Genomic DNA, 72,089 nt, shown 5'->3' on the forward strand with positions numbered 1-72,089 from the left:
TGCAATAATAATAAATAAAACCTAACTACCACTAAAAGTAGTCAATAATCAATTTTAGATACTGAAGCAGGGACTCTAGGTGTGTAATGGGTTACTTGATTCACCATGTTCTCGAAGAGTTTGCTTAATCCGATATACCCGAATTAATTATCTGACTAAATTCACTAACTAGTAGACAGTGGCAAGTAGGGTCGTCTCCTCAGGGACTGGGGAGAAATTTGTTTCCTTCCGAGTCAAGACAAATGGGGATTTTCACGATTAAATGCTAACTAAATAAATTAACTGTAGAAAATAATTAATTAAAAGAAATGATTGGGAGAACTCTAGCCAAGGGTACACTTCAGAAATGGTTCATGCACTGATCATCGATTCACAGATAATTCCAACATTTATTAATAGATTAGTTATAGTTGTCATACACGCGATAAACAACCATCCTTTCCTTAATTTCTTGATAGTTAAAGTACGACTGTTAACTATTTCTCTAATTCGGAAACAATCCTAGGTACGACCGTAGGATTTAATTTCTAGATTGCATTAATAATTAGAAAGACCCAATCGTAACTAACAAACACGCTACGAGAGTTTGTTTAAGTTAGATTGTATGTTTTCTGACGTAAACCCAATTACGCCAGGTGCTACTGAGATAGAGATAAACGAACAATTACAGATTTAATTACCCTTATTTGGCAAAATAGCCTATGTGAATAATTGATTATTGCGCACTAATCAATCATACACAAGGGTTATAACAATTAAAAGCAGGAAACATATAAATATCAATAAATGAAGAAAATAATTAAAAAACGGTTTAGATCTCACAGTAATTGCTGAATCAATTCGTCAGTTGTCCCCTTGATTACAATTAAGAAGCTAGTTCTCCATTGATGGAGAACAAGCTATTTGAAACTTACAATTGTCTCCAATCCGTGACATACGAGAGAGCCTGGTTGCACTCTCCAATTTCGGTCAAAGCCAAGTGAAAAGCAAAGCCAAAGGGTCAACAATGGCGGCTAGCCTCACAAAACATTCGAGAAAGGTTTTTCTCCTTTGTTCCCTCGATTCTCATCTATACAAGAATGAAAAAGTAGTCTCCTTTTTGGTCAACAATCGTGGCCCCCTGTAAGGCCTGGTGCAACCCAATGAGTACAAACAATTTCACAATGATGCACAAAGATATATCAAATTTAAGCACAATAAAGAAAACTTAATTAAAGAGAAAAGATAAGAAATGCAAACCAAATATCAATCCAATAGCCTCTTCAATAGATGGCGATGCTAACCAAGATGTACAAGTGAAGGCTCACTCCTTCCTCACCCCAAACACACTTTGGTTGAGCCAAGGAGTTTTACAACTATTCTAGTTAACCCTCAACAACCTACACTTGAAAGATCACTCACCCAATTAAGAACTATTTTAAACAAATGAGGCAACCTTCACCAAGGTTTTACCACTTCAAGTGATAGGTTCACCTTCACCAAGGTTTTACTCCTCCTAGAGAATAACCTTCACTTGAGCAACCTCACAACCCAACTTCCCCAACCCCTTATACAACCAACAAAGAATCTTTCTACTCAAAAATCTCACTTGTAAGCTTGTAGTTTGTGTTGGCAAAAGTCTTGTGTCTTCTTGTGCTTTGGGGTGTTTATAGAAGGTGAGAAATGGCTCCAAAAGGCTCTCCAACGGTCAAATATTAAATGCTGTCAAAACTAGCCGTTGGCCTGTCGGACGTCCGAACCACCTATCGAACGTCCGAACCCTGCGTCCAAACCACCTGTCGGACGTCCGAACCATGCGTCCGAACGTCGTCAGAGAGTCATCAAATCTTTGCGAAATTTCTCGGACGTCCGATGCGTGCGTCCGATCCTTCCGGACGTGCGATGCTTCCTCACGAGCGTCCGACAGAGTTTCCTTCTTGATGTTCTTCATCCTTTCGGACGTCCGATAGCTTCCTTCCGGACGTCCCACATGAGTGCCCTGTTTTTGCTTCTTCTTTTGTGCCACAAGAATCTGTTCTAACAAATTGCTCACATAAAAACATTAGCCCAAATCTACATTTTAGTTTGTTAATCATCAAAACCAAGGATTGATCGACCAAGGTCAACAATCTCCCCCTTTTTGATGATGACAAACAAAATGAAGATTTTTTTGATCAAATAAGTTCAAATAAAACTCCCCCTTAGAAAATGCCAACATACAAAGAAATTTCAATAAATCCTACTCCCCCTTTTGACATCAATCAAAAAGCAAACTCCCCCTTTATTTTTCAAATCAAGACCATATAGAATGACAAAACTTTCATGATACCAATTGTAATTTTTTATAGGGTTCTTGGGAGTTAGAACAACATGATCTAGCAATCCACATGGATTTCATACCTTTTCTCATATTTTTCTTTACATAGCAATCATTTTTTATATGTCCAAATTGGCAACAAAAGTGACACATGATAGAAGTATTTTGCACATAGGTGGATTTAATGCAACTAATTTTCTTACTTCTTATCATAGCAAACTTATTTGTACCTTGAAAAGATTTGCTTTCTTTTGTTTGAGAAAACGTTTGTTTTTCATTTTGGAGAAACTCGTTCAAGTCATTAATTCTTTTCTTTAACACATTTTGTTCCTCCAACATTTTTTCATAAAACTTTGTTTTCTCTTCCAACTTCCTTTTCAAATTATTTTTGCAATCAAAAACACTTTTTTGATTTTTTAAATCATCATTTTCCATTCTCAAACATTTGTTTTCTTGAAAAAGTTTAGAGTTTTCTTCCAACAAATCATTTATTTTTGTTTTCAAATCTTTATTTTTAGCATAAGATTTTCTCAAACTTTTATGCATTTTAATCATAAGAATTTTCACATCATCATCTTCATTATCTTCATCACAAGAAGAGTGATAAGAACTTACCTCATCTTCTCCAACGGCCATTAGTGCCATTTGGGCCAACTCTTCTTTTTCTCTTTTTGAATTGCATTCATCCCATGTAATTTTGCAATCTCCTCTTGAACTTCTCTTGTTGAAGATCTTCTTGAAACTTTTGATGTGAGGAGTTATATCATTGTCCACTTCCATGTTTTCATTACCCATGAAGGATGGGTTATCCCCCACTTGAGATGCTTTAAAAGCTATGCCTCTCTTATACATTCTTGCATTTTCTTCCTCTTGCACTTTGAATTTCAGCTTTAATTCATAAGAGGTTAGGGTATCCACAAGAGATTCAATGGACATAGAATTTAAATCCTTTGCCTCTTCTATAGCATTTATTTTGTTTTCCCATTCTTTTGGCAAGGCATTCAAAATCTTTCTATTTTTCTCACCCAAAGAATATTCTTTTCCAAGCAATTTAAGATCTTCAATAATGTCACAAAATCTACTACACATCTCATCAACATTTTCAAGAGGATGCATTTTGAAAAATTCATATTGAGAAACAAGCAAAGATTTCTTTTGTTCTTTAATATCTTGGTTACCTTCATGAAATACACACAATTTATCCCAAATATCTTTAGCTGATTTACAACCTTTAATCCTACTAGATTCATTTACATCTAATGCATTGTACAATATACACATGGCCTTGGCATTCAAAGAAAGGTATCTCTTGTCTTTTTCATTCAATTCTTGTCTAGTCTTTAATCTACTCAAATTAGTGGTAGAGTCAATTATTCTGGCTTCATAAGGACCATCTTCTACCACATACCATAATTCAATATAAACGGATTGTAAGAAAATCATCATTCTTTGTTTCCACATGCTAAAATGAGAACCATTAAACATAGGTGGTCTATCAATAGATTGCCCTTCTAAAAAAGAAACTTTTATGGTTGCCATGATCTTTACTCTAAGCGGTTAAGCTTGATCAAAAGAGACCAAGCTCTGATACCAATTGTAAGGTCTGGTGCAACCCAATGAGTACAAACAATTTCACAATGATGCACAAAGATATATCAAATTTAAGCACAATAAAGAAAACTTAATTAAAGAGAAAAGATAAGAAATGCAAACCAAATATCAATCCAATAGCCTCTTCAATAGATGGCGATGCTAACCAAGATGTACAAGTGAAGGCTCACTCCTTCCTCACCCCAAACACACTTTGGTTGAGCCAAGGAGTTTTACAACTATTCTAGTTAACCCTCAACAACCTACACTTGAAAGATCACTCACCCAATTAAGAACTATTTTAAACAAATGAGGCAACCTTCACCAAGGTTTTACCACTTCAAGTGATAGGTTCACCTTCACCAAGGTTTTACTCCTCCTAGAGAATAACCTTCACTTGAGCAACCTCACAACCCAACTTCCCCAACCCCTTATACAACCAACAAAGAATCTTTCTACTCAAAAATCTCACTTGTAAGCTTGTATTTTGTGTTGGCAAAAGTCTTGTGTCTTCTTGTGCTTTGGGGTGTTTATAGAAGGTGAGAAATGGCTCCAAAAGGCTCTCCAACGGTCAAATATTAAATGCTGTCAAAACTAGCCGTTGGCCTGTCGGACGTCCGAACCACCTGTCGAACGTCCGAACCCTGCGTCCAAACCACCTGTCGGACGTCCGAACCATGCGTCCGAACGTCGTCAGAGAGTCATCAAATCTTTGCGAAATTTCTCGGACGTCCGATGCGTGCGTCCGATCCTTCCGGACGTGCGATGCTTCCTCACGAGCGTCCGACAGAGTTTCCTTCTTGATGTTCTTCATCCTTTCGGACGTCCGATAGCTTCCTTCCGGACGTCCCACATGAGTGCCCTGTTTTTGCTTCTTCTTTTGTGCCACAAGAATCTGTTCTAACAAATTGCTCACATAAAAACATTAGCCCAAATCTACATTTTAGTTTGTTAATCATCAAAACCAAGGATTGATCGACCAAGGTCAACAATCTCCCCCTTTTTGATGATGACAAACAAAATGAAGATTTCTTTGATCAAATAAGTTCAAATAAAACTCCCCCTTAGAAAATGCCAACATACAAAGAAATTTCAATAAATCCTACTCCCCCTTTTGACATCAATCAAAAAGCAAACTCCCCCTTTATTTTTCAAATCAAGACCATATAGAATGACAAAACTTTCATGATACCAATTGTAATTTTTTATAGGGTTCTTGGGAGTTAGAACAACATGATCTAGCAATCCACATGGATTTCATACCTTTTCTCATATTTTTCTTTACATAGCAATCATTTTGTATATGTCCAAATTGGCAACAAAAGTGACACATGATAGAAGTATTTTGCACATAGGTGGATTTAATGCAACTAATTTTCTTACTTCTTATCATAGCAAACTTATTTGTACCTTGAAAAGATTTGCTTTCTTTTGTTTGAGAAAACGTTTGTTTTTCATTTTGGAGAAACTCGTTTAAGTCATTAATTCTTTTCTTTAACACATTTTGTTCCTCCAACATTTTTTCATAAAACTTTGTTTTCTCTTCCAACTTCCTTTTCAAATTATTTTTGCAATCAAAAACACTTTTTTGATTTTTTAAATCATCATTTTCCATTCTCAAACATTTGTTTTCTTGAAAAAGTTTAGAGTTTTCTTCCAACAAATCATTTATTTTTGTTTTCAAATCTTTATTTTTAGCATAAGATTTTCTCAAACTTTTATGCATTTTAATCATAAGAATTTTCACATCATCATCTTCATTATCTTCATCACAAGAAGAGTGATAAGAACTTACCTCATCTTCTCCAACGGCCATTAGTGCCATTTGGGCCAACTCTTCTTTTTCTCTTTTTGAATTGCATTCATCCCATGTAATTTTGCAATCTCCTCTTGAACTTCTCTTGTTGAAGATCTTCTTGAAACTTTTGATGTGAGGAGTTATATCATTGTCCACTTCCATGTTTTCATTACCCATGAAGGATGGGTTATCCCCCACTTGAGATGCTTTAAAAGCTATGCCTCTCTTATACATTCTTGCATTTTCTTCCTCTTGCACTTTGAATTTCAGCTTTAATTCATAAGAGGTTAGGGTATCCACAAGAGATTCAATGGACATAGAATTTAAATCCTTTGCCTCTTCTATAGCATTTATTTTGTTTTCCCATTCTTTTGGCAAGGCATTCAAAATCTTTCTATTTTTCTCACCCAAAGAATATTCTTTTCCAAGCAATTTAAGATCTTCAATAATGTCACAAAATCTACTACACATCTCATCAACATTTTCAAGAGGATGCATTTTGAAAAATTCATATTGAGAAACAAGCAAAGATTTCTTTTGTTCTTTAATATCTTGGTTACCTTCATGAAATACACACAATTTATCCCAAATATCTTTAGCTGATTTACAACCTTTAATCCTACTAGATTCATTTACATCTAATGCATTGTACAATATACACATGGCCTTGGCATTCAAAGAAAGGTATCTCTTGTCTTTTTCATTCAATTCTTGTCTAGTCTTTAATCTACTCAAATTAGTGGTAGAGTCAATTATTCTGGCTTCATAAGGACCATCTTCTACCACATACCATAATTCAATATAAACGGATTGTAAGAAAATCATCATTCTTTGTTTCCACATGCTAAAATGAGAACCATTAAACATAGGTGGTCTATCAATAGATTGCCCTTCTAAAAAAGAAACTTTTATGGTTGCCATGATCTTTACTCTAAGCGGTTAAGCTTGATCAAAAGAGACCAAGCTCTGATACCAATTGTAAGGTCTGGTGCAACCCAATGAGTACAAACAATTTCACAATGATGCACAAAGATATATCAAATTTAAGCACAATAAAGAAAACTTAATTAAAGAGAAAAGATAAGAAATGCAAACCAAATATCAATCCAATAGCCTCTTCAATAGATGGCGATGCTAACCAAGATGTACAAGTGAAGGCTCACTCCTTCCTCACCCCAAACACACTTTGGTTGAGCCAAGGAGTTTTACAACTATTCTAGTTAACCCTCAACAACCTACACTTGAAAGATCACTCACCCAATTAAGAACTATTTTAAACAAATGAGGCAACCTTCACCAAGGTTTTACCACTTCAAGTGATAGGTTCACCTTCACCAAGGTTTTACTCCTCCTAGAGAATAACCTTCACTTGAGCAACCTCACAACCCAACTTCCCCAACCCCTTATACAACCAACAAAGAATCTTTCTACTCAAAAATCTCACTTGTAAGCTTGTATTTTGTGTTGGCAAAAGTCTTGTGTCTTCTTGTGCTTTGGGGTGTTTATAGAAGGTGAGAAATGGCTCCAAAAGGCTCTCCAACGGTCAAATATTAAATGCTGTCAAAACTAGCCGTTGGCCTGTCGGACGTCCGAACCACCTGTCGAACATCCGAACCCTGCGTCCAAACCACCTGTCGGACGTCCGAACCATGCGTCCGAACGTCGTCAGAGAGTCATCAAATCTTTGCGAAATTTCTCGGGCGTCCGATGCGTGCGTCCGATCCTTCCGGACGTCCGATGCTTCCTCACGAGCGTCCGACAGAGTTTCCTTCTTGATGTTCTTCATCCTTTCGGACGTCCGATAGCTTCCTTTCGGACGTCCCACATGAGTGCCCTGTTTTTGCTTCTTCTTTTGTGCCACAAGAATCTGTTCTAACAAATTGCTCACATAAAAACATTAGCCCAAATCTACATTTTAGTTTGTTAATCATCAAAACCAAGGATTGATCGACCAAGGTCAACACCCCCTTTTGTCTCTCTCTTCACGTTGATTCCACCCAAAATTGAAGGAATTGCCTCCTCTCTTTTTGGCTAGAAAAAGCATAAAGAAAAGCTGATGTCTCCTGTCCCTTGTGCGGCCAGGCCCACCCAAGAGAAACTCACGCTGCTCATTTCCTAATAATCTAGAGTTCTAATCTATACCAACTTTCCTTATCTAACAGACTCCTAAAAAGAGTAATTTCCTAATAGTACTCAACTACTAGATAGAAAAAGGCAATAGTTATTCCAGCATTGCCTCTGACTTGGAGTTCACAATTCTTTGGAAATTGCTTCCGTACGCGTGAGATCTCGGCTTTCCGGCTTTGAAGGGTGGAGTTAGGCGTGGTCCAGAAATCCTCTGGAATTTGATTTTCAGCACTTTTTCAGCATTACTTCCTGCAATTAATACCAAACACCAAACTTGAGTAGAATCCATCCAATAGAGTGACATTTAGTCCAAACAACTACTAAATAGCAGTGAAATAACCCACTAAAATGCATAATATTAGTTACTCATGAAGAGGGAGATTTGTTAGGTTCATGAGTAAAGGATTATGTCTTACATTGGTTCGAAAGATAGAGAAAAAGCGGTTATGTAAGTAAGGGCCGAGACCTAATGGCTTAAGTTTTTGAATCAGAGTTGGGTTCCTGACTTATATATTGGGTTCTTTGGTGGACTCTCGTGAGGTATTTCTCCCCATCAAAATTGAGATCACCCTGACACTATAAAGCTTCTCATGTGGAATATCAAAGGTGCTAGTAGTGCTGCCTTTCGAACCTACTTTGTAGAACCAATTAATGCTTATAGACCTGGTATCGTTATGGTTGTAGAAACTAGACTAAGTGATAGCAGGGCTGTTGAAGTTTGTGAAAGCATCCCGCTCATAAACTTCTAAATCCAAGATGCCAATACTTTCAAAGGGGGTATTTGGCTGCTGTGGAATAAAACGAAGATCAATGTGGAGAGCATGTAACTAGCAACTTCTAGGTTATCCATTCTGCAGTTTATGTACATCCTAAATCTCCTCGGTGGTTACTTAGCTACTGTGTCTATGCCAACCTTAGGTTAGAAGAAAGTTCTTTACTCTAGGACCACTTAAAGTCTATAGCTTCCTCTAATACTTTGCCTTGGATGTGTCTGGGTTACTTCAATGATCTTCTTGGGTTACTTCAAGATAAACTTGGTGAAAACCCTATTAATAGATCTAGGGCTTATTCTTTTGGTGATGTGATTGATGCTTGTAATCTCTTTGACTCTTGGAACCCTTTATGGTAGGAACAGGTTGAGCAATACGAGAGATTGACACGTGTGATGGACAGAAATGGAGGCCACACGATCCTTAACTTCGAGAGCGATGGCTGACGCGCACGCAAGTGGAACAAAAATGAACGTCTCACGGTATATGACAAAATAAAATAAAAAGAATTGTGTTGAGTGAGGGATCGGTGGGGCAAGTACAAAAGAAGGTGGTATGATAGTGAAGTATTCGTATTTGCACAATCCTCCAATGAAGTATGGATAATGTGACTAAGCCCCCTTTTAAAGTAGTTGTGTGATTAGCTTGGAAAAACTATTTTAGTGCTTACAAATAACGTTTGATTTTCACATATTCTCAGAACTAGTAATAGAAAATGGGGGTGGTTGAGGATAAATATTTTGTTTGGTTATATCATACTCTGAGAATTCCATAACAATTTGAAGTACATATGATTGCATATAAAAGAAATTGAAATTGTAATCCCAAATTTGTTTTGGATAACATTATTTTTGCAATAAATATATTTTTAGATAAAAATAAAGTAAGTATGCAAAAAAAAAGAATAACAAACGAATGGAATGGTAAGCAAAATAGCTGAATAACTGTTTTGTTAGGTTAGAGTGTGATTGGTTAGTGAATCCCATACAATTTGTATGGTGGTTCTACTGGATGTGAAAAGGCATAAGAAGTGTTGGGCGTGTGTGCAGCGTTACAATGGAAACGAATCGCTGAATCGGGGCCATTTTTTGTTTTGGTTATGAAACATAATAAATAAAAGTTTCTTCTTATTTTAGTAATGGTAATAAATAATAAATGTAACCATATATAAAGTATGGAATTAATAAATTGAAATTTACTATAAATAAGGAAGTAATGGTAATAAATTATCAATCCAATAATAGGAATAGAGAGTGTGAATATAGAGAATTAAACTTGAAAAACTATTGACAAAAAAAATTAAGGCATAAATTATAAAAACGTATATACAATAGGTAATTTATAGAATTTTGAAATTTACTATAAATACAGGAGTAAAAAGGGACTGTGATTTACTATTATGTAAAATAAATAAATAAATAATAAAATCTGCCAAGAAACATAAGTGAACACAACTTTTTTTTTTTCCATATGGCAAAAAGATAACATTGTCATTTGACAAAATACAACTAATTTACCAACTTGCTAAAATGAAAGTGAATAGCGAATTAATATATATATTTATATATTAATAAAAAAATATATATATACACACATGCGCACATATGTGTGTGTATGTATTTATGTATGTAAGTCATGAATCTTCTAAAGGTGAAGGTGTACGTAAAAACTATCTACGTGAATGAGTGTTAACGTGGCATACTTTATCCAAATTTTAGTAATAAAAATAAATACTCAAACCTGTGAGGACCTGAAATTTTCTTATTTTATATTATTCTACTGGCTTAATTAAGTATTTATTCATCCATTTTCTCTGAATAATTTATTTCAAATCTTTTTAGACCCAATTATATGGAACTATGACTTACTTATATTTTTAAAATGACTCGTTTCAAAATTTAATTTTTGAAAGCTCATTAATTGAGATTAGTGAATATGCGTTTGGAAACAATAATCGATTCGAGGATACGATAAGTTTGGAAAATTGGAGACTTGGACATTAGTCTTGAAATAGGTATTTTTATGTTTAAGTGTTCGATTATTAGTTAGTGAAGCTATCGTTATAAGAATTTCTTGAAAGTTTCGCTTTATCGCGCACAAATCGGAGGTACGCGTTTTCACGCGCGCGATTAATTGAGGGACTTAAGACCATTATTTTTAGACCATTGAGAGTGAATAATAATAGTATGAAAATAAGTGCATTAGATGTATAGTGCTCAAGTGAAACAAACTCGAGAGGAATCGAGCACGAAATGCGCGCGTGCGCGCGCGGGGAGAGGGTTGACTTTTGAACGAATTTTGGCCACACATTCTTAAGCTTCTCATGGAAGCATCACACCAGATCAAAACCCTTCTTTTCTCACCTCAAGTGCATGGCTGAAACTCTCATTTTCTCACCTCAAGAGCCGGCCAAAACAAGAAAGAAAAGAAAGGAAAGAAAACTCTTCATTTCTACCTCAAATCTTACTCCAAATCACCTCAAACTTTAACCACACTTTGCAATCTACTTGGAGAGCAACTCAAGCTACAAAAGAGCTTCAAATCCACGGTTTTTCTTGAGCTAAGGAGGACCGAAATTTCTGCCTTGAACATCTAGGAAAGTAAGTGACGATCAACCTTGCAAATCTCGACTTATGGAAGTTGTTTTGCATTTATGAGTTCATAATTTCTTATGGGTAGCTTTATTTATGTTGGAAATTTGGTGTGTGGGCTCTATGAACTTCCACTATGGTTGGATGGACTGATTTGTTATGTTTTGATGATATTAATGTTGGTTTAGTGCTTAATTTAGTGGAATAATGTTGTGTTGTTAGTGGAAACTCAAAGGGGAGTGAAGGTGAAAATTTTTCATTTCTGCCCCTGTGTTGTCCGTGACCTTTAGAGTGATTTTTCATGGTTCTAATGACTTGGTTATGATGTATATATGTTGTGTGGGTTGTGTAGAAAGTTTTATCAAAAAATAACGTGATTTGATTGGCCAAATGATGTGTTTTCGGAAATCAGCAAAACTGGAAATTTTTCCCGTAACTACCCTGGCAGTGTTCTTGTTTTAGCTATAACTTTTTACTTCGATGTCAAAATCAAGTGCCGTTTATGGCACTGGAAACTAGACATTCCCAGATTTCCAACGGTATAAAATGTACATTCTAGTTCCACCTGAGTCATCCATACCAATAGTTTAAACATGACTGTCCTGTTTCACATCTACACTGGGAGCTCTGTTTTGAGCAGCGAATTGATGCTCAAATGTGAGCTAGTTGTGGACAAATTTTTAAAATAATTTCTTCTAAAAAATTGTAACCTTATGAATCTAGTTTTCAATACCACTAACCACACTCAATTTCAAGTTGAATTGAGTGATTTATGACCAGAATTCGAAACTGACTTTGTGGGAGAAAACCCTCATGTTGGACAGATTTGTAACCAATTTTGATTTGAGACTTGCTCTTCGAAATTCTTGGTTTAAATTACCTACCAAATATATCTTGGATCCTTATTAGACCTGGTTAGTATGAATGAGACATGTTTTAAGCATTTTATTGGCCAAAGGTTTGAGAAAAAAAAAACTAGTGGTGCAAGGCAGCTTTGCCTTGAAGATTTAGAAACTTTGATGGTTTTGTTAACCAACTTTCGGAATGAATTTTCCTATGAAATTTGGTAGAGGAATAACTCTTATATGGTAGTGTAATACTGCTAATTTTGGTGCCAATCCGAGTCCATTTAGATACTCGAACAAAATCCCAAAGTTGGTACTTTAAACCTGGAAATTGCATCATTGTCTCAAATTTCCAGCAACTTTGAACTACTATATCTTGGTGCTCAAAATTCCGATTCTTGTTCTGCTTATTGTATTTTAAACTTTGATTGTAACTCTAATTGATTTCCAAATTTCAGAGTCTAGCTTGAATTGTATGAATTTTTTCGAATTTTCAAACTTTGTCGAAAATCAACCCAAATCTGTCTTGACTTTCTAAAACAGAAACTTTGGGCTAAATTTCGAATATCTTCCAATTGGAATCATGGAAAAGTGTCTTCTAGGAACTTTTAGTACTTTGGAACTAGTTTCCAACGGCACCAAGTTTTCTAATTTTGGACTTGTAGAGAATGAGATATGATTTTTCAAATTATGGGTGACAAATCTGAAATTTCCGAACTTAAAGGAAATTGAGGGTTGCGAACCCTCTATTTTCCTTCGATATTGCTAGACCGTTTTACACTTGATTTCAAAGATGAAAATCAGATTTCGCTTGTGTTTTAAAACCCCATTTTTGAGCCTCGATTTACGAGTAATTAAGGCTCATTTTCGTGAAATTTTCTTAGATTGTACAAGTGTGCAATCTTCCTCTATAATTAGAGGTTTTAAGCGATAGTGTGTAATAGAAAATTACTATTTGCTTAGGTGCTCAAGGAGACCTTCAAGAGGATCTCGAGGGGAACACTTAAAGGCTCGTTTACGTACTTACTCCGTTGTTTCGATTGGTGAGTGTCAAGTGCATGAATTTGTTGCTAAGTGGTTAACTGTTTCTTATCCGTTATACGAATTTGAACTTTGTGAGACGAATGTGTACTTTACCGCACTCGTTCTCCTTCAAATGAAATTATATTCGTATTTGGCTATGTGAATTCATATTCGACTTGTACTTAGTAATGTGGATGTGATTCGTATTTGTGATTCGTATATGTGATTCGTATTTGTGATTCCTATTTGGAATCATCGATTTGAGCGTTGCTCATCGACTTATATTCGTATTCGTATTCGTATTCGGGGGACGCTCAAACTCGTTGGCTAACTTTGCGAATCGAGCCAGCATGGGCGTGGTCGATAAGTTTAGCAAACCATGAGATATTCGTAGAGCATTTTTTATTGGAGAGATCTTGCTCGGCATTACTCGCGCAGTATTGCCATGATATACTCAAGTATTATCAAAAATTTTGATGAGCGGGCCCGGTAAGGGGGTGTAATGGTGACGGGATTCGAAATAAAGTGGTGTATCTACGGATTTTATACTTATGTGGTTGACGGAGTGTCAACATGAGATGTGATCATGATTTCGACTTGACTACGTGGAATTTAGCTCCTGAGAGCTACAGTATCCTTGAATTGTTTCTGTTTATTTTTCCTATTCGAAATGTGAATTATTCGAACTTATAGTTTTACTTACTATGTAATTTGTGGCTACTTGGATTACATGTTTGCATGTGTGTTTCTTGGCCTCACTGAGTATTGGCTCATCCCATTAGTTTGTTTTCCTTAACAGGAACCCGATTGGAAAGAGTTAAGCAAATGCCGACTTGAGGCACTTTTGTATTAGTGTTGTAATTGTAATCGACTAGACATTTTGGAGGTTGTATATTTTGGGGAAAGTGATTGTAAATTTGAAATTGTGATGTAAGACTGGATATTTATGTATGGAAATGACTTCGTACCTTTATTCTGACTTTCATTGTTCGTATTAGACTAGGTTTGAATTGGATTTGTCTCGAGTCCTGGCGAGAGTTGGGCAGGCGTCCCGCGGATATCCTTTGGTTCGCCTTAGGGAGAAGTGGGGGCGTCACAAAACCACTATTATGAATAAGGGATAATATCATAAACCTCTCCTGAAGTTTCTCTTAATATCACCTGGCACCCCTAAGATTTTAAAAATATCATTTATCTCCCTTACTTTTGTTATTTGTGTAGTAAAATTTTGAAAATCCTAAACTACCCTTCTACTTGCTAAATAAAAATACTCCTAAACCACTTTATTTACTTCAACAAAACCATATTTGCCACATCATAATGCTATAGTCCATAAAAATATGATTTTAAAAAATAAAAAAATATTTGCAAAGAAATACACTTGACTAATTTAACTCTATATGTTTAAAATTGATTTCTTATGAACTTTATATTTTTTTTTAACTTCTTCCCAACTCGTGTCCTTTAAATTGTACTAATCATTATACAAATCAACTCAAAATAAGCAAATAAATCGTATCCCACTCTATCACAATCATAAAGTGTAAAAGATGAGTTAAATTCAATTTGTTATAATTTACAGATAAAAAATCACATATTCATCCAAAAATGAGTAAGAGAGAATGTTGAAGAAAAGAGAAAGAGAAGAAAGTGACTTTGATTTCTTTTTTCAATTTTTTAGATTCATTTATTTGATATGTGAATTATGTATCAAGTGAGGGTTAATATAATTTTTTTGCAATTGTTAGGGGAGATAAGTGATATTTTTAAAATCTCAAGGGTGCCAAGTGATATTTAGAGAAACCTTAAGAGAGGTTTTTGATATTTTCCCTATGAATTGAATAAAGAACATGATTAAGATGATTAGAAAAGGAAAGATATGAGTTGACTGACAAAAAAAAAGAAGGTACAATTAATACAAACTTATATAAGGTAGGTCATTAATAAATTTGTTTAAACTGACTATAAATAAGAAACCATACTATAAATAAGGAAGGGAATTAATTGTTACCAAAAAGGAAAAAGAATAAAAAATAAAAAAACACAAACATTAAAGACTTCCAGAAAAATAGATAATCAACTTGGTAGAAAGTTCGAATATACCAACTCAACAACCTATTACAATCGGAACTGAACATTATATATGTGTGTGTGTGTGTGTGTGTGATATGCAATACTGCATGTGGGGGACTGGTTAGATATATATAGAAGAAAAATGTGCAATTTGATAAGGGTTTAATGAAAATTTATCCTCTTAAGGTATACTCTGATTCTCATTTTACCTCATAATATTTATTTTTTGTCACTTAAACCTTTAAGAGACAAAACTACCCCTATATTATGCTTAGATTTTATTTTAAATTTTTTACTTCATATAATCATTGAACTTTAGTGTGATTTGACTTTAACCACCATTTTAATTGATGATGGTAAAGGTTCACATGAGATGAGTACATTTGTTAGGGAATATACTAATAATTGATTATTTTAAATAAGGACAAAAAAAGATCCTAATAAGAATGAACTTTTATAGGAAAAATAACAAAAAAAAAGTCCAGTGCTGACATGAAAATGTGTGATCATAAGAATGGACAATTGACTATGAATAGTGCAATTATAAGGAAATATAATAAAATTTTGTTGCTTAATTTGTTAAATTGGAATATAGATGAAATTGATTTGTAAAAAATATATATAGTTTTTCCAATTTTATAAATTAGAGAATGGACATCCTAAATTTTTTGTTAGAGGAATTTTTTAGTTTCTTAGAAACAAAAATTTTGATAACAAAAAACTAATTTGGAATAAAAAAGAGAGGAGAGAAGAAAAAGGGAAAAAAATTTACATAGTAGAGGGGTATTTTTGTCTCTCAAAGGGTTAAATGACATAAAATAAATGTTAGGAGGTAAAGTGAGAATCAAGATATTAGGAATAGATCCCAAATATAAAGAGTGTGTGATAGTTTAATAGAATATCATATTAAAAGAATGTAATATTGAGATAAAGTATTGAAAATAAAAAAATCCTTAATTTAGTGCGAGAAATAAAATCTTGAACTGGAAGGGAATTGTTTGGAAAATATGAATTGTTAGGAAGATCGTCGTCAGTTAAAATCCATTAGGTGTTGAAGGATCTGCCGAAGAACGTGACTCGTGCAGAACGCTGAATAGATTCCACCAAGCCGACCTGCAATGAGCAGAACAGCGGGACTATCTCCCCATTATAATTTTGATGCTCAAGTTAGTTTTGTGAACAAGAGAGTAGGAAAAGAATTACTATATTGTGTGTGTCATACCTTTTCTTAGTCCATCCGCCTACTATTTATAAGGCTCCTTGTGATAAGTTATGAAGGTGTCTAGAGTTATCCTTCCACACCACTCCTAGTTATCCCATTCACTAGTACGAGTCCTATTAGGTTACTAGAGATAAAGTCCTTCTGAGACTCTAGCTCTGACCATATCCCGAAAGTTAAGCCATTTCCAACTAAGGTAGTAAGTTTGGTTCAGCTCGGCTCAAGGGTGATGCCCGAACAGAGCTCCTTGACCCTGACACGTGTCTATAGACGATTGCTTCCTCTACAGGTGCCAACTGATGTTTTAGTGTGATCTTTCTTGCAAATAAATAGTTCCAACAAACAGTATCTGCAGTTTGTGGGTACTCCATAATGTTGGCATAAAGATTTGCACAACAAATTTGGCTATTTTTTTTGAGGAATAAAATGTTGAAGCGGAAGGAACCATGTAGGGTGGTCTGTCCATTGAGATGGGACGCTGTGCTGGGATGGCCTAATAAAACTAAACAGAAACCAAAAAAAAAAAAAAAGAGATGTGATAGGGAGAATTTATAACTTGAATTAACTTAGAGAAATATACAAAATATTTTTGTATATTTCCTAATTCAAGGGAATATTAGGGTCCACAATACAACATGATTAATGGGCTAGAGCATGAAAAAGGTGAAATGAAACAATTCAACTGAAATACGTTAATTTTTAAAAAAAGAGTACAAAGAATAGCGGAAACAAAAGTTGCAATACCGGTTCTGTCACAGAGACATTAAGAATGAAAAGCTACCTGATCCAACAAACCATTCAAAATGGAAAGATTCTGGATGTCCCATCCATCGTCCCCTGATCTTATAAAACGATGCTGGCTTCCCCTTCCATCCCTATCAACACCTCTATTCATAGGTTTACTAAAACCACCAGAGAATGGAGCAAGAACTCCTTCGAGAATATCTTTCATACTAAAAGAAAGATTTTTAATAGACTAGTAGAAATCCAAAGATCCCTCCAAAATCACCCATCAAGTTTCCTTTCTATTCTTGAAACGTCCTTCACCCTTTAGTTGGAAAATACTTTAAAAATGGAGAAAGATCTTTGGCTACTAAAGTCTAGGATTGATCACCTTATTTGGGATGATTTAAATGTCAACTACTATTGTGCAGAGAAGGAATAATAAAATTCTCTCCCTAAAAGGTTCTGCTGGAAACTGGATTTCTGATGAGTCTTCCATCAAGCAGCATATCCAAACCTTTTTCTTCAAGCTCTTTACTTCTGACTTTGTTGAAATTAACCTCCTTATGGAACCTTTCCTTAGCCCTCCAGCCCAACTTCCCAGCTCTGATGAACTTCTTTCTCTTAGCAATGCCTCAACTATATAGGAGATCAAAAGAGCCTGTATGGATTTTAAGCCCTTTAAAGCTTTTGGCCTTGATGACCGTCATGCTTGCTTCTATCAAAATTTTTGGAATCTCATCCAGAATTCTGGGGTTCAATTTGTTAGATATTCATTTGACCACAAGCCTTTTCCCCCTGGTATTAATGAAGCTCTCATTTGCCTTATTCCCAAGACTGATAGACCTCAGTCCATCTAAAACTTCAGATGCATTTAGCTTTGCAACTCCTTTTATAAGATCCTTGTCAACAAATAGACTCAGATCTTAATTGTTTAAGGTTATCTCTCCCTTCAAGGCCAGCTTTCTTCCAAAAAGAAGCTACTCTGACAATGTGCGACTTGTTCAAGTAGCAATCTTCGAGATCAAATTTAAGAGACGAGTTAAAAAGACTCTGTGCCATTAAAATTGATTTGAAAAGGCCTTTGATAAGCTAGAGTGGCACTTTATCAGAGAAGCCATGAACTACTTTAACATCCCTGAGAAACTCTCTCGAATCATTCTTTAATGTATCTCCCTTGCTAGGCTGGCTGTTCTTTACAATGGTTCTTCCTTGAATTGGATCTGCCCTTCCAAGGGCATTAGACAATGGGACTCCATCTCCTCATAAATGGCGGAGCCAAGGGGGGTTGATGGCCCCCCAAGTTTTGAAAATTTTAATTCATAATATATAAATATATGTATAAGACAAAGTTGGCCCCTTAATTTTTTACAATTTTAATTTATATTATGAGAGTTTATATATATATATATATGTGTGTGTGTGAATTAGCCACCTTTGATTTAATTTTTTCTTTAAAAAAAGTTATTCATTTTTTATTGTACTAATTATTTAACATTCAAAAATTTAAACATATAATTTGATGATCCATAGTAAATTGACCCAATTTAATGCATTATAATAAAAGACTCAATTCATAATTATCAATGGACTAAAACAAAAATAATTACTTTATTGGTCCATATACAAATATACAACTTAGTTTAATTGATAAAAAATTTAAAATTAGTGATCTATCCTCTTGTTAACCCATATACAAATATACAAATAATTACTTGAAGGCTTGGTGAAGACAAGAAATTGAGTGATATATCTTGTTGTTGACAAATTGATTATATTTATTCTCATTCTTCTTATATGAACTGCAACTATAGAGCGTGCATTTTCAATTATGAATATAATCAAAATAAAGCTCCAAAACAAGATAAAAGATAATTTCTTGAACGATTGTCTAACAATGTACATAAAAAAAAAAGAAGTTATTCAAAAATTTAGCACTGATTCAATTATAAATGAATTTAGTTCTATGAAAGAATGTAAAACTCAATTTACTTTTAAGAAAAGAGGTTGAAATTTCAAGGTATGCTAACATAACTTTTATCTTTTATTAATTGAAAATAGTTATATTATATTGTATAGTTATATTTTTGTTTTTGCACAAGTGACATATTGGAGCATCTTCTCATAATATAAAATTTGGGTAGTTTGTGATGTTATAAGATATTTAATCAAAGGTTATTTTTTGTCCTAAATTTTGTTATAACTATGCTACATATTTATGAAATAGACATACCTTTATAATTAAAGTTACTATTTGATATTTTAAGATGTCATATATTTAAATAGATGGAAATTATTTTAAACATAACATATTAAGATAATTTTGTTCAGAAAAATTTTGGCCTCCCTCTCAAGGAAAAAATCTTGGCTACATTCTATAGTCTATAGAATTGACATTTTCAATTATGAAGATAATTAGAACAAAGCTCCAAAACAAGATAAAAGATCATTTCTTGAATGATTGCATAACAATGTACATAAAAAATGAAGTTGTTCAAAAATTTAGCATTGATTCAATTATAGAAGAATTTAGTTCTATGAAAAAACGTAAAACTCAATTTACTTTTAATAAAAGAGGATGAAATTTCAAGGTATGTTAACATAACTTTTATCTTTTTTTTTTAATTGAAAATAGTTATATTTATATTGCATAGTTATATTTTTGTTTTTGCACAAGTGACATATTGGAACATCTTCTCATAATGTGCAACTTAGGTGGTTTGTGTTGTTATAAGATATTTAATAAAATGTTATTTCTTGTCTTAATTTTAGTTATGACTATGCTACATATTTGTGAAATAGGCATACATTTATAATTAAAGTTAATATTTGATATTTTAAGATGTCATATATTTAAATAAATAAAAATTATTTTGAACATAACATATTAAGATAATTTTGTTTGAAAAAATTTTGGCCCCGCAAAGAAAAAATCTTGGCTCCGTCTCATGTCATAACTTTTTCATCGTGTGTATGGAATACTTTTCGCTATCTATCAGTTAGGTTGTTTTCTGAATCTCAGTGGTGCCTCATTACCTTTGGTCCCAATAGCCCTACCTTGTCCCATTATACCTATGTTGATGACATTATCGTATTTGCTTAAACAAATACATAATCTATACCAGAATGACACCAGGGTAGTTAAAGACCTTTTTAACTCCTATGAGGGATAGAATTTGGAAGCACTCTCTACCATCCTTCTCAAAGGGATCAGTCAGGAAACCATGGCTATACCTAGACAGCAATACAACCCGTCGTCTGACTTTATTAAATGGGAGAGCTCTCTGGATGGTAATTTCTCCTTTAAATCAGCCTATTCTCTTACACTTCTTCAGAGAGAGCAAGACCACTCCCATCATTTTAACTCCAGCCTTTCTTGGATTTGGAGCCTGACTGTAACCAACAAAATTCAAGAATTTTCTTTGGCTATTAGCACAAAATAAACTTCCCACGAGATAGCAACTATTTAATAGGCATATTCTTTCTGGTAGCTATCCCTTTTCAATGAAGACTATAATCATGCATTGAGAGGCTGTCCCAATGCATTATATCTACCTTGTATATAAGAAAGGAGCAAGGTTTAGTGTTTTCCTTTCCTTATGTCACGTGGCTTCTCAATTATTTGACAAGTGGCAATGTAAAATGTTTCTTGCAAATTGTCTAAAGCTTTCTCTTGTCCGAAGCCTTGTATTTCTTTCTTTTGGCATGCAACCGTTCCTTTCTCAATTCTCATTAGTGCTCCCCTTATCTTTTGCCCCAGGCTTTTTAATTCTCTGACAAGTTGACCGACGCTTGACCGAAGCTTTTTCCTTGCAACTTGACCGAAGCTTTTTCCTTCATTTGGCATTCCACTGTTTCTTTCTCAGTCAGATAGCCGTTGAAACCTTTTCCTCCTTTCTCTCTACCACACGCGGCACACCTATTCTGAGCAAGTCCAATTCCAAACGCCTATACTACCAAACCCAGCAGGTCAGCAACCCTCTTCAAGCATGTAAAAAGTTTGGATTTTTTCATGATTTGGGAGATGGGCTTTGTGAGTTCCTTCTTCAAGCCAGTGGGTCAATGCTACTTCTGCAGACGCTTGATTTGCTGATCACTCACATGGTGTTTGTACTTCAGACGAGGAAAATTGGGAGCAGGTGAACTACTTAACCCATTTCTGTATCAATTTCATGTTGCCCAATTGTTGGACACTCACGTGATAATTGTACTTTAAAGGAGTGAAATTGGGGATTTTTTGTTAGATTAGGTATGGCATTCTATTCTCATCAGCTTTGCTATTCAATTTTCCGCTCAAATCATGCTTTCTATTCAATTTTCAGCAGCCGTACGATTATGATAAGGAATATCTGTTTAGATGTGATTTTCCCTTTATTCCAGTTATGATAAGAAATAGGTTTCCTATTCACTTAGCCTGTACTTTTTCCAGTGACTTACGAAATCAAAAACATGGAATAGATGTATTTATCAGTGCATGGTGCTGGCTCCTCTGCCTTATGAACTGCAAGAAGAAGCTTTCGAGTCTTTACACCTTGTTCTCTAGAGTCTCTTTGGTGAGAAAAAATCTTCCCCTTTTTTTTGCCAAATTTTCCACGTATAAATAATACATAGATTAATAAATTCTAATATACATATGTGCTTCAACTGATAGGTTCTTTTGCTGCGGTTCCTCCAAGGAATCCTGTAGCTTGAAGGTCAGTTTGTTGTCTTTCTTCAATCTATGAATAGCTTTTCCTCATCTATGTGACTATATTTTCATAAGTAAAATTTCACCTTTCCCTTTTCTTTTTAGTAGTTTTTCTTCAGTTTCTGCTTCATTTATTTTAAGTTTATTGGTGCTATTTGTTTTGTGTGATCCTTTGTGAAACAAATGATTGCTTATTTGAGCAGGTGATTTTGTTAATATTGACAGTTATACTTTTTCTGCAAATAAAGCACAATAAATAAAGGAGAAAATTGGTAAAACCTTAAAGCTTGATGCATACATTCTTCATCATCCACTCCAAACTCCAGTGGTTGATGGCATTTTTAAGAGTCCAATGAGCCTGTTGATGCCTACAACCCTTTGGTAATCTTCTTTTGTGTCCTGTTGCAACCCTTTGACAATTATGCTGCTGCAACCCGTTCAGCTACCCATTCACCTAAAAAAACAAGCCAAAAATGAAGATACCAATCCAGCTCCCAATTCAATAATCCTTATTTTAAAATTTGGTGAATTCCTGAAGCAATATATTATTAGTGGCATACCTATAAAAAGGAGAGATCCATTTGCTGATATTATTCTGGGTAACTAAGCTGTCCTATTGGTTTGCATATAATCAATGTTCTATCAAATAGTCAAATTGCTATATACACTAGAAAAAAGATTGTAGTAATGGACATCAATACCAGATTTTGTGAACCAAAGTCATTAGCAACCTCCTGCTACTGGTGCTTTTGTCTTTAATCACAATGAAGTTATGCAGAATCTAAGTTAGTTTTTCTTACAATATACATATGTGATTTATGTGACCTGTTGTTGTTCTAAATGAGGAATGTGAGTGATTATCTATTTTTTAGAGAACTTTAAGGTGGCAAAGCTTGTTTAGTGATCTAAGTGCCTATTGGTTAAGCAACTTAAGACTTTGTACTTGTTGTTTCTAATTGATTACTTAGTGTGTGACTTGTTTGCTGTTTCGTTTAGTCTAGACTTGTCTAGGGCAATGAAAAGACCGATGGTTACTTTCTTATTAGTATAGATAACAATGGCAAGGAGATGTCTTTCAGTGCATGAAGTCCACGACAAGATGAGAAGGTGGACAGTGCTTGTGCAAGTTGTGGAGAAATCGCACGTGTTAACCAGTAACGGATCGCCGCCTATCAGATTTCAGCGTCTCGTCTTAACAGATTCTGAGGTGATATAAGCTGAAACTAATCTTAGCAATTTAACATTTCCTAAATCATCAACATGTCCAGATTATTAATTATCCTTTGTGCAATTTAATTTCAGGCCAATTACTTTTTAATATTGGTTTCTTTTTATGTTTCTTGGGTAAAATTGTTTCGTTGGAACTTAAAATAGCAACGCTTGCAAATTGACTATAGTGAAGTTCTGATTTAACTTACATGATTCTACCCTATAATATTCCACGGTTTATTATTAACCAATGATATATGCCTAATCAGTATAACTTTCTGCATGGGAGATCATGTATAGTGATTTGAAAATGTTACAATTTGGATGCATTTGAGTGTCTCAATGTGCATTCAATGACTAAAACGAAGTACTGAGAACTTACGGAAATGATTTATAGTAAAAGAGGAAAACACAGCAACTGTAAGCAAGAGTAGTTCACCTATTTCCAATTTTTCTCCTCTGGACTTACGAAGTACAAAGAACTTCTTGAAATTTTCAAGAAGGAAAAGAATCTGAAAAAAAATCCTCCTACTAACGTGACCAATAGCTGCTAAAGTATCTATACAGAAAGCGTTTTAGATTTTTGCTACTTCAATTCTTTCGAAGAGTCCCACGTTTTCTGCTGTTACATATCCCTGTATCTGAAATGCTTTTTTTGCCTTTAAGGAAAGTTCAGGCAAAGGATAGCAGTCTCTTGATAACATTAATTGATAGAAGTCTCTTGTCTAATTCTTTTCTGGTTTTTCTACCATTTTTCTACATAAATGTCTCTGATTATTCTTAGTGATTTGCTTCTTGCAACTCAAATATTGTTGTTATATGTTTTCTTCCCCCTCTCCCTCCAAAAAAAAAAAACTCTGCATACTTGCTGTTGTATGTATCTCACCTTGAGTGTTCTACTTTAGCCTTTTAGTTAATATTGCTCATCTTGGTTCTTTCTGTGAACAGGGGACTATGGTTTCAGCTGTCATTTATGGAAATGACATTCGTTATTTTGCTAATCTACTGCAACCATTCAAGCGATACTATATCACTGGTGGGACTGTAAAAAAACAGGATGCAAAGTATAAAATTAGTGACTATCACTTCTCATGGGTGATTCATAACAAGACATTAGTTGAAGAGTATGTCGAGCCAAATCCACCAATGCTACCATGCACTTTTGAATTCACCAAATTTGAAGACCTTTTTAGGTTCGCAGACACGGAGAATGTTCAGAGTAAGTTATATCTATGCTTTACTAATTGAAATATAAATTCATTTTCATATTTCCTTTAATTATTGAAACACAGCTAACCTCTTCTCTTTTGGTTTGTACAAAGGTTTACAAGCTATTGTCATCACTGCATTTGCGACAAAGGAACAGAATAACGGCTCTACAACAAGAGACTTCATTGTTATGAATGAAGAGTTAGTTATATGAACCTTACTTTTAATATTTCTATTCAATGCATAAAATTATTGCATTCATATTTTTCCCTATTTTTCCTCTCTTTTGTAAAGGAAAAAACCAATGCTTCTTACTCTTTGGAATGAGTTCGAACAAAATCAGGGAACACAGCTTGCAAACAGCATTGGGAATGCCAACGTTATCATTGGCATGAAACTGAAAATCACAACTTTTAATTGTAAGTGAAGCTAATATACTTTTAACAGCTCATACTTCTATGGTAGTCATCCAGTTAGAATAACTTAGCCAATCACTGGCTTTTAAATTGCTCTATTACTTAATGAAAACTATTGCTTTTATTATTAGACTTATCCCTGACAACCAAGCTTGGGAGTGGCCTTCTGATTAATCCTCCCACTTCTGAAGCAAATGCACTCAAAGAATGGTACGTATGTTCTTTGATCATTTAAGTTAAACTTTTCTAGATCCCTTTGATAAATTATAGTCTGTTGCATTGATTTTTTGGATAGGTATAATGCAAATAAAGAAAAAGAAGAAATTGGAGAGTTGATAAAACAAATGGCATACAAAGATTCATCTAAGCTGCTGCCACCTTCAAGTACTAATGAGATGATCAGTGTAGCCAATGCACTTAACACACTCAAAGATGTAATTTTCTTTTTCGTTTATAACATGATTTATATCTTTTAGCCATCCAAAATAATGCAAGACTCAGGTGTTTTTCTTTCTGTTCACAAAAACATCTATTAGGTGAAAACAGCTTGGATAACAGGAAAAACCAGTTTGACCCCTGGGCAACAAAAATTCTGGTTTGAAACATGTGAGAACTGCCAAAAGGCTATCAATGTTGATGTAGGATGGGTTATGAGATGCCCATCTTGCAAAGAAGAGAGCAAAGTTGTAGCAAAGTAATTACCAAATTAAGTTTCCTTCTCTTGTAATGAAAAATTAGAATATAATATTTTATTTCCAATGTGTAATAGGACCCGAATTGGGATTACTGTGGATGATGGTACGGGCTCCATAAACACTGTTATCTTTGGCCTTGATGCTGAAAAGTTTATCCCATTTACAGCTCTTCAATTCTGGGAAGCTCATAATGAGGTAAGCTAATAATCTTGGCAACAAAAATTGCTGCTACAAGTTTAACTCTTGCATGATAATATAACTACCAGTTTAATACATTTTGCTTAATGTTGTCGATTCTTTTTCCCTTCATAGATTTCTTCATTTTCCCCTTCAACTACCATGAACTTCATGTGCCTATATTTCTGCTGCCCATTATAGTTTTCTATATTTCTGCTGACTTGAAAGTTTCCTATATCATGTGGACTATATTTCTGGTGGAATTGCCAGTTTCATTTTTGTTTTCCATTTTTTTGTTGTTTTTGTGTGTGATACTCAGCCAGTTGGTTTTCCTGCTAATTTGAACTTTCATGCTTGTAGCCTTTTCTATTAGTTACTGAGGCCACAAACTGTCAAATTCTTACTGTTGTATGATGATAATTTATTAGAAATTTAGTTGTAAGAAACCCATAAAGCAAAAGGAGGGGTGGTGATATTCAGGAAAAAACAATGATAGCTGTCAATAGGTACATTTTTCTGGATAAGGTTCTGAGATTTGAGTCCAATTGAGCTATCCTGTAAATGGGATATCGAGTTACCTCTTCCAGCGCCTTCTTTGCTAGATTTGATTGGTTTTAAGTAAATAAGTAAATAGAAATTTTGTGCACAATTGGAACTGTATATTTGATACTAATAAAGTTTGTGCACGATTGGACAATTAGAGCATTGGACATTCTTCGCTTGACAGATCCAATCTCAATCGAATTGGAACTGCATGTCCAGAATGAGTCAAATAATTTAAACAGACTCATAATAGTCTGATGAGTAGGCACAAGTAATAACTACCGAATAATCTGATTTTTATGCTTCTTTTCTTGGGTATGAATACTGCTCTCACCATGTAAAAGTGTAATGATTGTAGGAAACAAAAGATTATTTGGCTTTGCCATCATTCACAGTAATTCCATAATGTCTTGGGTATAATATGTTTTGTTTCCTTCCATAACTTATGATTGGGATCCAATTCTTTTTACACAACATGAAGTTACTCAAAATTTGAATATCATTGCCCAAGTCAAAATCTACAATAAGAGCTTCTACTTCCAAACAAATAGCTAATATTTCAGGATACACTTGCTAATTATTTATACTTTAAAACAAAAAATTGTAGGAGCTTAACTTTTCTACTGAACTAGCATCTGCAATCGGAAAGCATTCGATTGTGTGTTTCATTCGCTACTATGAGGCAGATTATCAAGGCCAGAAGGAAGGCAAGTATAATATTGTCAAGGCATACACTATTGAGGAATCAGTTCACATTTCAATGGCAATCACGACTGCAGAAACGAATGAAAAAATTCCAGACCTTCATGCTACTGTCCTGCAGTCTGCCAAGAAAAATGAATTTTTCAGTCCATCAACCAAAAAATTGCTTGATACCATCGCTGAATCTTCTGCTACTGCAAACAAAGTGCCGCCTCTAGTGACCACAACAAAAAGGACCTTGGTTTTTGGAACTGTGCCTTCTGAAATTGGTTTGAATTTTGCTGAAGCTAATACATCTACCTTGCTGCCCACCAATGCACCTGGAAGTCCCTTGAAGAAATAGCGTGATTATGAACTCTGAACTTCCTTGAAGCCTTTTGAATTGCTAATTTTGCTAATGTTGAAGCACTTTACAGCTGAATTACTAATCTTGCATCTTTTGACATAATATTGACATCCATTAAGAAATTGTTCTTTTGTGCACCTTAATGGATCTCAATATGTGATTTTTTGTAATTGCCGCCTATCATTGCACTTTATATTAAGCATTCAACAAGTCATCTCCTATCTCTGTAAGACTAACTTGCACTTGAAGATATCAAGTTGTTTGTAACACTACTTGCCAATCTTTTGTCATCTTCTCTTATCTTTTGCAATGCTAATGATTTTTTGATTTTGTTTAGTCTTATATTATTAGCTGCATGCTTGATTGGTAATTTATAATTTTAAGAATGCTATTTCACAAACATTACTGTTAATCTTACCTTATACGAAAATATATGACAATAGATTATAGGGGGCCTAGGCTGTGCTTAGCACAGCCGATAACCTCCTAGTTTCTGGAAGATGATCAAATCCCCTTTCTTCAATCACCCCAAGCTTTTGACATTTGGCTCAAAGGCAACTATAGGGATTCCTTCCCATCTCTCTACAGTTCCATTCCCTAGAATATTTTCTTTGCCTTTGCTTGCTGAGTACTGTGGAATAACAAGAACAAACCCTATTCAAGCCTGCTAAATCTGGGAAATATCCCTACATGCAGCCCCTATTCAAGCCTGCTAAAGCTTGGAAATTTCCCCACATGCAGGCCCTCATGCTAGCCCAAGAACAATTTGCTATCAAAACATCCTCTTATCACCTACAACTATCCAAGACTCAAGTATTCATTGGCTGGGCCCCTTCACCACTTAGATGGTTTAAAGTGAATACAGATGGCTCATGTTTAGGTAATCCTGGTCCAGGAGGCTGCAGGTGCCTTACACGACATCACTCAAGCACTTGGATCAAGAGATTTGTTCGAGAACTTGACAAAACCAACACCTTGCTTGCTGCATGTTGGGGTGTCAAGGATGGTCGTGAACTTGCCAAATCTCTGGCCTCCAAAATTTAATACTAGAATGCGGTTTTGAAATTGTTTTGAACTTGCTTAACAATAGTGGTGGATTCTCACGCATTAGCTTTTATTCTAAATGATTGCAGGGCTTTGCTCATTGACTTCCAATGGATTCGAGTAAGGCACATCTTGAGAGAAACTTATAAAGGAGCAGATGTGCCAGCTAGGATGAGTGAAAGCCTTTTGTGTTCCTTTTCACTTGTTGATTTCTGCCCTCCTAGCTTAGGTTCCATTTTGTCTCATGATTTGAGGGGTGTCTATTTCCACATTTCTAGATTGTAATATTTTATATTATTTAATGGCATTATTTTTCTTACCAAAAAAAAAAAATTCAAGCTTAGTTGTGCAAACCAACATTTTTAAACTCGAATCGGGAAGTGAACTGAAAAACTTTCTGATTCGTGGCTCGACCAATTTGACCCTAATTCAAAGGTTTAATAATTTTTTTATTTATTGTAGTATTAAAAAATTTTGAATAAATTTGGAATATTTATTTTAGAAAATAAATAATTAATGAAAATAAGTTAAACCTTCTGATTTTTACCTGTTCAACCAGTTTTTGATCGAATTTGATTGTTTCAATTGACTCTTTGGGTTAAGTATTGAATCGGACTGGTCGAATCTACTGGTCCGGTCCGATTCAAAGTATTGCTTTGCAAACAACATGGAATCTGTAGCTTTCCTTACCGGGTTCAAGCTCATCTAATCATTGACTATTGGATCTAAGGGTTGAGGCTTCTCTAATTTCCGCTTTGAAATTGCACCATGCAATGTATGGTGTAGACATTTCCATTGGACCAATTCAACGAATTACGCTCCCACGGGTAGCTCGGACGGTGCGCTCCACCTCTTTAGAGTATGGCCACTTACCTGGCAACCAGGGTTCGAGTCCCGTGGCTTACGTCTTCGGTGTGGAGTGGGTAGGGCTGCAAACGAATCGAGCCGCTCGCGAGCCGCTCGCGAGCGGCTCGAGTCAAGCTCGAGTCGAGCTCGACATTAATCGAGCTCGAGTCGAGCTCGAGCCAAACTCGAGCTCGAACTCGAGCTCAGAATATTAAGCTCAGAATATTAAGCTCGCGAGCTTGAGTATATATATATATTTTTTTATTTTTATTTTTATTTAATAATAAAATTACGTATATTATATATATTTTTTTTTATTTTTTATTTTCATAGTGAAATTACGGATATATCCTTAATATTTTATTATTTATTCAGAAAAAAATATTATTTTATTTATTTTTTTTTAAAATAAAATAATTTTTTTTATTTTTTTCGAGCTCGAGCTCGAGCTCGAGCTCGGCTCGACTTGATTCGAGTCGAGCTCGAGCTCGAAAATTGCCAGCTCGTCGAGCTCGAGCTCGAGCTCGAGCTTGATAAAATTTAGTCGAGGCTCGGCTCGATTAGCTCAAAGCTCGACTCGGCTCGGCTCGTTTGCAGCCCTAGGAGTGGGGCCTCCTCTCCCGGAGCGCAGGGGGATTAGTCGGGTCCCGTAAGGATTGACCCGGACACCAACATGTGTCGAAAAAAAAAAAAAAAATTCAACGAATTACAACTAACACTTAGCTAGACTAACAACTTACTAAAGCTTGAATCCCAGACCTTGAGATAATGGGGATTTAATCTTTATTAACATTACGACAGCAAACACAACAAATTTTTTTCTGTATATGATAATTCTATTCAACAATCAATTCCGTTCAACAAAATTCAGATTAAATCAATTGCACCATGCAATTCTCAATTGCGTAGAATTCCAATTCCAGTCGCTAACTACTGAGGAAGTACGATCATGAGTGACCACACGTTTATATTCTATAAGTAATACTATATCATATCAAAATTCAAAGACTGGTTTACCAAAGTTACTTTGCCCAACAACCTATCGCTTATTGACGTTTGGCATGTGAGAAATTTCAGTTCTGCACTCTTGCAATATCTCTATGTAAAATTTGCTAAAACACAGGAGATTCCACTTATTCTTTTTAGCGCTGTCCCCCGAATTTTGTAAAACAATTGGTGCTAGACGATATCAAACAAGTTCATTTATAAAATTTTTCTTTTTCTTAAAAAAAAAAAATTTCACATCTGATTTGAGTCTAAATAGTAAAAATCTTATTATGCCTCTCGTGTTGCCGGGCTCCACTGGTTGTAATTGACATTTTAGACGAGTTGACAATGTTGTATTATACAACATTCATAACTTTTTTTTGACAGCTTTAATTTTGAGTGCAAAAGCAGTCTACATGTAAAGTAGCAACACGTGTGCAACTTTGCCAGTCTAATAGATATATATTAAATTTTAACCCCTTCATATGTTGCACGTAGCAACAATTCAAAGAATAGGCATTATGTTAATCGTAGAGCTGGCAAAAAAGTTCAAAACTCAACAACTCGCTCAACCCGCTCATTAATTTTAAATTGTGGGTTGGCTCAATTGGGTTATGGGTTTTATTGGATTAGGTAAGAACAACCCAACTTATTCATTGGGCGGGTTGGATTTTTTATTTGAGTACCCAATACCCAACTTGTTTAAAAGTAATTCAAAATAATAAATACAAGATTTAATACATATATGCCCAACTATTTACATTTGGACATGTGTTAATAAATCATTAATTAATTTGTATTCAAAATTCTCATATATATATATATATTTTTTTTTCAATCAATCTTTTAATTTTTATTTAAAAGAAAAAAGAAATTTGAAATAAAAACTCATGCTTATTTTACTTTTATAACAGTAGTTAAATTTGCTCAATTTCTATAATAATTTATTATGCCTTTTAAGAGTATGTTGTTTTCCTCCCCTTTTTTCTTTTTTTTTTGTGGTAAAAATGTCAGAATAGTTCATGAATTCTCCTCTCATTTATTTCTTAAAAAGTTTGGGATTTTCCTTAATAATTTTTTGGGGACCAATACCAGTACTTTTTACAAGCATATAATATTTTCTGCTTTATATTAGAGCTGTGGTAATTCTAAAAGATTAATATGACCATAGCATCAAGTATGATCCTAGATGATTCTAATTAATTAGGTGATGAATTATCTAATTGTATCAAATCAATAAAAAAATACCTTCTAATATATATTATATGTATATAGATCATGATATTAACTTTGAATCAATATAGTTGACTTGCAGATTCTATTTTTTTTTTTTTTTGATTAATTATGGCAACTTGGGCATGGCTAGTCCAACGATTTCATTTCGTCCAAAGCAAATACCGCCAATCTTCAACTTCATGAGAAGCTTACAATCAGCAAGACAATTAATTTTTCCTCTTAATTAGCGAGTCCAAGAACCAAATTGTAGTAATGTCACCAGTCATTTAATGGAAGAAAGCAATTTGCATATTATCCCCAGAATGTAGTTCTGATGCACGGACCTTTCACAACAGTTTGCAAAATTTCTAGAGTCATGAATCATAAAATTTTTGAGAATATAAGGACTAAAGTACAAACTTATTTTCTATAATTTCAAAATTATTATACAACAAATTATATGTCTCTTACTTACATTTTCAAGTATAATATAATCTAGCATTCAATAATTTAAATACATAGAATATTACAATTTACGATAAAACAGATATGAATAGTAAAAGTGTTAATAAGTTGTGACAAAAATAAGTTTCAATCAATTAATAGTATTAAAAAAGTATAAAGTAAACAATTAGCTAATCTATTTAAATGTATAATTTATTATATAAAATTCACAATACAAGCAATATAAAATATTATTCTATTTATGATGTGTTTCCAAGGAACTTAAGAAGTGAGTGTGTGTGAAAATACATTTATGTATGTGAAAATGTGTTTATATGTGTGAAAAAAATCTTTTTTTGTGTGTTAAAATGTAAGTGAAAAAGTTTATGTATTAAAATGTATTAATTAATTTGTTGGGTCATATTTGGGTCATGGGTTTGAGATAACCCAATATGACCCAATCCAAAATCAACCCAATCTAAAGTTGGGTGGGTTGGGTATAACTCATTTAAGTGAAAATCCAATATTAACCCGCCCAAAATCCGCCCAACCGGCCCAATTGCCAGGTATAGTTAATCGCATCTAGAATGTTTATGTATTTTAAAAATTATTTAATTAGAGATAATAAATTTCCATGCAAAATTTTAGTATTTTTTATTTATCGAAGAAACTTTCTCAAAGAAATTAGTTAAACAAATAAGTTATGTGATTATTAATTATCTATCATTGTATAAAATTATTATATTCAATTACTCATATATATATATCTATAACATTAAGTTACTTTAATTTTTTAAAATAAAAACAAGTCAAATCAAGACATAAAAGTTGCTAGAAGGAACCAGATTGATTTTTATTGGTTAGTTGGAAGAAGATTTGAATGCTAACTAGTTAGGCTCAATTAACCAATTAAGACAAAAATTCTTTTTAATTAGTTATCCCACATAAGAGAAAAAAATTGATTAATTTTTAACCTTGCTTATACACACGCATAGATACATAGTAGAGTTCTGAGATGGCATCGAATCTCTATAAAGGATTTGGCTGGTCCAGTCTTACATTGTTTGACCCTAACTTTCCCCTCTTATGATGAAGTATCTTGCACGATTAGCCTCGACAAAGGACATTATTAGATTTCTAAGAATGGTATAGGATCTTTCAAAGGATTTGGCTTAGTTAAATTGTATACATTTTTGGCCCTAACATGCCCCTCTTATGATTAAGGGCCCGCCTAGGGTTGTAGTTTATTGAAAAGTACTTCTCCTTAGAGTTTTTAATAAAAGTACTTATTAAGTGCTTTTAAATATATTGTTTGGAAACATAGTTCAATAAGTGCTTTTTGTATTGAATAATATGTAATTGGAAAATTTTTAAATGTATTTATCTCTTTATATAGGATAAAATGATTAAATTTAATATTTTATTTTTTAAATCACAAAAGCTATTCTAAAAACTTCAAATATGAGCTTTTGCTAAAAATACTTTTCACATCAAAAACTCTACTCCTAATTTTATGGGATAATATTCACCAAAGATTTTAAAAGTACTTTTAATATTTAAAAGTACTTTTTTATCAAAAGCATCGCAATCTCAAATGAGACCTAAGTATGTTGCATGATTAGCCTCGATAACCTTTTGAAAAGGCATTTGAATTTAGAAATCTACCATAGCCATTACGTTTTAGAGTGAGTATTCTTAGAGATACAGACTTCCTAATTATGATTAGGAATCTTTTATTTTATCATGTCCTCAAAATTATATCCCTTAATAATCCTATCAAATTAAATACATCTGAACCATCACTTGCAATAGTGTCTTCTCATAACAATTGCCTCGGATCCCAATTTTTAACTGCTGAGGAAATAGAAATATGGATGCCCACGCACAATGTTCAAGCTAGCACAGTAGTACTGCTACTTCATGGTCTATGTTTGGATTGTAAGTTATTTGAGATTATTTGGGATATTTTTACTGTAGCACTTTTTGTGATGTGATGTATGTGAGATAAAAAGATATTGGGAAGATAAAAAGGTGTATTGGAAATTGTAAAGATGATGTAAGCAAATAAAATTGAGGAAATATGAAGCAAGAAATTTTAGTCTTGGTAACCATGCAACACCTTTGCGCTTGATTGTTAGAGTTATTTTTTAAATAATTTATCTTACCATTAAACTAAATTAGCAAGTTAAAAATTTAAAAAAAAAGTACTCTCCTCTTTCTGTAATGAAAATAATAAAAAATTTAGAGCGTCTCTTCTCCTTTTTAGTATCAAGAAAAAAAAGTCAAAATATTAATATATTTCTTCTTAGCAATCTTATTAATATTTAAAAAAAATAGAAAGATAGGGGGAGAGAGGTCAAATTTTTTAAAAAAAAATACAAATAAGAAAGAATTTAATATTTTTATTATTTTAAATTATTTTATTTTTTGTTTACCACCCAATTCCAATCCTAATCATAATGATGTTAATATAATACGACAATATTATATTTTTTCTTATTTTCTTTCTTTACAAAATATTGAGTTTGTTTGAATAGGGTATTATTTGAAATATTATTTGGAATAATTACTGTAGCACTTTTTATGATATGATGTATGTGAGATAAAAAGGTGATTGAAAATATAAAATACACATATGTCAACAATGATGTATAACTTAATATACAAAAATAATCGTACATTTTCTTGAAATAAGCAAGCTGATCGCAATTTTTTGCGTGCAAACGCAGTGTACACTGTACAAGGAAAAATTGCAATGCGTGCGGAACCTTCTTGTTCTGATGGACACATTTGAAAGGGTAGCATGAGTGGATCTCCCAAGTCCTATCTTTCAAAGGATTTGACTTCTTCGACCGACACTGTTTCGACCATAGCTTGCCCCTCCTAGCCGACCAACTTTGATACTTGAGAAAAAAAGAAAAAAGTAGACTGAAAAAGGGGCAAAAAAATAAGAATGGGTGGTTTGTTTGAGATTAGGTGGAGTGATTGGCCCAATTTAACGTCTTAGTAGGTTACTTGTGCAAATCAGGCGATGTAAGTTGGTTACGTGAAATGAAAGGAGTCCTCAGGGAGAAATAAAAAAACAAAAAAGATGTTTCCCAATGATTGGCCCTTAACATCAAGGCACCTTTCTTTTCGGGGTATCTCTTAGGATAAAAGGGGAATCATTGACATTAGTTTGCATCCAAAACAAAAGGAAAAGTAAAAATTTGGGTAAGCCGGATCTACATGTGGGCGGGTTCAAGTGATTCAAACTTTATCACACAATTTCATCAATTTATACAATAAAATTGTGGCAAAACACCGGATCTAATGGGTCAGGTCTATACAACTTTTTGTCAAAAGAAGATTCCACTTTTGCAGTGCTTGCAATAAGTAATCGATAAAACACGAGCAAATATACTATAGGAGAAGGGTAAATTACACTTTGCCTCCTGAATTTGGTGGTCATTTGCCCTATGCCTACCGTACTTTGCAGGAGTAATTTTTGGTCAAAGATTCGTTCTAACTACTGGTCCGGCAGATTAGCCAAACACATGAAATAGCCCTTCAATTAATTAAGTTTCTGTTGAGTGAAAGAACGTGAAATATTAATTATTGGTCCAGTTGGGTCTCCTCTCCCCTAGAATAGGCTAGAAATATGAGTAGGAGTAGATGTTGTCCTTTGACACAAAAAAAAAAAAAAAAAAAAAAACTTTCTATTGAGTGTTAATCTAATTGTATACAATTTTCATGGTTTATCGTTTAGAGCACCAACGGAATATTCTTACCGGGGCAAAGAATCTAATGCTTGCTTTTAGGGGACACAGTGCAAATATCTCCCATATTTTAGCTGGCGAACTTTAATTAACCACAGAAAATCTAAAAGTCAAAATATAATATACATAAATATCACAAAAAATAGACGTGCCACCCTCAAATTATACTCCTTCCATCCTAAAAGGAATGTCATTTTTCGAGAATGGAACATTTTATAAACAATAGAGAAAGAGAAGAAGATGACTTCTTAATTTACTAAAATATTCATTAACACTTAAGCTGTCCAATATTTGTGTAAAGGTAGGGATGGCGGGCACCCACACCCGCGGGGGTCTATTGGGGTGAGAGTTGGGGCCGGGGGTAGGGCGGGAGGGGGGCAATTTTTTCCCCCCGCTGGCAGGGGACCCCGTCCCGCCACCCATTTAGAAAAAAAAAGATATATATATATATATATATATATATATATATATATATATATATATATATATATATATATATATATATGTGTGCATAATTATATATAAGGTAAAAAATAAAAAAGCCCCCTGTGGTAAATCTAATACACAGAAAAGCCCCCCGTGGTTTCAAAATATACAACACGACTCCTCATACTTGGAACTAAATTGTAAAGGTGACGGAATCCATTAAACTTAACGAAAATTGTCAAAATGACCAAAATACCCTGATATAATTAAGCAAAAGACAGCTCAAAAAAATCATTTTTTTTATTTTCTAAATAGAGAGAATTGAGGGTTAAGGGGTAGAATTGGTATATTTGATAAAAAATAGGTATAAAATTTTTTTTTTAGGTTCCAATAAGTCATTTCCGTTAAGTTTAACGGATTCCGTCACTTTTACAATTTAGTTCAAAGCATGAGATGTCGTATTGTATATTTTGAAACTATAGGGGGCTTTTCTGTGTATTAGGCTTACCACAGGGGGCTTTTTTATTTTTAACCCTTATATATATAATGATATTATCAATTATACTACTAATTATACATGTCTATTAATAAAAATTATTAATTATTTGTACTAAATTTATTAATACATTTATATTAAATTCCTAACTACACTTAATACAATAACACTTTTTTTTATAAAAAAACACAATAATAATTTAGTGATTGTATTTGTATCAAAAAAAAACTTGATTATTTTAGTTATATTTGTTTTATCATATTAGATTGTATTCAAATAACTTTTATTTAATTATTTTTATGAATTTCAATTGTGAAGTTACAATGAATAATAATTTGATAATATGTTGATATTTTAGTATTTGATTATTTGTTCAAATTTAATTATAATAAAATTATATAATAAATTTTTTTTAACTTCACAACTGTCCAACGGGAAAAACAGGGCAGGGCGGGGGTGAGACGGGCCAAGCGGGGGGGGAGCGGGGGGAATTAATAGGCAACGGGGCCGTGGACTCCCCGCCCGCCCCTATGTAAAGGTAAGCAGTTAAGCTGTCCAAAATGCGTCTGCAATACAGCCAATGCCGTGGACCCCACACATTTAATTAAAAGTGGCAATCCAATCCATATAGCGTGCGGCACGTATATTCCAATTGCCGCCCCCCCCCCCCCCGACCCAGGCCCATTGCCAACCTAGAAGCTGTCCAAAATGCGTTTGCAATTGGCCAATGCCGTGGACCCCACACATTTAATTAAAAGTGGCAATCCAATCCATATAGCGTCAGCACGTATAATTCCAATTGCTCCGTACGGGTGATGCACTAGTTTAGTGCGTTCATCGATTCTGATAATCTTTGTTGGACCCACACTTAGTGGAAGCAGCGTGGAGATTAAGTAGAAAAATTTACTTGCTATTTTTGGTAAAATGACACAATTTTGGGACAGATAAAGAAATGAGTAAATTTTATATGTACTGTCAGTATATATACTATCACAATTGGATAGATGATTATGAGCAAAAATTGAATTTGAAATTCAAATTTGCATATGTGTCATATATCTAATGGTGATAATGTATACACTGACAGTGTATATAAGATTAATTCTAAAGAAAAATATGATACTTTTTTTTTATAGAAAAGATCATTTCATTTAAATAAATTTGCACTAATGACAGAAAATACATCAAATAAACATGATACATGTACATATAGATATGAAATTAATAGATATAACAGATCTATGAAAACAATACAAATAAAGATAATATTGATACTCCTATATCTTCCATTCGGATGAATCACTGTAACCCAATATATTAGTGCATGTCTGCTGATAATCAAATTTGATTAAAACTGATCCAATTCCAAAGAGAAATTTAGATCTGATAATGATGGAGAAATTGCAGATCTGAGAAACTAAATTCTAGATCTACAAAATCTCAAATTTCACAAAGATAAAAATTTAGAAAACTCTCAGAAGGAAAAAATTAGAAGGGAATAAAACTCACTAGAACAATCTAGTAGAGAAGAAACTCTCACTAGGAGATTCTAGGATAAAAAAATCTCTTATTAGGAAATCCTAGGATAGAATTTATTCAAATAAGAGACACTAAAAACTATAAAGAGTGCTTTCTCCTATGAGAAAAGAGCAGATTTAGTTTCTCTCCCATGATAGAGATAAAAGAAAATCTTGATTGGAAGAGTTCTAGAGAAAAGAGTTTAGAAAAGGAAGAGAAACTTACTCCCTTTTTTGACACTTTTAATAGAATGAAAGAAGTATTAAATATGAATTATGACTTGTAGTTAGATAAAACTTGCCCCTCAACTTAGTAACAGAATGCATAATTAGATAAAAATCATCCCCTTGACATGCTCCACTAAACAAATGCATATCGCCCTTTTATTTTGGGTCGATTGGAGGTTGAAGCCTTGGTTTCATAGGAATATTACTAAATCTGCTATAGGTAACATTTTTTGAATAATTTCAGATTCGACTTTTTTTTTTCCCGAGTAGGAGAATGGTAATTTCAGATTTGACTTTTTTTTTTCAGCAGGAGAATGGTGAGATTTAAAAAAAACAAAAAAATGAAAAGAAGATTTTAAACTCAAGACCTCTATGTTCTAAGATTTCAATCTTAACTATTAGACCAAACCCTTCTAAACAATTAAATTAGAACTTTGAAGGCTTTCGTGTGAACCATATCAAGTGAGTATTTTTGCAAAGTCAATTTGTCCAGCAGTTATTTCCGTTGGTTTGTGGTGTGACTGACTATTTCATCACTTGATTGCCATCGAAGGAATCCTTATTGGTCAAAATCCAAGTAAACATAATTTAAGTGAAGCAACTAACTACTGCACCACTATAACTTCCAATCCTGTGAGTTCAAGACTCCAAAGTACAGATTGTACTATTTTGCAGAGGAGGAAAGAAAGAACAAGAAAGATGGGGAATTGGAGAGAAAGAGGTTGTTATACAGAGGTGATTCCTTTCACAGCCATGATTACAGTGGAGTGTACCAACGTTGGTTTGAGCACCATCTTCAAAGCGGCCACCTTAAAGGGTTTGAACTTTCACGTTTTCATGTTATATACCTATGGGATTGCAGCTAGTCTCCTCCTTCCTCTTTGCTTCTTCTTCCGCAGGTGAACTAGTTCACAAGCCTTCTTCATCTCAATCTTCCATATAACTAATCCAGTAACTTATTCAAACTTTTTTTTTTTTGGGGGTTAAATCTTGACAGGAAATCTGATCTTCCTCCTTTAAGTTTTGGTATCCTTGCTAGATTTTTCTCCCTCGGGATTCTTGGGTATATTTCTTATGCTTTCTGATGTCAACCATGATGATATTCGTATGTAATTGTTTGTCCTAAAGGAGTTTACCAAAATTTTGTTTTGGAATTTTATTTTCAGCTTCGTATCTCAATATCTTGGATACGTAGGAATTGAGTATAGTACTCCAACACTGGCTTCTGCCATGACCAACCTTACACCGGCTTCAACATTTGTCCTCGCAGTGCTCTTAAGGTTCTTTTTAAATTTTCATTTTAGTGTCATTGCATAATAATTGAATTTCTATGGTAAATTCATACTTTATTTAATTCGTCATGTTTTTTAAATCGGGGCTAAAATAACTATTACCATTTAAATACATATAGTAGTAATATCTATTACCCCAACTTTTAGACACTTCCACATACAATTTAAGTTATTATTATTATTATTTTTTTAAAAAAGCGTTGTATCTAAAACCCTCTTTCTCGGTGCCCATCAATTTTCTCTGATAATATAGTAGGGTAACACTGAATTTAAGGCTTCAATACTCTTTTTTTTTTCGTTTTCATTATAAATAAGGTATATTTTTTGCAAAATTATATTTCTCAACTTAGCAAACTAGACCAATATTTCTTGTCATGATCAGGATGGAAAAGCTAGAAATGAAAAGCTTGAGCACCCAGGTTAAGATAATTGGGACTCTAATAACGATTGCCGGAGCCCTACTGGTGGTTCTCTACGAAGGTCCTGTGCTGATAAGGAGCCCTACAGCTTCAGCTTCTGTTTCTGAACAACAGCCAGCAATAGCCATGATCACTGCCGGCGCTGAACAATCGGATTGGGTCAAAGGTGGTGCCCTCCTCGCTGCTCAATATGTTATGGTCTCTCTTTGGTATATTTTTCAGGTAACATATTAAAAACCAAAATTGGCATCTTATGATTTTAAAATCCATCAATTTTGTCCTGTAATTGCACCCCTTGAATTCCTGTAAAATATCTATTTTCCCTTCGAAGTTCACATTACCCCTCATATTCTTGAAGCCTGCTTAAGAAAGATGGCAAATCAGAACGGAAAAAAGTGATTTGAAAAAAAATATGGGTTTTGAAGACATTTCCTACATAAGAATGAATGTATAATCTTCATTTGGAAAAGTGCTACGACTATCATCTTACAACTCTTTATGATGTTGCATCTAGTTCTGATTTATTATCATTTCCAATATAGTAGTTATAAGTCATTACCATTTATCATTTAGGCCAAGGCTGTTGCGAGGTATCCAGCAGAACTAGTTGTGGTCTTCTTTTACAACCTATCATGTATGATCATTGCAGCACCAGTTTGTTTAATCGAGGTATCAAATTCCAGTGCATGGAACATATTCAGACCTGACGTGCGGTTGTACTCGGTGTTGTACGGGGTAAGTGCATGCACCTAATATATTTTCTACCCTTGAACTCCAAAGTGTAGTTTTGTATTGCGGGCTAATTGAATCCATTACACACTGCCCATATAGCTAGCTAGAATCAAATTCAATTACCGTGGATCACTACACTCAATAATTTTTCCTTCTTCAGGGACTTATGGGATCATGCTTCGGTGTTCTTGTCCACACCTGGGGTTTACACATAAAGGGTCCTGTATATGTAGCTTTATTTAAGCCATTATCAATTGCCATTGCTGCAGTGATGGGCTTCATTTTTCTTGGCGATGATCTTTACCTTGGATGGTACGCATTAGTTGAATGACATTCGAGCCAAGCACGTACTATGCACATCTGCATTTAGGACAGATACAGTTGAGGTTTTGATATAGTTGTGTCATTTGATGCGCTTATTACAAAATTTGGCATACACTTGTACAACTTTGATTGTAAATGCGAGTTCTGTTCTTGTATGCTAATTGACTAATATATGAATGCAACGGTGTATAAACATGTATACCAAATCTTGAAAGGAATACATCAATGGCGCATAATTGTACAAATTCCCAACACTACCATACCAGTCCTGGTATTTATTTACACACATTAAATTCTTGTTATATGTATATGGTTTAATTCATACAAAATATTTTAAAATAATATTTACCTTGCAGCTTGATCGGGTCCTTGATCATATCCTTTGGGTTTTACGTGTTGATGTGGGCAAAAGCACAAGAAGTCAATGGCCAGACATCACAAAAGCGTGCTGAGTTTGTGGAATCTTCCGCTGAAAATGCTCCATTATTAGAGGCATACCATGGTTCAACAAGCGAAGAGTTTCAAACTGCGACTGTTTGAATAATTAACCAAACGCAATTAAGTCCACTCCCAATGTGTCTTCTAAGGATGTCATTTTATAAAAATGAAGAAAACCAGGAGACACGTAGGAACTTTTAGATTTTCATTATTTTTTCTTTTTTACAAAAACCTGCCAATTGTCATATTAGTGTTCTGTTTCTTCTTTTAAATTACATCATTTTCTATCTATGTGAATGTGAATTTTCTGATCTTGTTCATTTGTGCATAATTTTAGATCTTATTCTTGGTGTGTATATATATATTTTTATGTATAATAGAAATGGTGACTTATATTGATGCATACTTACTTTGAGGAGGAGTTACTCTCTAGTTTTGATGATGTCAAAAGGGGGAGTGGGGAAAAAATGATTCTCGATTATGTTTATCATGTTTATCTTTGCTTGAGCATCATTAGCTTGTCATTATCAAAAAAAGAGAGAATGTCAATCAAGGTAATACCCTAGTTTTGATGCTAAGAAACCAATGATTGCAATCTAATGATGTTTATGAAGTTGCTATGTAGTTGTCTCTAGAGTTTTATATAGGGTTAAGATGGCCTAAACTTAGTGCAAAAGTGGTCGGTATAACATGAAGTGAAGATGTCGTAAATGCAGAAACTTTGCGAGAAATTTCAAGAGTTCAGGTGCCCAAAAAGCTTCTTCGTCTGACCAGACTCCTTCAAGAAAAGAGCTGTCACAAAAGTAGAAACTTTACAAAGGAATTCCAGTGTTCGAACGCCTGAAATCAGTTTCGACCGTCAGAAGTGTTGTGTCCAGAAGGAAAAGCCTCAACACTCTTTAGCCACATTTTCGGACGTATCTTCGTCGTCCAAAGCAGAAAAGCACAGCTGAAAATGACTTCTGCCATTTGTTCGACCATTCCTTTGGCCGTTCGGAGTCTTGTAGCAGAAAAATACATTCTGAAAGTTATTTCGGCCGCTCATTCGGTCGTCCAAAGTAGAAATATAGCTATTTGAGAAAAGCTTTCGACCACAGCTTTGGCTACTTGAAGAAATGATCGGCTGCCCAAAGTGATGTTACAAATTTGAGAAAATAGACTTCGGCCAGCACTTTGGCAGCAACTTGCGACTTAGGCCAGCCGAACGAGCTAACGGGTAGTTTTTTCTATTAATACTTGACGTTGATGGGTATTTTTGACGAATTTTTGGGATCCTATAAGTCCCATAAAGTTTCAACATTTAACAAAAAAAAACCTTTTACCTACAATGAATACAAGTTTTTAAGAGTGATTTTAACTAGAAAATACTCTTCTTTGTTCTCTTGTACTCTTTGCGAGGTTGCAAAGAAAGGATAGTTCTCAGTTCATTGGTAAGCATTGAATTATGACATAGTGAAAGTTAACTAGAGAAAAGTAGTACAGCTCTTTGGTTTAACTAAAGAGTGTTTAGAGGGAGTAAAGAGTGAACTTTCTTACGTACAAGATGGTTTGCTTCCAATTAGAATCCTTTGTATCACTACCTGATATCAAATTCAGTGCTAATCCTATTTATCACGTGAAGGTAGAAGAAACATAAATAAACAGCACATGACAAATTAAATAAACATTACACTTGGCATAAATATAGAAATGGTACTGAGTTGCCACTACTGAAATGGCACTTAGGATCCCATATGGTTTGCTTCACCATCAATTGAAGAAGTTTGACGTGCGCGGAGTATACATATACAATTAAGCTCATCCTAATCAAGTTTTACATTTATAAACTCCTAAATACCCCACACGCGATTTATCGCAAGTATACGAATCGTGAGCTAGTATAGGGTATTAAGGGTCGATCCCACAAGGAAGATTGCAATTACCGGTACTACTTAAGCTTCTCTATTATTTAGACTATCAATGAATTATAACAAATTAAAACCTACTGAAATTATGCAAGAAAATAGCAAATAAAAGCTCCTTGGGTTGTGGTATCCCTAACTACTCATGCAAGTGCTATATTTGGATCATTAATTACTACATCTAGGCTAGTTATGGTGTAATTTCCTTATGCATTTGAATCCTACTTTCGTAGTGAATCAATTATACTTATAACTAATCCATACCTATTCTCATGGTTATGAAATTAGCTACAAGTTCATTTCTTCAATGAAATTACATGAAATGAATCACTAAAAACCACATAGGTGCACCTCTACTTTCGTGAGTGTACTCCCTATGTTTAGCACTTCTTGAACTAGTGTTAAATCTCAATTTTCATTGCAGAAATAACACCTTAGATAATCACAATTAATGGTACCAGATTAATCATGATTTCAAGAGCTAAAGTGCTAAATAACTTGCTCAAATCATAGCAGTTAAATAGCCAAATAATAAGCACTAACAATCATAGAAAGTTCAACCAAACCCAAGGCATAAACTTTAGAGACACATAAATAACATAAAATCCAGAACTTGCATATTAACTAAATTTGGAATCAAGTACAAAAGATAAAGAGTTGAAAAGGAATGTAACCCATGTCACTTGAGCTCATCACCTTGCCTTCTTCATCTCCATCTTAATCCTAGTCTAGCAATATACAAGAGTGGATGAATTACACTAGCTAAACTATCCTACACTAAGGAAATGGAAGAACTACATTTCTGCACTCTTCAAGCTTCTCCCGTATGTTCCTCTCTATTTTCTGCTATGGATTCCCCATCTCTCCAATCTCCTTTTTGCAATGAATTTGGCTCTTTTATGATGAAAGGTGGTCAAGAAATGAGGATTACATCTCCCTTTTACAGCTGGGAATGTTTCTCACATGTCTAGCATCCAATGTGAGTTGGTGGAGGTGAAATTGAGTTTTACGCGTACAGAGCAGCCTTTTCTGACCTGTGATCCGAGCTGCTACAGTACCTCGGATCCGTATGGATCCGAGCTCGGATCCACTAACCCAGAAACAACCGAGGGTTCGGATGAATAGTGGATCCGAGTGTGGATCACTTGCTCTGTTTTTGGCCCAACTTCAACCAATCTTTTCTTGATGTTAGAGGCTGAACCAGCTCATGTCTAAAACACGAAAGTTGTAGCCTTTTGAGTTATCTTTCTAATGGATCAAGAATCACCTCATTTGGATCTGTGTAGGCTGAGATATGACTGAAATACCCTTGCCTGCTCATTGCCCTGTTCCAGTTTCGACCAGTAGAAATTTGCTATTGTAATTCGGCATTTTGACCTGGAAAACCTTCAAACTGGATTTAGATGTCTTCACCAAAGTTGTAGATCTATCTCTTATCTTCAAATGGGTTCAAGAATCATCCCAATCCGATCATTTTAACTCAAGTTATAGCCGAAATACGAAAATGTGTCAAAACTGTCAAAATACACAAAATCCAAGTAAAAAGTGATAAAAACCTCATTTAATCACTTAAAAGCATTTTTCACCAATTATAGCCAAAATGATTCATATTCTTCCAATAATATAACCAAAGTGACTAAAAATAATATAAAATGTCATACAATTATTACGTAAATTAGTCACTTATCAAACTCCCCCACACTTAAATCATTGCTTGTCCTCAAGCAATTCACACATAATCAAATGCAATGATTCAAGAGGTGAAACAATATATGCACTTTGTCCAATTTAATTCCTCAAGACTTGGAAAATAATCATTATATAATTATTCAATTTACACTAAATACTCATAATATCAAGTAAAGGAAAGATAATTATACCCTAAATTCAACAAGTTAAACTTAATCTCTTACCCTAACCTAATTTCACAAATAAGCAACCCACATAGTCGATTTATAGCCTTCCTCCTCCTATAATCATCCTTTTCTCAAAATTTTACATCTAAGAGGGATTTATTCATACTAATTTTACTTAATTAGTGAGAATGCCTTTTTACGCGAAAATCGACACTTTTAGGTGAAGATTCCCGGTTACTCAACATTTCACTTATTCAAGTTGCAATGCATACTCTTAATTCAAGTACCTTTTTACGCGAAAATCGACATTTGTAGATGCCAACCCCCGGTTACTCGGTACAAAAATCATTGGAGTAGAATAATTTTTTTTTCTTTTCTTCTTTTTTTTTTTTTTTACTAAAGGACAATAAATAGATATTCCCTCTTAGAAAATATATAAGACTAATCAAAGGAGGAGTATAACCTTTTATCAACTATGTCAATCACTTACTTGCAAAATTAAGTAAAGAGAAGAAATCTCATTAAACATGTAAAATTATAGGCATAATTTTCCTCACTTTACCAAATATACTTTCTAAAATGTAAAAATTCTAATTGCATAATAACTATTTCCAAGTTAAATGAGGACTAAACCTTCCAAAATACACATAAAGTTTCAACAATTGGAAGAATAAAAACATTTAAAGTTGGAACAAATTAGCCCTTTTTGAATGAAAATGCAAAAATTTGAAGAACTTTTGGGCCATAGTGATATATTGGACAAGATGTTAGACAAATTTTGACGGAGTTTCCCCATATAAATGGAAGAAAACTCCCTGCCAACAAACCCAATTTCAGGCAAATTATCCACATGGCAAATAATTCAAACACAATTCCAATATTTCTAAGCATTTAAATCCACAAAATATAATCACATAGCATTAGAATGCAAGTTCACATATTTCCTCCCCCACACTTAAACTTCACATTGTCCTCAATGTGAGAAAAGGAAAATAAAGAAAGAGTAAAAGAAAATACTCCCCTTATGACTTGCGCAATCCGAATCCATGTCCAAGTGATGAATTTCCAACTTTACTTGAAAGAATGGAGACTTCAATTAATGCACCTTGAAAAAAAAAACAAAAATACAATTCTTAAGAATAAAAGCTTGCAACCAACAAGAAGAAAAGTGGAGTTGAAGGAGGAAAAAGAGGGAAGAATGAAGAAAAGTGGTCCGAGGCTTCGTTTGGAAAGGATCCGAGGTCGTTTTTGAAAGGATCCGAGGTCGGATCATGATAAGTGAGCTCGGATCAAGAAGCTCAAATTTTTTCTGATTGCAGAAGTGGATCCGAGGCCTCGGATCCATATGGATCCGAGCTCGGATCAAGAAGCTCGAAGTTTTTCTGATTGCAGAAGTGGATCCGAGGCCTTGGATCCATATGGATCCGAGGCCTTGGATCCATTGAATCTGCACTTATTGCAGAATTTTTGCAATTTTCAGTTTGACCTCAATTCTTCAAAATACACCCTAGATCATTTCTATGTCAAAATAAACCATTCACACACATGTAAAATGATCTAAACATGCATTCTAAACCTCTTTAATGCATCAAAAACCATAATTACTGAATTTGAGGTATTGAGATCTTTGATCAAACTTCGCCTTTTTCACCTCAATTGGTCACTTTTGCATCTTTTTCCAAAACCTACAAATGAAAAAATAACAAAATAACTCAAACTCATACTTTAAACATAAAATCACTCCAAAGTAACACCAACTTAAACAAGCATTGGGTTGCCTCCCAATAAGCGCTTCTTTAAAGTCAATAGCTTGACTATTTCTCCTCATTTTTCAAGGAGGTTTAGTTAACGAATAATCCACCATTTTAGGCCTTGGTGGATCATTGTAAGGTGACTTAATAGAAAAAGCCACATGATCTAATGATCTGAGAGATGGAAGTGACTTACATATTCCAAGTGTTCCATAGATATTACCTTGAATATGCACCACTTGAGAACTTACCAAAGGAAATGTCATGAGAGTATCTTGGGCAGGAATACCTTTAGAACCTATACTTTCAATGCACTCCTCAAGAGGGGTGAAAAATGAGTCATTAAAACTCACCTCTTGAGGCTCAAAGTTAGTTCCAAAGATATTATCATGTGAAATGGACATTTGCTCATTGAAACACAATTGAGATTCATCATTTTCATCAAAATGCAACCCATTTTCACATACAACATTCCCATCATTCATGCTAGGATCATTTTGCACATTATTAGAGGAAATAACTTCACACAATGCATTCAATTGCTCATGTATTCGACCAAAGTGAGAAGCTAATTCATCTATTCTTTCCTCAATCCTATCAAAACGATCGGAAGTTGCATTTGCTAGCTTTTCTATTGCTAAATCAAATTGATTAGAAAAATTTTCTACAGCTAGCTCCCAAGATGCATTAGAATCATTAGCTAATGGTTCACTTTCTAACTCCCAAGGTAGATGTGTATTAGCTAACTTCTCTATTGCCAACTCCCAAGATGGTTTTGATTCATATTGGACACTTTCAGGTTGGTGATCATAAAAATATGAATTATCACTATAAGTACATTGATTATTCCAACCATAAGCAGGAGAATTACTCCAATTAGCACTATATTGATCAAAACAAGGATTGTAATGCTCTAATTCATCATAATAATCCACATTTTGTGCTTGCATACATGTATTAGTAGCATGATAACCTCCACACAAGTCACAAATCACATGATAAGAATTAAAAGCATTAACATTCCTTCTCTGCTCAATTTCATGCATCATGGTGTCCATTTGAACTTGTAACTTAATTACATCAAATTTTGCCTTTAAGCACCTTAAACCATCTTCAAAAGACATACATTCAGTAAATTCTTGGTTACCTCTGTTGAAGGAGCTTTGCACTTGGTAACCATCCATTACCAATCTTCCACTTCTCAAGCATTGTCCTCCAAATTGTCCTACCCTTCTCATCACCTAAAATTGCTTTTAAACAACTTAAGAGCAAAATTAGTAAGAAGAATAGGTGATAAAACACATACACATAAAAAATACTAAAATGACAGAAAATAACATTCACACAATAACTAATAAAATGTCTAAACTAATAAAGTTACTCTTCACACCGATATTGCCAAATCTTCCCCGGCAACGGCGCCAAAAACTTGACGTGCGCGGAGTATACATATACAATTAAGCTCATCCTAATCAAGTTTTACATTTATAAACTCCTAAATACCCCACACGCGATTTATCGCAAGTATACGAATCGTGAGCTAGTATAGGGTATTAAGGGTCGATCCCACAAGGAAGATTGCAATTACCGGTACTACTTAAGCTTCTCTATTATTTAGACTATCAATGAATTATAACAAATTAAAACCTACTGAAATTATGCAAGAAAATAGCAAATAAAAGCTCCTTGGGTTGTGGTATCCCTAACTACTCATGCAAGTGCTATATTTGGATCATTAATTACTACATCTAGGCTAGTTATGGTGTAATTTCCTTATGCATTTGAATCCTACTTTCGTAGTGAATCAATTATACTTATAACTAATCCATACCTATTCTCATGGTTATGAAATTAGCTACAAGTTCATTTCTTCAATGAAATTACATGAAATGAATCACTAAAAACCACATAGGTGCACCTCTACTTTCGTGAGTGTACTCCCTATGTTTAGCACTTCTTGAACTAGTGTTAAATCTCAATTTTCATTGCAGAAATAACACCTTAGATAATCACAATTAATGGTACCAGATTAATCATGATTTCAAGAGCTAAAGTGCTAAATAACTTGCTCAAATCATAGCAGTTAAATAGCCAAATAATAAGCACTAACAATCATAGAAAGTTCAACCAAACCCAAGGCATAAACTTTAGAGACACATAAATAACATAAAATCCAGAACTTGCATATTAACTAAATTTGGAATCAAGTACAAAAGATAAAGAGTTGAAAAGGAATGTAACCCATGTCACTTGAGCTCATCACCTTGCCTTCTTCATCTCCATCTTAATCCTAGTCTAGCAATATACAAGAGTGGATGAATTACACTAGCTAAACTATCCTACACTAAGGAAATGGAAGAACTACATTTCTGCACTCTTCAAGCTTCTCCCGTATGTTCCTCTCTATTTTCTGCTATGGACTCCCCATCTCTCCAATCTCCTTTTTGCAATGAATTTGGCTCTTTTATGATGAAAGGTGGTCAAGAAATGAGGATTACATCTCCCTTTTACAGCTGGGAATGTTTCTCACATGTCTAGCATCCAATGTGAGTTGGTGGAGGTGAAATTGAGTTTTACGCGTACAGAGCAGCCTTTTCTGACCTGTGATCCGAGCTGCTACAGTACCTCGGATCCGTATGGATCCGAGCTCGGATCCACTAACCCAGAAACAACCGAGGGTTCGGATGAATAGTGGATCCGAGTGTGGATCACTTGCTCTGTTTTTGGCCCAACTTCAACCAATCTTTTCTTGATGTTAGAGGCTGAACCAGCTCATGTCTAAAACACGAAAGTTGTAGCCTTTTGAGTTATCTTTCTAATGCATCAAGAATCACCTCATTTGGATCTGTGTAGGCTGAGATATGACTGAAATACCCTTGCCTGCTCATTGCCCTGTTCCAGTTTCGACCAGTAGAAATTTGCTATTGTAATTCGGCATTTTGACCTGGAAAACCTTCAAACTGGATTTAGATGTCTTCACCAAAGTTGTAGATCTATCTCTTATCTTCAAATGGGTTCAAGAATCATCCCAATCCGATCATTTTAACTCAAGTTATAGCCGAAATACGAAAATGTGTCAAAACTGTCAAAATACACAAAATCCAAGTAAAAAGTGATAAAAACCTCATTTAATCACTTAAAAGCATTTTTCACCAATTATAGCCAAAATGATTCATATTCTTCCAATAATATAACCAAAGTGACTAAAAATAATATAAAATGTCATACAATTATTACGTAAATTAGTCACTTATCAAACTCCCCCACACTTAAATCATTGCTTGTCCTCAAGCAATTCACACATAATCAAATGCAATGATTCAAGAGGTGAAACAATATATGCACTTTGTCCAATTTAATTCCTCAAGACTTGGAAAATAATCATTATATAATTATTCAATTTACACTAAATACTCATAATATCAAGTAAAGGAAAGATAATTATACCCTAAATTCAACAAGTTAAACTTAATCTCTTACCCTAACCTAATTTCACAAATAAGCAACCCACATAGTCGATTTATAGCCTTCCTCCTCCTATAATCATCCTTTTCTCAAAATTTTACATCTAAGAGGGATTTATTCATACTAATTTTACTTAATTAGTGAGAATGCCTTTTTACGCGAAAATCGACACTTTTAGGTGAAGATTCCCGGTTACTCAACATTTCACTTATTCAAGTTGCAATGCATACTCTTAATTCAAGTACCTTTTTACGCGAAAATCGACATTTGTAGATGCCAACCCCCGGTTACTCGGTACAAAAATCATTGGAGTAGAATAATTTTTTTTTCTTTTCTTCTTTTTTTTTTTTTTTACTAAAGGACAATAAATAGATATTCCCTCTTAGAAAATATATAAGACTAATCAAAGGAGGAGTATAACCTTTTATCAACTATGTCAATCACTTACTTGCAAAATTAAGTAAAGAGAAGAAATCTCATTAAACATGTAAAATTATAGGCATAATTTTCCTCACTTTACCAAATATACTTTCTAAAATGTAAAAATTCTAATTGCATAATAACTATTTCCAAGTTAAATGAGGACTAAACCTTCCAAAATACACATAAAGTTTCAACAATTGGAAGAATAAAAACATTTAAAGTTGGAACAAATTAGCCCTTTTTGAATGAAAATGCAAAAATTTGAAGAACTTTTGGGCCATAGTGATATATTGGACAAGATGTTAGACAAATTTTGACGGAGTTTCCCCATATAAATGGAAGAAAACTCCCTGCCAACAAACCCAATTTCAGGCAAATTATCCACATGGCAAATAATTCAAACACAATTCCAATATTTCTAAGCATTTAAATCCACAAAATATAATCACATAGCATTAGAATGCAAGTTCACATATTTCCTCCCCCACACTTAAACTTCACATTGTCCTCAATGTGAGAAAAGGAAAATAAAGAAAGAGTAAAAGAAAATACTCCCCTTATGACTTGCGCAATCCGAATCCATGTCCAAGTGATGAATTTCCAACTTTACTTGAAAGAATGGAGACTTCAATTAATGCACCTTGAAAAAAAAAACAAAAATACAATTCTTAAGAATAAAAGCTTGCAACCAACAAGAAGAAAAGTGGAGTTGAAGGAGGAAAAAGAGGGAAGAATGAAGAAAAGTGGTCCGAGGCTTCGTTTGGAAAGGATCCGAGGTCGTTTTTGAAAGGATCCGAGGTCGGATCATGATAAGTGAGCTCGGATCAAGAAGCTCAAATTTTTTCTGATTGCAGAAGTGGATCCGAGGCCTCGGATCCATATGGATCCGAGCTCGGATCAAGAAGCTCGAAGTTTTTCTGATTGCAGAAGTGGATCCGAGGCCTTGGATCCATATGGATCCGAGGCCTTGGATCCATTGAATCTGCACTTATTGCAGAATTTTTGCAATTTTCAGTTTGACCTCAATTCTTCAAAATACACCCTAGATCATTTCTATGTCAAAATAAACCATTCACACACATGTAAAATGATCTAAACATGCATTCTAAACCTCTTTAATGCATCAAAAACCATAATTACTGAATTTGAGGTATTGAGATCTTTGATCAAACTTCGCCTTTTTCACCTCAATTGGTCACTTTTGCATCTTTTTCCAAAACCTACAAATGAAAAAATAACAAAATAACTCAAACTCATACTTTAAACATAAAATCACTCCAAAGTAACACCAACTTAAACAAGCATTGGGTTGCCTCCCAATAAGCGCTTCTTTAAAGTCAATAGCTTGACTATTTCTCCTCATTTTTCAAGGAGGTTTAGTTAACGAATAATCCACCATTTTAGGCCTTGGTGGATCATTGTAAGGTGACTTAATAGAAAAAGCCACATGATCTAATGATCTGAGAGATGGAAGTGACTTACATATTCCAAGTGTTCCATAGATATTACCTTGAATATGCACCACTTGAGAACTTACCAAAGGAAATGTCATGAGAGTATCTTGGGCAGGAATACCTTTAGAACCTATACTTTCAATGCACTCCTCAAGAGGGGTGAAAAATGAGTCATTAAAACTCACCTCTTGAGGCTCAAAGTTAGTTCCAAAGATATTATCATGTGAAATGGACATTTGCTCATTGAAACACAATTGAGATTCATCATTTTCATCAAAATGCAACCCATTTTCACATACAACATTCCCATCATTCATGCTAGGATCATTTTGCACATTATTAGAGGAAATAACTTCACACAATGCATTCAATTGCTCATGTATTCGACCAAAGTGAGAAGCTAATTCATCTATTCTTTCCTCAATCCTATCAAAACGATCGGAAGTTGCATTTGCTAGCTTTTCTATTGCTAAATCAAATTGATTAGAAAAATTTTCTACAGCTAGCTCCCAAGATGCATTAGAATCATTAGCTAATGGTTCACTTTCTAACTCCCAAGGTAGATGTGTATTAGCTAACTTCTCTATTGCCAACTCCCAAGATGGTTTTGATTCATATTGGACACTTTCAGGTTGGTGATCATAAAAATATGAATTATCACTATAAGTACATTGATTATTCCAACCATAAGCAGGAGAATTACTCCAATTAGCACTATATTGATCAAAACAAGGATTGTAATGCTCTAATTCATCATAATAATCCACATTTTGTGCTTGCATACATGTATTAGTAGCATGATAACCTCCACACAAGTCACAAATCACATGATAAGAATTAAAAGCATTAACATTCCTTCTCTGCTCAATTTCATGCATCATGGTGTCCATTTGAACTTGTAACTTAATTACATCAAATTTTGCCTTTAAGCACCTTAAACCATCTTCAAAAGACATACATTCAGTAAATTCTTGGTTACCTCTGTTGAAGGAGCTTTGCACTTGGTAACCATCCATTACCAATCTTCCACTTCTCAAGCATTGTCCTCCAAATTGTCCTACCCTTCTCATCACCTAAAATTGCTTTTAAACAACTTAAGAGCAAAATTAGTAAGAAGAATAGGTGATAAAACACATACACATAAAAAATACTAAAATGACAGAAAATAACATTCACACAATAACTAATAAAATGTCTAAACTAATAAAGTTACTCTTCACACCGATATTGCCAAATCTTCCCCGGCAACGGCGCCAAAAACTTGACGTGCGCGGAGTATACATATACAATTAAGCTCATCCTAATCAAGTTTTACATTTATAAACTCCTAAATACCCCACACGCGATTTATCGCAAGTATACGAATCGTGAGCTAGTATAGGGTATTAAGGGTCGATCCCACAAGGAAGATTGCAATTACCGGTACTACTTAAGCTTCTCTATTATTTAGACTATCAATGAATTATAACAAATTAAAACCTACTGAAATTATGCAAGAAAATAGCAAATAAAAGCTCCTTGGGTTGTGGTATCCCTAACTACTCATGCAAGTGCTATATTTGGATCATTAATTACTACATCTAGGCTAGTTATGGTGTAATTTCCTTATGCATTTGAATCCTACTTTCGTAGTGAATCAATTATACTTATAACTAATCCATACCTATTCTCATGGTTATGAAATTAGCTACAAGTTCATTTCTTCAATGAAATTACATGAAATGAATCACTAAAAACCACATAGGTGCACCTCTACTTTCGTGAGTGTACTCCCTATGTTTAGCACTTCTTGAACTAGTGTTAAATCTCAATTTTCATTGCAGAAATAACACCTTAGATAATCACAATTAATGGTACCAGATTAATCATGATTTCAAGAGCTAAAGTGCTAAATAACTTGCTCAAATCATAGCAGTTAAATAGCCAAATAATAAGCACTAACAATCATAGAAAGTTCAACCAAACCCAAGGCATAAACTTTAGAGACACATAAATAACATAAAATCCAGAACTTGCATATTAACTAAATTTGGAATCAAGTACAAAAGATAAAGAGTTGAAAAGGAATGTAACCCATGTCACTTGAGCTCATCACCTTGCCTTCTTCATCTCCATCTTAATCCTAGTCTAGCAATATACAAGAGTGGATGAATTACACTAGCTAAACTATCCTACACTAAGGAAATGGAAGAACTACATTTCTGCACTCTTCAAGCTTCTCCCGTATGTTCCTCTCTATTTTCTGCTATGGACTCCCCATCTCTCCAATCTCCTTTTTGCAATGAATTTGGCTCTTTTATGATGAAAGGTGGTCAAGAAATGAGGATTACATCTCCCTTTTACAGCTGGGAATGTTTCTCACATGTCTAGCATCCAATGTGAGTTGGTGGAGGTGAAATTGAGTTTTACGCGTACAGAGCAGCCTTTTCTGACCTGTGATCCGAGCTGCTACAGTACCTCGGATCCGTATGGATCCGAGCTCGGATCCACTAACCCAGAAACAACCGAGGGTTCGGATGAATAGTGGATCCGAGTGTGGATCACTTGCTCTGTTTTTGGCCCAACTTCAACCAATCTTTTCTTGATGTTAGAGGCTGAACCAGCTCATGTCTAAAACACGAAAGTTGTAACCTTTTGAGTTATCTTTCTAATGCATCAAGAATCACCTCATTTGGATCTGTGTAGGCTGAGATATGACTGAAATACCCTTGCCTGCTCATTGCCCTGTTCCAGTTTCGACCAGTAGAAATTTGCTATTGTAATTCGGCATTTTGACCTGGAAAACCTTCAAACTGGATTTAGATGTCTTCACCAAAGTTGTAGATCTATCTCTTATCTTCAAATGGGTTCAAGAATCATCCCAATCCGATCATTTTAACTCAAGTTATAGCCGAAATACGAAAATGTGTCAAAACTGTCAAAATACACAAAATCCAAGTAAAAAGTGATAAAAACCTCATTTAATCACTTAAAAGCATTTTTCACCAATTATAGCCAAAATGATTCATATTCTTCCAATAATATAACCAAAGTGACTAAAAATAATATAAAATGTCATACAATTATTACGTAAATTAGTCACTTATCAAAGTTATCAGTGGAATTAACCCCAAGTTTAGAAGAAGTCTGGGAGTTTGTTTGGTTTAGTATTCTCTTTACTTTGATTGCTCTCTTTTACCACTTGTTTGTATGGATTAAATTGCCTTATCTTTTCTATCTTTACTACTACTTTTGCTTGTTTAAGTGTGTGATCACTGGAGTAAATTTGGCTAGTTAAAATTGAATGAAATTTTGCCATAATTTATTTGATTTTATACAACCTAATTCACCTCTCCCCACTCCCGCTCTTAGGTTGCACCTGGGTATTACACTTGTTTTCAGATTTCAATAAGTTTATGATATTTTATCTAAAAAAGGGCAATGAATTTAATTTTTTGTTCAAATTCAAACTGCTCTTAGTTGGAAGCATCTTCCATGTTATTTGTTCTCATGAAAAATGAGATTTTATCTTTTTCAAATTTTTCGCTTCAAGGGCCATTTAATGCATATAGTATCAAGAAGTTTTGTTTTTTCATTGACTACGGGCAATATCTTCAGGGCCAACAAATATTAAAGTGAAGCTAACCCAGAGCTCCACCCTAACAATGCTCGACCTGCCAGATATACCATACGGTTGGACTTCGTCCATGAATGTGGAGTCCATGATGTGTATATGTGTGAGTATTGTTGAATGCTGTGTGTGAATTTTTAGGGTTAATATTCAGTGTAGATTGACAGCACATTTGAATGCATGTCACATAAATAAAAAAAATAAAATTTAAATTCAAATAGAGTTAGGTGACACATATCTAAAGGTACTTGTATATACATTATCAGTATATATAAAATTAATCATTTTTTATGCATGTACTAGTATATACACTATCAGTAATATCCATAAATGTAGTACTGGTTGGTTAATTTTGGCTAGGCTGTCTAAATTTTTTCACATTCAGAGTCCAACATCCCAAACCATTATTGTTAAGAAAATAGATAGCAAGTTTGCATGCAAAAGTAGTGTACATGTAAAGTTGTAACACGTGTGCAACAAATTTTCCAACTGGTAACTATCTTTTTTATTTCACATATTGTTACATTACAAAAATTTTTAGTAGTTATTCTAAAAATATTTCAAATAATATGCTATCGAAACACATCAAATTTTGACATGTATTCAAATTTTTTTTTTAAAATAATCATATCAAGTTAATTGCACCTGGACCATTGATCACTTGCACCATACAATAGTCCATTGTTGCAACAATTGCATAGAATTCCAATTTGTAACCACGGAGGAAGTGGAAATATGAATGCCCGCGCACAATATTAGAAATAGTACTACTTCATAATTCAAGCCCATACTCTTTTTTTTTTTTCTAAAGAATCCTATCTTTATTTGCAAAGAAAAGAGAAATTACACAGACTATGTGATCTAAACTACCCTGAAACCGTACATATTCTCACATACGGAGTTGACAACTAGAGCTGCAAACGAATCGAGCCGCTCGCGAGCGGCTCGAGTCAAGCTCGACTTGAGCTCGAGTCGAGTTCGAGCTGGCTCGAGTCGAACTCGAGCTCAAAATATTAAGCTCGTTAGCTCGCGAGCCGGCTTGCGAGCTCGAGTATATATATATTTATATATATATATTTTATATTTTAAGTATATATATATTTTATTTTATATTTTAAGTATATATATTTTTATATTTTTTTAATTTTAATAGTAAAATTACATATATATCCTTAATATTTTATTATTTATTAAGAAAAAAAATATTATTTTATTTATTTTTTTAAAAATAAAATAATTATTTTTTATTTTTTCGAGCTCGAGCTTGAGCTCGGCTCGAATCAAGTCGAGCTCGAGCTTGAGCTCGGCTCGAATCAAGTCGAGCTCGAGCTCAAGCTTGAAATTGTCAACTCGTCAAGCTTGAGCTCGAGTTCGAGTTTAATGAAATTATGTCGAGACTCGACTCGATTAGGCCAAAATTCGACTCGACTCGACTCATTTGCAGCCCTATTGACAACTATCTAACGGAAGCCCATATTCAATTATTGGTTTATCAGAAATTACCTTCTCCATTTGCACTACCTATTCCTGGTTGATGTTTGGCATATGAGAAATTTTAGTTCTGTTAACTTGCGACACTTACGTGCCTTATTTGGGGTATGTTTGATAATATTGAAGTCTGAAAGCTGAATCTGTTATGTCACTGAATCTTAACATTTGAGAGTATTCTGCATTAAGACCTTATTTGATAATACAATTCAGCACTTAAACTTAATGGATTTAAATCTTAACACGTACAAATGTGTTTGATAATAAAAAAAATGAACATCTGAATTAATTAAGTGACATTGAATTTTTTAGGCAAAATTTGCTACCAAAATTAAGTGATAACTTATTCACTTATCACTTAATATGATATACACTCAAATGTATCAAATTTAGTACTTAATACTTCAATAATTTAATGGATTCAGATTTCATATTTTAAATTTTAATTTTCAGACTTCAATTTTATCAAACGCACCATAACTGATAAGTGAACAGTTTATCACTTATTGTTTTGAGTAAATTTTGCCTAAGCAATTTAGAGCCATTTAATTAATTAAGACATTCTATTTTTTTGTTATCAAATACATTTAAACATATTAAACTCTGAATCCATTTGATTATCAAACAGGGTCTTACATTTGATTTGATGTCTATAGAGTTGGAATGTGGATTTGGGGTCTCAATAGTCCATTTCAGGGTATAATAATTAGTTTAAAATATTTTTACACTCTACTTCAATTTATTCACATTCTACCTAAATTTATTCACATCCTACTCTAACTTATTAACACCCAAAGGATAAACTGGTCATCCCCAAAGACATTACTTCTAGTAGTTGGTTCGGACAAATTTGGCAACCGAATCTGAGAATTTATTGACGATTCGGAGTCCAAATTAAACCACTAATGTCAAGCAAAGCTGGTAGCAACTTGTTGCGTGCAAAAGCAGTGGACAAGGAAATTTGCCATGCATGTGAAACTCTGTCGTTCTGATAGATACATTTAAGGCTGGGATGGGTTGAGTCCATATCTTTGAAAGGATTTGGCTACTCAATCGTCACTGTTTTGATCATAGATTGCCCCTCCCATGATGTGGAGATGTACAATGACGGCCACCTAATTAAAGACCTAAATCATCAATTCCCCTGCAAGATGAAAAATCTGAAGGAGGGGATAATTGGGGCAGTAACCTCGAGCAACTTCGATACTTGAAGTCAATAAAGTAGACCTAGAAAAGACAAAATAAGAATGGATAGGTTGTTTGAGATAAGAAAGTGATTGCGCCAATTTAGTGCCTTAGTAGGGGTGTTTATAGCAAATCAGCGAGTGTGACTTGGTTAGGAAAAATGAAGATGTCCTAAATGATTATTCCCAAATAACAAGGCACTATACATATTTTTAGTTAATCTTATATACATTACACCATCATTTGAATTGAATGTACGGCACATATGCAAAATTTAGATTTTATATTAAAATTCAGATTAATTTTCATGCATCTAATGATGATAGTATATGTATTGTTATTGTATAGAAGATTAATCTTTTTTATTTTGATAACTAGTAGTTTGTATGAAATTGCATCCAAAAAAAAAAGAAAATACTTTTTTGAAAGGATTGATGGATAGTGTTTTCTAAAAGGATTGATGGACAGTGCTTTCAATAAGAACAACAATAGTGTAATCAATAAACTAGACAATTATACAATAGGAGAAGTTAAATTACACTTTGCCCACTAGATTTGGGGAATTATTTGCCCTTTTCTCCTAAATGTAAACAATAGGCACTTTACATGTGTAATTTTTGGTTAAAGATTCTTTCCAATAATTGCTTTGACTTAGCCAAAAAGATGAAATAGTCTTGCAATTGAGTTTCTGTGACTATTATACTCTTTAAGTGATAATTTATTTATTCATGTTCATGTTAACCCTCGGTTGGAAAAATGTGAATTTAACAAAAAATTTCTCAAGCATGAAATTTTTTAAGCCAAGATCCGCAAAATAAAGAATATTTTATAAATCACTCTTTTGTAGAATATAAATTTTCAAGATACTATAGCTAGTTAGAAGGGTGAAAGGAAGATTAAAGAAAATTAAATTTCAACCTACTATCAATTCCTAAGTGGAATATAAATTTTCAACTTACTATCAATTCATCGGATATTTATTCCGAAACAAAAATTGAACGTCTCTCTTTATAAATTCATGAGTGGACCATGTTAAAAATATTGCAACAAGATTCCCACACGATCCTATAAAATTAGTGGGGCGCGTTCACGTCTGGCTGGCTGGTGGTGTCAACCGAAATGTAGTTCGCGTTTGGCATCACTTCACGTACTGGTGCTGTGACGACCCCACTTTCCCCTAAGGCGAACCAGAGGGTTGGCGGGCCGTCTGCCCAACTCTCGCCAGGACTCACGCACGCACACTAACCCGAATCCTTCCGAAGAATAACCTAAACTATTACAATATCGCTTCCCTAAAAAAAAAATCAATCACTAAACCACATTAACTTCAGAGGTAGCAGTAATTTAAAGCGGCCAGTCAACGGCCCCTAAACATCCCATGCGCTACAACCAGGGACTAGGGTTGTACAAATCGGATATACAAATAAAATTCATACGAACCAGATATCGAAATTAGGTTTTACATTTTCCAGCATCAAGTGGCAATCTAAAACAAAAGTACATAATTCATGTTGAAGCATAATACAACCCACACAATAGCCATAATATCCATTACATCCAAAAGAAAAGAAACATAAGTAAGTTCAAGGCTTTCAGTTTCCAGAACCTGTCAAGGAAAACAAATAAACGTGGGGTGAGCTAAAGCTCAGTGGTGCCCCAAAATCATGCAATCACTTGAAACAATTAACACGTATTGATTCGACTGAAGTAAACAAATAGGGAAGCAATAATATTCGGGTATACCTTAGACTGGTCGAGGGATTCACCCAACGACATTACGTCCAACACTTATATTTATAGACTGGTCGAGGGATTCACCCAACGACTTTACGTCCACCACTTGATTATTATAGACTGATCGAGGGATTCACCCAACGACTTTACGTCCAGCACTTGATTATTATAACCCAACGACTTTACGTCCAGCACTTGATTATTATAGACTGATCGAGGGATTCACCCAACGACTTTACGTCCAACACTTGATTATTATAGACTGATCGAGGGATTCACCCAACGACGTTACGTCCAACACTTATAGCAAGCGCAAGCAAAATATTCACGAAAAACACTTCACACAAGTCACCACTCGAACGGCTAGTGTGATAAAGTACACACTGCTCACTTCGATGGATCAAAAACTAGTTTTGCAAATTATCACATATCGAGTCAAGAAAGCACTTTAACCAAGTAAGCATAGAACAGGCAGGGACACTCACCAAAAGTGGAGTTCAGATATCAAGTTGGGAATCGAATTCTGCGTCCTCACAATATTCTAAAAACTAGTTTTGCAAATTATCACATATCGAGTCAAGAAAGCACTTTAACCAAGTAAGCATAGAACAGGCAGGGACACTCACCAAAAGTGGAGTTCAGATATCAAGTTGGGAATCGAATTCTGCGTCCTCGCAATATCCTAAAAACCAAATTTTGAAACTATAAGTTTCTACTCAGCTTTTAAGCTTATAGACATCGAGGTATATTTAATATACTACTAGTCTACTTTTCTTAGAAGAATCAAGAGTCCCCTAGGTTAAAACTTGACAAAAATAGAAGAAATGTTTATTATAGTTTTCCTTAAGATACTTATCCTTATAAAAGGGTAACTAATATTATTTTCTTGAAATAAGTCGACAAACCTCTTAATATCCATGTTAGGAAGTTACTTTGAACATTTCTTTAAAGTTACGACTTTTGCAAAAATTATCCTTAAAATCTATTTTTCCTAAAATAGGGTTTCTTGCCGAGCAAGTTTCCCAAGCTTTTCACTAAGATTAGTAAAACTCGTATTTTGGAACTTTTCCTATAGTTAACTATCCAAGTGCAAAGCTTAAGGAAAGAAAAGGAATTAAAATAAGACTTAGAGTTTTCAAAAGCTATAGAACTTATTTACTATAGCTATCAAGGCTAGATTGAGCTAAAGAAAATTATCGAGTTGGAAAGTTTTAGGCAAAACACTAGATATTGAGTTTTTATAATTTAATACTAGCTGGAGAATATTTTTGATTAATTTGATCACAGTTACTCAAGTTCGCAAGGTCGATACAATTTCCACAGCTACAATTCCGATCCGAAATCATAATATGGATCCCAAGATATGGTAACAATCACATAGCAAATTACTAGGGCTTCGTCAATCATTAGCCCTAGATTTCAACAAGTGCATTTCTGATAAAAATAAAACGATCAACCAAGGCTTCATCAATCATTAGCACTTGGTTTCAGCAAGCCCATCATAAACAATTAAAAATAAAAGTAAAGCCTCCAAGACATTCCAGCAATTAACTTTCATTACCCTGTAGTACTTATAAAATCATTCAGATGGCCAAGGGCTTCATCAATCATTAGCCCTTGACAACATTAATCACTTCCAACCACAATTTAATCAAGAATTTAAACCACAAGTAAGCTACAAGTTCAATCCAAATCAAAATTTAGTTCCACGAAGAAAACAGGACATTCATACCAAAACAGTCTACTTCAAGGATTCACAAACAGCAGAACACATGGAGGAAAAATACGAAATTTCTACCGAACAAAGGCCTATGTTTCTAGTTTCAAATGCCACTGACGGCGCCTTAAACGGATTTTTCTACATCAAGATATAAGCATTCTACTGAAACTGGTCAGGGACATCCGAAAATCTGAAGTTTCATTCTTCATTTGTGAAAAACTCCCTTTTCTCTTTTAACACCCAAATGTTTTTATTCAAACCATCCATACACTTCTTATAGAACCCCAAATCACAAACTCCAGACATTTCCATCCATCAAGACTCAGGGAAAAATTTAAAAATCAAGTTAAGATCCCATCTCAACCTTTAATTATCACATAAAAAAAATCCAGCAACTAATATACTTTAGTTCCAGTTTATCCCTTGGTTTAAACAGGGTGTTAGGTATTCAAATTCAGCATTTAAACACTTAGCTAGCTATTAAAAATTTCCACTTCGAAACCAATTTCCTTCAGTGACTAAAATCATCCAGAAAATCCAGAAATAGTTTAAAATCCAAAAGAAAACAAACTGGAAATTTTCTGATCATACCCCTCGGCTATTCCAGAATTTTTCCAGCCCTTGGTGTTTATAACTCCAATTTTCCTTGGCTAAAACATGGTTTTAGATACCCAAAATAGTCATGCAAAAACTTATCTAGCCAATTAATATTTCCAATTCAAAATTTAACTTAAACAACAGCTGCAAATCTTCAAAATTTCCAGAATTTCTGCCCAGCTAGCTTCGAACAAACATACCTGCAACAGATTGCATTTTTTTATTTTATTTTTCTGGTTTAAACTAACTAATTAGCTGCATGCAGAGCTTAATTAACTTGTTATTAACCATCTAATCATGTTTATAAGCTTAACCAACACATCAAACTAAATCAGGCTGCAACAATTTAAACTAAGCTCTCGGCAGTTTCTATACTAGCACATAACAGAATTATTTTTCTTAAAAATCTCATCCAATTGCCTAACATCACATGCATGTCACTAGATAACTTAAGCTTCTTGTTTTTGACTAGCTAAACACTTAACCAACCTCAGATTGTCGCAGGAAATCAGAAATAAGACTACAAGTTCAAGCCAGCTCCTCGGCAGAATTGTTTAGCCCCAAGACAGAATTTTTTTTTTTGTATGCTATACCCACATCATCCGAATGCACAAATCCACATGCATGGTATTAATCTTCAAGTTTTCATTCGGCTAAGTACACTTAGATGCTCAGATTGTCCCAGAAAATTGAAAATAAAACTGCATTATCGGCTCAACTTCTCGGCAGAAGCATCAACATCCAAAACAGAAATTTTCTAATGGCTTAATCTCATTCATCCGACTGTACCATAGTACATGCATGCCCCTAGATAGCTCAAACTATCTCTGATTAGTCATAAAATGAATCCAGAAATTACCTCACAGCAAGCTAAGCTCACGCAAGAAAATCTGGAAAATTTCTGCTCCCTCTCGGCTCTCACGCACACTGGTTGGTCCTGGTTCGATTTGCAGCTGGAATGGTGTTGTGGTGAAGATGGTTGCAGCTGGGAAATGTTGGTCTGAAGTGAACGAAAATGGTGATGATCAGCAGCTCCTCCGACTTCCACTTGCTCTCCCTGGTTTCACTCCAACTCACGCCAGAACCAAAAACATTCAATCCTGCGGTTTCCTTTCTTCCACTCGGCTGCAGAGTGCAGCTCGGTCTCTCTCTCGCTCTCTCGGTTTATCGACACTAGCAAGGCAGAGTGAAATGCAGTTGTGGTTTGAGATGTGAAGTGGAAAGGAAATGAAGAGGGTGCCGTGGTTTTGAGAGGTGTTTGTGGTTAGAATTGGTTAAGTGTGGAGATGGTTTACGTATGGAATTGGAGAGAACGGGATTGGACAATTTGGGCGGTGATGGAAATGTTGTTAGAAGGGGTGTTTGGCCGTGCATGGTGATGGTTGTGGTGTAGTGGGGATTTGTGGATTGTGAAGGGCATTTTGGTCCCTTCACTTTGCTCCCTAACCTCAACTAAAATCTCAATTCTAACTTAATTCTAAAAATTATCCCCAAGTGTGATTTGAACGCCTAGTTATACCCTAATATACCTAAACCATTTTTATCAAATAATTATCGATTAAACTTGAATATTAAGGTTCCTAGTAATTCTCATATTAATTAGCGATTAAATTAGTTATTAGAATTTCCAATTATTATTGCTCAAGAAATAGAGTTAGTCTAACTCAAAATTTATTGATTTAGTAATATAAAGTCAAATGAAATAATAATTTAATCCAAGGGTGCCAATTTGCATACAAAAATTATTTTTACGCACTTACTTGGAAAACAAAGAAAGATAAGGATATATTTATCGAAATTTTCACACCTTAAGTATGTTTAGTATATTAGAATCATATTTATCTAAAACTCATTGGTTTTTATCTTAACACGGAAATTCTTATTAACATTTAACATTAGCAACTAATTGAAATTAATCATAGGAATTAAATAATTTATTTTGAGATCGTAATTCTATTTACTCAAGTATCATTACTTTAGGATTAAGGACTTAAGTATTCTTACATTTAATATTAAGGCGAAAAATTAATCTAACCCTAAAGATATTAATTTAGTCTAATAAGACCAAGAAATTTCATAAATTAGAAAATTATATTATTTTTCACGTAAACCTATTTTTACATACTTAATTGCAAACAAGTAAAAGTAATGCTCGAAATTATTAAGGAATAAAAGAAATGCAAATAAAATATGCACTAGTTTATATATATTTTTTCAGGGTTCTCACAGGTGCCTAGTATAATCTGCTGGCATATTTGGTTAGCACGAAATCTTGCGGTTATTGAAGGGAAGTGTCTGCGTAGGGAAGCCATGTGTGATCGCATCCTCGCGGATATTGTGGGGCTTTTTTGCGGGAAGTATGCAGGGGAGGCTATGGGACATGGATCTTGGATGGCATTTTATTCTAATATTTGTGGATGGAGGCCTCGTTATTGCCATAGTCTGGTTCATTGGGTGCTTCCAACCCAGGGGCCTTTCAAGCTAAATACGGATGGATGCTCGTTGGGCAACCCGGGCGCTAGTGATGGGGGTGGTGTGCTCCGGGATTCATCTGGTGTAGTGGTGTTTGGGTTTTCGACTCCGCTTGCGGAGCTGACTTGCCTTCAAGCGGAGATTAGGTCCTTGTTGGTTGGAGTGCAGCAATGTCTCCTTAGGGGATTCTTGCGGATTCAGGTGGAGGTGGATTCTCTTGTGTTAGTCAACATACTGCTCAAGAAATCAAGGTGTCCGTGGGTAATTCAGCCGGAGATAGCTGCCTTAGAGGCGATTCAGGGTGTGGAATGGTCTGTGGGGCATTGTAATTGTGAGGCGAATCAGGTGGCGGATACGTTGGCCAAGGTGGGGGCACGGTCAGAGGATTTTGTCTTGTATTCTTCACAGCAAGACTTTCCCAGAATGGCAAGGGGGGCCTTGGGCTTAGATAGGTCTCAGACTCCCGCTATTCGTGTTAGAGTTGCTCGCAAGTGAACTCGTTGTAATTTTGATGGTTTTTATAATAAATAAAATAAATGTGTGTTGAAAAAAAAAAAATAGTATTAGCATTAAGGTATTTCTCACTTTACAAGTCAATAGTTTTCAAAAAAATAATTCACCCTCTGATAATTAATCGTTTTCATAAATTGAGTTTAAGAAAATGTTGAATGTTGCAATAAACCAACTTTAAACAGTTGTGTATTTCTTTTCAAATGATAGATGTAGTTCAAGTTTCACATCTCAAGATCACTAAAACATGCTTTATTAAATTATTTTTATAGGTTGGTTGAAAAACAAATACTTTTAGTGAAGAGGGTAGGGGGATCGGTTGGATGGTACCGGGGGAAGGAGTGTAACTGAAAGACTTCATATTCAAGGCCTCTCACTTACACTGAAAAAAGAAAAAAAAAATACTTTTAGTGAAGAAGGTTAGACTTGTACACAAGTTTTAATGATTAAAATAGTTTTGGTAAAAATACTTGTAGCGAAGAAGGGTAGACCTGCACTCATTATACTGCAGAATAGCTCAATTATGCGCCAACTTTTTTCAGTACTTCGATTTTACTTTCTCCCAAAAAAGACCCTCAAAAACAAAAAATCAAATAAAAAAATGAATTTCCATTTCCAAGTTCCCTCTAAATGTTATCTATAAAAATGAGTCTTTTAAGTTTTTTATTTTAGGGTATACCTCTCATATTCAACAGACAACCTAGGATCAACGTCATGATAATGAGTATTATTCTTTTTTTGGTGATAGCTGACGATTAATTTCATCAAAAACAAGCCAAGCCCACAAAACCAAAAAGTTCATACAGCTGCCATTTTCTGCTCAATTATGTGCTGGCTTGGAAAAATCTTCACTGTTCAATTTATGATTCATGACGTTGTGAATGTATTTTTCATTTACTTCCAGGGCCGGCAGCCGATTTGCAAGGGCAGACTCCACATATCGTGGAGTCACTCGGTCCTATTCACTCTTAAAATCTTCTCTCTCTTTATTCTCAATTTTTGTTATAATTTTTTGCATATACTTCAACTGATCACTATATTAGTCTGGCTCTCGTTTTCTCTGAAATTCGTGTATAATCGATAGTTACTGAATAGCAGGATGACTGTAAAGGAGTTTGGTGATTGGTACTTCCTTGTCGGTTGTCCAAGCCCAATCAAAGTTGAAAGTTGATTGGTAGCTTAGGCAGTTTAGTTTCTTGACCGACTACTAGTTGGTTTTGTCTCTTTAGTCAATCAAGACTTCGAGAGTCTATAGATATTACTATAAGTAGGTATACCTAGAAATTTTTAGAAATTTGTGTTCATAAAACAAGCAAAATTCCTTCATTAGTTTCAACCGTCAATAGATTTCCTTTTTTTTTTTTTTTTTGCTTTCTGATTTATGAGACATGCACTATATCTAAGCACTCGGAACGAATATCCATTATTTAGAAAAAGTTCAACTGTTAAGTATATTAATCTTCTCCATCAAAATAAAAAAGGGTGGCACGTAATTATTATAAACTACAATTTTGATAATCCAAAAAAAAGGAGAGAACTTTTACATAAAGGGTGGCAATGAAAGCTGAGAAATTTGCTTTCTCAAAACTGTGAATTCATATGATTGTAATTATACGAGGACCACATTATCCTATAACACAATGATGAGCATATATTTCCAGGAAGATATTATACAGAGAAAAGAAGAAGTCATTAAAAGAATAAATTTAAATAATTGACAAAAGTGTTACATAGCATATGATATATATGTTATACATCAAGTAAGAGCTGATAAAAGTATTGATCTCTGCCATTGCATTAGTTTTTTTTTTTTTTTTTTTAAATTTGGCATTCCTTTTTTACTTGAATTCCTCGACAGTGAAATATACCATTGCTTTAGTTATACTGTGCTGAAACAGAGTACACATGCATGGTGTCAATACTCTTAAAAACTGGTTGAGTTGACAAAATAATCAATAATAGAGCCAATCATGCATGCTAGTCAAGCAGACAAGCAGCAAACACCATTTAAGCCGTATGCTTGCTGTCAACCGCCAGTCCTTGTCTGTTTTTGACCCTTGTGAACAATGCAATGAATTGCTAAATCAAATCAAGAAGATGCCACAATCTGCCTTTTCCACTTTTTGTGGTCTAGTTTTTTCTTTTATTTTTTTTTTGAAGGATTTGTGGTCTAGTTATATCAATGAACTCTAATCTTTTCCTCACCCGCCACCCCTAATTTATTTATGGGATAATTTCAGAAACCTTCCTTGAGGTTTCTGACAATTTCATTCGGCTTCGCTCAGGTTTAAGTAATTACACTTATTTCCCTTGACATATTAATGTACTTGTAATGCCCTCCACGTGATAAACAATTTATAGTTTAAGACAATGGATTTACAAAACCAAAAAAAAAAAAATCATATTTCTCTACCTCGTGTCCATTTTCGCTCCTCTCTTTTTCTAGATATTGTATTGCTATGCCATCTTTTTATTATCTTTAGTTTTATGGATATTAGCAAACTGAAATTGCAAAATCAATAGAGGAGCATATTATGTGTCAACTAGAAGGAAATGAAGAGACTTGTGATGATAGAGAAATAAATAATAAAATTGATGATTGAAATAGGAAGAATGACCAAGGATGTGGATTTTGTCATTTTTTGTCTATTATTAAGAAAAATGTTTGTAAAACGCCAAAATTTGCATAAGAATTTCTTTTGTTGGAATAGTAATTATTGGTTATGATTTTGTTGTAGAGGTAGAACTTATTCTCTACTTCTTAGATGTTAATATTTTTAAAGATATGGTTGTGTAATAATGGTGGTTCTAGACTAGATTGGAAAGGTGTTGAGGCATTGAGATTCAATTTTGGAGTATAAAATTGGTTGTCAATAAAGGGGGAGGGTATGTGTGCATGTGTGTATATATGTGTGTGTGTGTGTGTGTGTTTTAAATTTTTTTAGCATGGCAACTATTGATGCTATATATGCAATTCGGGATCTTTCAGGCGACTACTTGGATTTGGAACTAGACTTTATACTGAGATAGTTGTTAAGAATTAGGATAGTGATTTGTATTAAAAAAAGTGATTGAGTATACTGTATTTTTCTTTTTTAGTTTTGTACAAAAAGGCAATTGATGATTTTTGAGAAAAATCTAACTTGTTGGGCCTACCTACATTGTTACATAAATAGTAAAAATGAGGGAGTTATATGTAATTTTTAAAGCTTGAGGTGAGCTCTCTGCAATTATTAAAAACCTCAGGGTGGTTTGTGAAATTATCCCTTTATTTATTTATTTTCTTTCCCCCACTTTTTTTTTCTTTTGGTGTGGGGGGGGGGGGGGGGGGGGGGGGGGGGGGGGGGGGGGGGGAAGATAATAGAGTGCATTGAACAGAACATAACAATACGAAGTGTGTGTTAGCTTATAAAATCATGAGGTCTCACTCCCCTCAAACCCTAGTCACATCTCTGCATGTTGAATCAAATTAAATAAAAGGCCAGCATCTCTGAACATGTGTTTCACTTCAAGATGAAATTTTTGCTCATGATTTCTTGTCATTATCAATTGAATGAGAAAGTACACGAGCTGAAGCGACCTCATCCAACTGCGGCCTAAATAGTTGTCATGTATTATAGTTTGCAACAATTTTCAGGATTTAATTTGGTCATGACATCAAAACTTTTTTGATGAATGAGAATCATTTGTCTATTGTATTTACTGTTACGATGCATACATCTTATTTCAATCACAAAAGACCTTCAAAAATAAAAATGATTATGAGAGATTTTCTCCATATCTCACAAATCCATCCAATGTTAGTTCTCTCACCATATCAGAAGTACTTAATTTTTGCTTAGTGTTGCCATTAGTTTTAAAAAAGATTAAGTAAATAAAGTATTTTTCTAATGTCATTAGGACATATAAATTACAATAATTTACTTTCTGAATTTACATACTCACATTTATTACATTCTTGTATTTATACACTTTTTTTTTGAATTAGCTTTCATATTGTAATATATGTTAACACAGACAACAAGTGCCCACTAGTATCCCTAAGCCAAACTTAACAAATCTGCTTGTATGTTTCTCCAATATGAACCGCTAAGGAACATAGCTTTCGCTTTTGAACTAGCTATCAGCAGAGCAATATTGTGATTGATGTGTTGACAATTATTCCATTACAAAATGTTAGATATCATAAAGTGGTTGATATTGAAAGTTTTCAATTATGGATCCATCATGGATTTGGCTGACATAACTTTGCTTTATGTAGGGTATAGTTTTCTTTACTTTTGATCTAACATTGTTTTGTTGTCTCAAATTCAATCTCAAATCCAACTTCTTGTTGATTTGGGACTTGAACAATAAATCAAGCAATTCCATTGATTTGTTAAAAGGTAGAAAATATAAATCATAAGATTGTTGCATAAGCCCTTAGGAGTTGGATATCCTAATATCATAAGATTGTTGAAATTTTCTAAGCCAAGATAGGCAAAATGAAGAACACTTTAGAAATCACTCTTTCGTGGAATATAAATTTTCAAGATGCTGTCGCTAGTTAGAAGGGTGAAAGGAAGAATAAAGAAAATTAAAAACTTAGATTTTCAACCTACTATCAATTCCTAAGTGGTATATAAATTTTCAACTTACTATCAATTCCTTGGATATTTATTCTAGCCAAAACAAAAATTGAACGTCTCTCTTTATAAATTCCTGAGCGGACCATGTTAAAAATATTGCAACAAGATTCCCACATGATCCTATAAACTTAGTTTTAGCATTAAGGTATTTCTCATCTTTAGAGGTCAATACAGCAGAAGAGTTTTCAAAAAATATTGATAGTTAATCGTTTCCATAAATTGAGTTTAAGAAAATGTTGAATGTTGTAATAACCAACTTTAAATAGTTGTGTATTTCTTTTCAAATAGTAGATGTAGTTCAAGTTTCAGATCTCAAGATCACTAAAGCAAACTTTATTTATTTATTTTTTTTACAGGCTGGTTGAAAAACAAATACTTTAGTGAAGAAGGTGTGGAGAGATGGGTTAGATGGTACAAGTGGAGGAAGTGTAACCGAAAGATTTCAAATTTAAGACCTCCCATTTACATTGGAAAAAGGAAAAAAAATACTTTTAATGAAGAAGTGTAGACTTGTACACAAGTTTTAATGATTAAAATAGTTTTTGGTTTATCGTTTATAGGGTTAAATGCACATAAACCTCTCTGAACTTTACATTTAATTGTGCTTTGCTCCCTTGAACTTAATAAACATTTTCTCCCTATTTGATATTTCAAGATAAAAGTGCACTTACTATTTTGTTTTGTTTCTTTTTTATTCATTCATTCCCTTGTTTTTTCTTTTCCACCACTTTCTTTTATTTTGTATTTTTTACTATTTTATTATATAATTTTTCTTTCTTTTACTATTTTTTCATTCATTCCCTTATTTTTTTCTTTTCCATTATTTTTTTTTATAGTACCAGCGGAATATTCTTATTGGCAAAAAGTGTCTAATGCTTGTATTTAGGGGGCGAAGTCCAAATATCTCCCACATTTGGCTAGGAAACTTTCATTAATCCTTGAAAATCTAAAGTCAAAATATGATAGAAATGAAAAAAGACAAACCACAATAAGTACATCGTTACCCTCAAACTATACTAAATGACAAAAACTTGGAGTCAATTCATTAACGAGAGGAGCACTCTCAGAGTCGTCTTTACTGTCAGATTTGTGGTTCGAATTATAAACGTGACACCTGAAAATAAAAAATGTGCGGAGAAGGGATGGGAGGGTTTTTTTTTTTTTTTTTTTATAAAAAAAAACACTTACCGCATGCAGGGCAGTGAACTGCACTCCTATAACTTTGAGCTCTATAACTTCAAGACTATAAAGTACAGAAAGTACTATATGCAGAGAAGGAAAGAAAGAAAGAAAGATGGAGATTTGGAGAGAGAGGGGTCGTTGTACAGAGTTGATTCCTTTCACAGCAATGGTAGCAGTGGCGTGTGTCAACGTTGGTTTGACCACTATCTTCAAAGCAGCCACGTTAAAGGGTTTGAACTATCATGTTTTCATGTTATATTCCTATGGGATTTCAACTCTTCTCCTCCTCCCTCTTTGTTTCTTCTTCCACAGGTAAACTAGTTCACAAGCCTTCTTCATCTCCCTCTTTCATATATCTAAACTAGAAATTAACTTGCTCAATTTCCTTTCTTGATTTTAAATCTTGACAGGAAATCTCAGCTTCCTCCACTTAGTTTTGGTCTCTTCGCTAGATTTTTCTCCCTTGGAATTCTTGGGTATAAATATACATATATACACACGCATATATTTACCATCATAATATTCAATTATCTAATTGTATTTTTCTAAAGGAGTTTACCAAAACTTTCTTCTGGAATTATAATTTCAGCTTTCTAGGTCAATATCTTGGATACAAAGGAATCGAGTATAGCACTCCGACACTGGCTTCCGCCATGACCAACCTTACACCGGCTTCCGCCATGACCAACCTTACACCGGCTTCGACATTTATCCTAGCAGTCTTAAGGCTCTTATGTTTTTTTTTCTTTTTAGTGTCTTCACATAATGATTGATTTTCTATGCTAAAATCATAAATGATAATTTGTTATGTGTTTTAAAGGTTGGTGATATTATTCGTAATTTACCATTTAAATGCATGCACTAGTATCTATTGCCCCCTACTTTTAGACACTTTCACCATTTGATTT

General features: G+C 34.1%; 2 protein-coding genes across 13 annotated transcripts; both read left to right on the forward strand.

Annotated features, from left to right (window-relative positions):
• The first annotated feature begins 20,694 nt into the window (after nt 1-20,694).
• LOC113700655 (replication protein A 70 kDa DNA-binding subunit B-like) lies at nt 20,695-28,381 on the forward strand. 9 transcript variants are annotated; one of them, XM_072058515.1, is made up of 12 exons: nt 20,695-21,194; nt 21,485-21,608; nt 21,707-21,749; nt 22,794-22,949; nt 23,900-24,170; nt 24,274-24,361; nt 24,455-24,579; nt 24,708-24,786; nt 24,872-25,010; nt 25,113-25,270; nt 25,346-25,466; nt 27,781-28,125. In XM_072058515.1, the coding sequence occupies exons 4-12, from the start codon at nt 22,800-22,802 to the stop codon at nt 28,081-28,083; spliced, it is 1,434 nt and encodes a 477-aa protein (XP_071914616.1). In that variant the 5' UTR covers nt 20,695-21,194; nt 21,485-21,608; nt 21,707-21,749; nt 22,794-22,799; the 3' UTR covers nt 28,084-28,125. The 9 variants fall into 9 exon arrangements, with proteins under 9 accessions (XP_071914616.1, XP_071914618.1, XP_071914612.1 ...); XM_072058517.1 differs by lacking the exon at nt 27,781-28,125 and adding an exon at nt 28,173-28,381 and having other exon boundaries at nt 20,699-21,194; XM_072058511.1 differs by lacking the exon at nt 27,781-28,125 and adding an exon at nt 26,599-27,319 and having other exon boundaries at nt 20,699-21,194; nt 22,739-22,949.
• A 10,105-nt stretch (nt 28,382-38,486) lies between these two features.
• LOC113701596 (WAT1-related protein At5g40240) lies at nt 38,487-41,519 on the forward strand. 4 transcript variants are annotated; one of them, XM_027222328.2, is made up of 7 exons: nt 38,487-38,899; nt 38,998-39,063; nt 39,167-39,280; nt 39,675-39,877; nt 40,361-40,446; nt 40,604-40,755; nt 41,124-41,519. In XM_027222328.2, exons 1-7 carry the CDS (start codon nt 38,700-38,702, stop codon nt 41,305-41,307), a joined length of 1,005 nt encoding a protein of 334 aa, XP_027078129.1. In that variant the 5' UTR covers nt 38,487-38,699; the 3' UTR covers nt 41,308-41,519. The 4 variants fall into 4 exon arrangements, with proteins under 4 accessions (XP_027078129.1, XP_071914715.1, XP_071914714.1 ...); XM_027222327.2 differs by having other exon boundaries at nt 38,501-38,899; nt 39,675-39,933; nt 40,285-40,446; XM_072058613.1 differs by lacking the exon at nt 38,998-39,063 and having other exon boundaries at nt 38,497-38,899; nt 39,675-39,933; nt 40,285-40,446.
• Nucleotides 41,520-72,089: the final 30,570 nt, after the last annotated feature.

Source organism: Coffea arabica, chromosome 7e (genome assembly GCF_036785885.1).
Source record: "Coffea arabica cultivar ET-39 chromosome 7e, Coffea Arabica ET-39 HiFi, whole genome shotgun sequence".
NCBI classification, from domain to species: domain Eukaryota; kingdom Viridiplantae; phylum Streptophyta; class Magnoliopsida; order Gentianales; family Rubiaceae; genus Coffea; species Coffea arabica.

Coding starts and splice junctions, on each gene's coding strand:
- LOC113701596 (XM_027222327.2), top strand. CDS start 38,700: ATGGGGAATTGGAGAGAAAGAGGTTGTTATACAGAGGTGATTCCTTTC. Junction 40,447..40,603: donor TGTACTCGGTGTTGTACGGG/GTAAGTGCATGC, acceptor TTCCTTCTTCAG/GGACTTATGGGATCATGCTT. Junction 40,756..41,123: donor GATGATCTTTACCTTGGATG/GTACGCATTAGT, acceptor TTTACCTTGCAG/CTTGATCGGGTCCTTGATCA.
- LOC113700655 (XM_072058511.1), top strand. CDS start 22,800: ATGGCAAGGAGATGTCTTTCAGTGCATGAAGTCCACGACAAGATGAGA. Junction 22,950..23,899: donor TCGTCTTAACAGATTCTGAG/GTGATATAAGCT, acceptor TTCTGTGAACAG/GGGACTATGGTTTCAGCTGT. Junction 25,271..25,345: donor GAGAGCAAAGTTGTAGCAAA/GTAATTACCAAA, acceptor AATGTGTAATAG/GACCCGAATTGGGATTACTG.